The 72,089-nt window shown below is 38.3% G+C and overlaps 1 long non-coding RNA gene across 6 annotated transcripts; it reads left to right on the forward strand.

Annotated features, from left to right (window-relative positions):
* The first annotated feature begins 26,095 nt into the window (after positions 1 to 26,095).
* On the forward strand, positions 26,096 to 40,895 carry LOC128590698 (uncharacterized). 6 transcript variants are annotated; one of them, XR_008381313.1, is made up of 6 exons: positions 26,096 to 28,694; positions 28,901 to 28,964; positions 37,510 to 37,714; positions 38,895 to 39,004; positions 39,514 to 39,658; positions 40,393 to 40,895. It is a non-coding gene; the product is annotated as an uncharacterized LOC128590698 (long non-coding RNA). The 6 variants fall into 6 exon arrangements; XR_008381315.1 differs by having other exon boundaries at positions 28,901 to 28,960; XR_008381312.1 differs by having other exon boundaries at positions 26,096 to 28,964.
* The last annotated feature ends 31,194 nt before the right edge of the window (positions 40,896 to 72,089 follow it).

Raw genomic sequence — 72,089 nt, forward strand, 5'->3', positions numbered from 1 at the left:
GGCCAAGAGAGAAGAGAGAATTGTGATGATCTTAACCAGAAAAAAGATTCAAGGATAATTCTGAAGCAGAACATGTAACCTATTCACCCAAAGGAGGCTAACGTGCACATTAATGTGCCTACCACTAAAAATGGCAAATTTGCCAAAGCTCACCCAGGTTTGCTGCTCAGATGGATGACATCCGCAGGAAAAAAGCCCAGACATAATTTTATCCTTTAATCATCTTGTCTCTTCCAAACTGCTTTTTTCTCCTCTCAAAAAATTTCACTGTGGAGTATGGTATCCTGCATCATTTACATTTTTAGATTTCCAAATTGTAAAAACAATACATGCATATCTTTATATTTTCATTAGCATCTATGAATCTCTCTATAAAGTGCAAAGCCAGTTTGTGAGGCGTGTACCAGTCTCATAAAGACCTAGAAAAAGAATTTTAGGATATCAACATCTCAATCAAATTTTCCCCCACTTCCACCACTAAAAATGTTTCTAGCCTCAAAAAGGAACTTGGTTCTCGGCAATTTTAACCTAAAATGCTTTTTCAGCTTTTCTAGACTCTCTGGCCATCTCAAAATGCAAGGGAGGACAAAATTGGCCCATATGATCAGTTTTTGGTGAATGAACTTATGTCTTAAACACTAAGCTGTTTCACTTCCTTGTGAAAAAACAAATTTCTTAAAGATAGGTTTCCATTTCATGTTTATAATCCCTAAAGTGCCTAATATTTGATATGTATTTGGGTGGGATGAATGAAAAGGTGCTGTATTTTCATAAAAGGGAAGATATTCTTGTTCCTTCTACATATTGTAGTGGAGGAGACACCTGGATAGGCAGGAGTCAAATTTCCAGCTTCTCCTCCTGTAGAAACAGCTACCAGCAATTAGCCAAGTTACTCAATTTGTCCGAACTTTTAGTTTTCATAGTTATCAAATGATGGGCGGCGCCTGTGGCTCAGTCGGTAAGGCTCCGGCCCCATATACCGAGGGTGGCGGTTCAAACCCAGCCCCAGCTGAACTGCGACCAAAAAATAGCCAGGTGTTGTGGTGGGCGCCTGTAGTCCCAGCTACTCAGGAGGCTGAGGCAATAGTTATCAAATGATGATAGAAATAAATTTTCTTCTTAGAGAACTGATTGTTTTGAGATCAAGAAAAATGATGTGACAGAAAATTGTTATAATCTAGTCAGTTCATTTCAAATGAAAATTATTATTATTGTTATATTGAAGACATATGTTACTGTTTTCCTTATTTCTCTGTGTGGAGGTTGAAATGATGACCTAAATCAACTTCCTTTGTAGGTAGTGTTTAATTTCATGTTAAATATAATAGCTAGAGGTTTTCCTTAGAATGGCAAATAGACGTGTACCCCGTTTTTGCTGTATTTAATTATTGTTCTCTTTCTTTCATTTCCTTCTTTTTTTTTTGTTGAAGTATAATATACTTGCAGAAAAGTGCCCAAATCATCAGTGCAGAAGTTCATGTAAACAGCAACTTGATCAAGAAATCAGCATGTCAGGAGTTTCACCCTCCTGTTTTTCCCAATCACTACCTAACTCTCCCCACCCCAAGGGGGACCAGGATTCTGGCTCCCAGTACTATCACTTGGGGTTGGTTTTTCATGATATTGTGCCAAAATGGACAAACCATCTGCCAAACTGTGTGACATAGCAAATTGCCCAAATGGCCAATTTGCCTTTAGGCTTCAATTCTGTTCTTTTTTTTTTGGGCCGGGGCTGGGTTTGAACCCACCACCTCCGGCATATGGGACCGGCGCCCTACTCCTTGAGCCACAGGCGCCGCCCCAATTCTGTTCTTTAAAAATAAAGAGGTTGAACTTGTAAGGTTCTTTTCCATCTTACCCTTTAATGATTCTCCTAAACAAGGATGTGCTCTATATGTAAATTAGTGCTGTTTTTGTACAACACCTTCCATGATTTGTCAGCTCAGGTGAAGCTTCATAGAGGGTGTGCTCTAGATAAGAGGTGGCCATGAACCTTATTCTCCACCATGAATACAACCAAACCGCTCAGGGAGGAGGGAGGTGAGAGGCCTGGGAGAAGGAGGTGAGAGAGAACTGAGGAACTAAAGAAACTGAAAGAACTTTACCTCCCCCTTTATGCTGGAAGAGTCACCTCAAAGCGCTTTCCTCTGCTTGGTCCACCAGCCAACAACTGGACAGCACATGAAAAGCAGAAAATTCTTTATAATTTGTTCACTTTAAATCTACCATTCAGTTGTGTGTTGAATATGAACTTCTGCCTTTTAGCAATCAAAATACTGTTTGGTAGCAATGCAGACTACATAAGTAATTAAAGCTCCTTTTTGCTTTAGGGATATAATCTAGAAGGAACCGTTCATTCTGTGACTTCTGTCCTCAGAAGCTGAATGAGATGAGGAAGAACAAATTAGGATAACTTCCTCCAAAAGTCGAAACAGTCAGCATGGCCACCTTCCCCTGGTCTGCAGCCTGCGCTGTGCTGTGGTGTGAGTCTGCTGGAGTTTTAAGAGTCTCTTTATCAAGAGGGATTTACTTAAATAGTTTTGCTCTATAAACTTTCCTGAATGATTTCTTCAAAGGGAAGGGTTCTTTTCTGATGCAACCGAAGAGATGAGTAGACAAGAACCTACTTTCCAATGCTCTAACCCCTGAGGGAAAGTTCACAAATCTCCAGGACTCAAGGAACATTACATTACCCCAGGACTTCCTGTTGAAGGACTGAATCAGGATACAGGTTTTGACCTGTGACCCAAAGTAATCTCTTCCCCAAGATGCTTGTGTTGTGAGATGAAAATTCAAATCTCTTTTCCATGAGAAATCCTGGATACAGCCAGTGATTCAAAGGGACAACAAGAAGTTCATTGCTCACAATTGTGGTGCCTGGAAGTCCATATTCAGTTCATGGTCCTTGGCCAGGGTCGGGCCTGGTGAACCACGAGTTCACAATATATAGGTGCCAGAGCTTGAACCAAGACGGGAAAGGCACATTACGGAATCTGATGTTTTATCCTTCTGCAGGAGAAAGCACCATTCATCTGAGGATGGGCAGTTGTCTTCCCTGTAGCCTGCGCCAGTGAGGAGAATGCTTTCTGCTTACCTTTGTGAAAACTGCTTAAATACAATCACACTCCCAACCAGCATTTCCCCTGGGTCTTCCAATGTCCAATAAGAAACCCAACCCCCAAATCTAAACACCAGACAAGTAGCTCAAAAATTGAAAATAAATGTTCAAATCTGAAAGCTGTGTGCTTCTGTGATTGAAAATCTTTTTCTTAGCGAGTGGGAGTTGCTTTCATCATTGCTGGTCATATGTTTTTATTTTTCATTTTCTGGTGGAGAAGTTTTCTAGGGTATTTTTCAAACTTTCCAGCTTAGCAAAGCATTGGCTAAAATTGAAAAGAGAACTAGGCATCGGGTCGGAGGCAGCCTTAGGTTTGTTCTTGTGGGGGGTGAGAGGGGGGCAGGTTGCTGACACAGCGAAAATGAGACAAAACATTTGAAACTTCTGGCTTTGTACTTCTCAAATGCCTCTTTTAGAAATCGCTTAAGTCGTTATTAACATCCACCACCCACCTTCCCTTTTTGGTCCTGACATTCGGTAATAATAGATAATGTTGACATATGTTCCCTGCTGGTCAGAAATACTATACTTCTGTGAAAGGTAACATTTTCAAGCTATGACAAAATGTATTTTACTTGGAAAGAACATAAGTTATTGGACTAATCTCAGAATGTGGGCTGTGGGGTAGAAGTTTTAACATTTTAGTTGTGGGAGAAAGTTTGTTGGGAGAGCGAAGGTATCAGTATGGAGCGTGTTTAGTTTTCACCATTTCTAAAGGCGTTGGCATGCTGTCAAACTCTGATGTCCTTAGGAATGTAAAGGAAACATTCCCAAGTATGTATGAAGAACAGCTGTTCATGGACACAGCAGCTTTTACAATGATTATACCCAACTTTCCTGCAGTATGGATTATGGAATCAAAAAATATTTTTTCACTGTGTACCAAAGAGTTCTGTGTTACGGGCCAGTTTTGAAGCTTTTAACTGCATGAGACATATGCTACAGTTCTGTTGTTTGTTCCCCATGTGATGTACTATGAAATATGTTTTTTAAAAAAGGGGGGAAAAAGGAGAGAGGGAGGGAGTGAGCGAGCAAGAGAGAAAGGGAGAGAGAGAGGAAAGCGTGCGAATTCTTCTGATCAAATGTGGTCCTCAAAACAACTTTGGAAACTAATTTTGGGGATGAGTTAGGAAATGCCCCAGCTGGCTTACATGCTACCGAAGTCTGAACAGCCCTTTGCAAAACTGGAAAAATTGATTTTGTTTTGAAGGCTCACACAGACTTTAGTGTTGTGGAAGTTGGACGGAGTTTTTATTGAATCTGGTCCTTTGTGTTTATGACAGTCTGAATGGGTGTTAAGATTCCACGAATAAATCTCCTGCCATTTCTGAAATGTCTGATATAAACATGAGTGCCGTCAATTTGTTCTCTGCACAAATGTCTTTCAGAATGTTAACAAACATGGTGCATTGAGGAGTGGGCTGGCCAATGGAGAGCAGTATGCTTTCCTTGCTGGGGCATCCAGTGTGATTTTCCCTTTGTTTCTCGGTTCTGGGACTGCTGGGGGCGGGGTGGTGGGGAATGAGGGCTGGAGGACAAGGATGGGTGAGCTCTAGGCTGCCTGAGGAAGTGGTGTTAATGGCTTTCGATTAAAAATCTGGCCAAATCATTACATTGAGAGGACTCTGGATTGTCCCTCAACACATGTTTTTGTTACTTTCTTCAGGGTCTTAGGTGAATTACTGGGAGAACATAAATAGCAGAGATGAGAATATATTTTGAAAATATCATCTTCCTATATTTCTGCATCAGTTTGTAATTTTTCAGAGTACTTTAAACTCAAATGTCAAATTGATAATACCCTTAAATTAGTTTCCAACTAAATACTGTAATTTAAAAGAAGCAAGTCAAAAAAAAAACTTCATTTATAGGATAAAAATTAGGTCATGCACAATGTAAACATTTTTGAAGGAGAATCGTGATAGAGGTTCAGGGAATGTTATGTTCCACAATTAATGGCAGCCAGCAAAAAATTGCACATTACATAATTTGAAGTTTTATAATGTACAACTGTCATTAGAGCTATCGTTCTGAACCTAGTATTGGGTTTTCATTTTGAAGCATAAGCCCAAACCTTAGTGGGCTAGATCTTACTCTTCAGAGATTTAATGCCCAAACTGGAGCTGTGATGGCCCCTTTTTCTTGGATCAACAAGAATTTATTATGTGGTTAAACTATCCAACAGCATCCAGCTCTTTACTTAATTTTTACCTAATTGCCCTTCTAGGGTGGTTCTCTGATATACAGAGTCATTCCCTAGCCATATTCTCCCTACATGTTGTCCTTCCTGGAGACTTAGGGAAGACTCTGAGGAGTCCTTTGGTCATTCTGGCTTAGTTGTTCATGGTAAAATCAATGCACTATCGGGGGTGCTTCACGGGAGATTTTAATACACTCTGTTATTGGCATTGTAAGTCCGGCCTGTAACTTGATGTACTTCTTTTGTGGGCCAAATTATGCCCTCTGTTTTTGACTTGAGATTCTCATTGAAGTAATAATTACCAAGTAAAAGAATACTAAAAATGTTCAGCCAAATTCTGCTCTCCGTTGCTATCATGTAACTCCCAGTGAAGTTAATTACGACTTAGTAAGAACTCGTGCTACAACATCTTAGGGGCTTTGGAACTCTGTGATCTGCCATCCAAGACACCAGGCCAACAGTCTGCCTTTAAATATCTCATTTTAAGAGGTGCATGGACTCTATGGAAGGTAAGAAATGGCTATGCCAGTAACTACACATGTAATGGTGTTTAAATAGTAGAATTTAACATCTTTGAACTTTAAGAAGTTTGATCTTTTTGTAGTTTCCCTCTCTGGGGGAGAGGAGCTTTAATTCTCTCTAGCGCATTGAGTCCACTGGTATGAGTTACCTCCAGTTCCATTCTCCCAATATTCCTTAACCGTGACAATACATAATTTTTATTTCCATTAATTATAAAACATTTGGTTAAGTCATCACTGCTTAGCTATTATTTCCTGGAGCTAAACCATTATCTTCCTTAAATACAGATGTTTATATTATGCATAATATAATTTCTGTCATAAGAATACATTATAACTTTTCAGAATACTTTGCCTCTCATTTAGCCTATGTCTCCGTTTAGCCTTTTTTTTTTTTTAATTAAGAAAAGGGGTCTTATAAGCTATCAGATAATATACTATGTGCCACCCTTGTAGGATTTTGTCATCGTATAAATAGGATATTACCTATGGTTTTGTGTGAGTGGAACGTACTCCAATAAGGACCATCTGTTGGGTTGTCTCAAGGTAAGACTTCTCTGAAAGTTGGTATGTGGAGCTGGCCAACCTCTGGGATCTTCTGGTTAGTACCTGGGGACTCTGGGGGTCCTGGGGGCCCTGAGAGCATCTTGACATGTGTGTTAGGAACTGCATAGGTCAGGGAAGGTAGTGGAGAGTGTCTAATTATGTTTCCTGTGGGAATTCAAAGGCAGTTGAGACTGGATTTACTTTAAAAGGCTTTCTATGTCAGTGTTGTAGAGCAATTAACTCATCCTTGGTTTGACAAGGATGGATTTTAGCTGCCTTCAGGGTTGTCCAAAAGTTCAAAGTTGTCTTCCTGTAAGTTGCTAACAAAGCTACTGGGTGACAAGAGGGATTGAAAATTCCAGTTTCAAAATTAGAAGTACAGGAGCTTAGGGCTAGAAGGAGCCTTCTTCTTCTTCTCTCCTCTTCTCCTCTTTCATATTTGCTCCTTCCCCTTTTCTTCTCTCTGGAAGCATTTGTTTAACTCCCGGTATTTGCCAGGCATTGTGATGGTCACTGGATATAGACAAGGAGAGACACAATTCCTATTCAGGAGGAATTCATATTCTAGTTGGGTTGAAGCTCAAGAAGAGCAATAATTATTTAAGGCATCTTGCATATGGGAGTCTGAAGGAAGGTACCCAGAGTGCATAAGGTCTTTAAGGCCTGACCACTGACATGATTATGTTGTATTACTCTGTAGTTAAACATAAAAATAATGTTAAACTGTAAAGTCAGTTCAATAAATACCAACAAATTTTGGTTTTGTGCAGGATAAATGTTTCATTTTTTAAAAGCCTTTCTAAATAAAATGATTTCTCAAGTTATTTTTTTTTTCAGCTTTGTGATACTCTTTCCTAGGTAGCACATGATGAACATGTTGGATCATCTAAGGGTGAAAATTCCTGACCCATGTTAGGTTTTTAGAGATGACTTCTACAAGTAGGTGATGTTTGAGTTGACTCTTGAAGAACTTGAAGTTACATATAGGTTGTTATGGAGTTGGTGAGGTGCTCTGGCTGGGGAGGGGAAAGGGCAGGATTTGGGGGATGGTATGAGTCTTAAGCAGGTTAAGTTTTTTCTTTCTTTCTTTTTTTTTTTGTGAAAACTCATTGAGAAAAAATATGGTGGCTGTGGTTTGGTATATTTGAAGCATAGAGTTAGGGGGTGTATGGAGATTAGACACTGTTATGGCATGTTGAAAATTTTGGATGCCATCTGCAAGAAATGCGGCAATATTGAGGATTTTGATAAGAGAACAATAGATTTATACTTAACACTAATAACTCACCTGACAGAGTTGAGAAGACACTTAGACATGGAGTTGAGGCTGGTGTTGGGGAGAATAGTTGGGATGCTATTGTAACACTCTCAGGAAATAATGGGAGAGAAATAAAGATAAAATAATAAATAAAACAAACCTGTGAAATTTAAATGTTGGAGACAAAAGGAGGAAAGGCACTCAGAATGACCTTCATACTTCTGGTTTTTGATTGGATGACTAGTGATTTCTTTCATTGAAATTTGGAGAAGAAAAATACCCAGAAGGGGACTGATGTATTCTGTTTTACACATCTTGGGTTTGATATCTTTCAGAGACATCTAATGGAGAACTCTGTTGGCTTAGCCTCAGAGATATATTCTACATCCTGGAGACAGCTGAGGCTGAAGGGGGTTGTGAGTTCTACTGTGCCAGATTAATGGATTTGGAATTTATTTTCATCCTCTATTTCATCTATTAATACCTGATCCAATATACTCAACATTTGTAAATCTCTACTAGAATACATGGTTTGTGGGTTAGCTAGTGTGACTCTCCATTGATTATGGAATAATCTTTATCCAACATCAACACCAAGACTCACATTGAGCTGACCCAATCCAAGTCCTCTGCCTTTGGGTAAATACTCTGCTATTGCCCCTTACGTGTGGCTTGCTAGGATAGATGGAAGTAGGAGTGGGATCATTTGTGGGATCATTTGTGGGATCATTTTATGCCAATATAGGTCCAGCTCTGGCTAAATTCCACACTCTGACCCTAGGCATTTCATTGACATCAGAAATAGGATGTTGGGAACAGGTGAACAGACCTGTTCTTAGACACGGGGTGCTTCACTGGGGTCCATGGTCTGCCAGAGCTGGACTCACAGAAAGTCTTCAAGAACACGAACACTGCTTGGGATCATCCCAGGCTGGAGTCTCAGCCCTAACACTCAGCAGCCATTAAAAAGAAAAACGTGGGCGGCGCCTGTGGCTCAACGAGTAGGGCCCCGGCCCCATAAACCGAGGGTGGCGGGATCGAACCCAGCCTTGGCCAAACTGCAACAACAACAAAAAAGCAAAATGCTTTCTGCCATTTGATTTCCTCATGTGCAAACAGGTATGGTAATAATATCTACCTTGTAGGGTTATTACTAGGATGAAATGAGACAAAGTATGAACTAGCGTTTAACAAAGCACTTGGCTCTAAGTAGCATGGAATAAAATCAGTTGGTGTTGGTTTCATGGACAGATTCCAGGGAGTTTGTGAATACTTGAATTATATGCATTGTTTCATGAGAAAATGTGGAAGAATGTATTATTTCATATGATTTTTCCCCCCTCTGGGAGAGACTACATATATGGCTTTCTCTGGAGTCTCAAAGTAGTTTATAACTTAAAAACAACAACAATAATAAAAGTCCTGAAGAAAAAAAAAAAGTTTAACAAAGACAGACCGTCCTTGATAAATTGGTTAAACAGTTGCTTTTTTTTTGAGACAAGGTCTTGCTCTGTCACCCAGGCTGGAATGTAGTGGCATGATCACAGGTCACTGTGGCAGCCTCCACTCCTGTGCGATCCCCGGGCTCTGTCTCCTCAGGACCAGGAACTACAGGTGCATGCCACCATGCCTGACTAATTTTTAAACAGTTTTGTAGAGACAGGGTCTTGCTGTGTTGCCCAGGCTAGTTGCCTAGGTTCAAGCAATCCCCCTGCCTCAGCCTCCCAAAGGGCTAGGATTATAGGCTTGAACTACCCTAACTCATTGCTTTTTTAAAAAATTGACTTAATTTTTTTAAGAACAATTTTAGGTTCACAGCAAAATTGAAAGTACGGAGAGTTCCATATACCTCCTGCTCCACACACTGACAACCTTCCCCACTATCACCCTCCCACACCAGATACATTTGTTATAATCTACGAACCTACATGGACACATCACTATCATCCAAATGGCTTAGTTTATATTTGGTTCACTCTTAGTATTGTATGTTGTATGTGGACTTTGACATATCTAATGATATGTATCTACTTTATAGTATCATACAGACTAGTGTTACTGCCCTAAAAAATTCCCTGTGCTTCTCTTATTATCCTCCCTTTCTCATTTTTTTCTAGTAACTGCTGGTCTTTTTACTATCTCCAAATGCTGACATTTGCCTTTTCCCGAATGTCATCTAATTGGGATTACACAATCCTGATTGGTTTCTCTCGCATAGTATAATAATATTCATTTAAGGTCCCCCCAGGCTTTTCTTTTCTCCCTTCCCTTCCCTTTTTCTCCCTGTCCCGTTCTTTCTTCCCTTTCCCCTTCTTTCTTCCCTTTCCGTTCCTTTCCCTGTCTTCCCCTCCCTTTCTCTCTCTCTTCCTTGTCCCACTGTGTCATCCCAGCTAGTGTGCAGTGGCATCATCATAGTTCACTGCAAACACGAACTCCTAGGCTCAAGTGATCTATGTATGTCAGCCTCCTGAGTAGATAGGACTACGGGCGCCCACCACAACGCTTGGCCTAGTTTTCTGTTTTTAGTAGAGACAGGGTCTTGCTCTTGCTCAAACTGATTTTGAACTCTGAGCACAAGCTATCCTCCTGCCTTGCTCTTCCAGAGTATTAGGATTCCAGGCATGAGCCATGGTGCCTGGCTTTTCATGGATTTTCATGGCTTGATAGTTCATTTCTTTTATAGCACTAAATATTATTTCATTGTCCAGCTATACTGCAATTAACATTCCATTGTTCAGTTGTACTGCAGTTTATCCATTCACTTACTGAAGGGCATCTTATTGCTTACAAGTTTTGGCAATTATGAATAAAGCTACTGTAAAAATCTTTGTGTGGATGTAAGTTTGCAACTCATTTGGGTAAACAAGGGGTATAATCAATGCAACATTCCTTTCTGTTGTATCATATAACTCTTTCCAATCATTCTTTCCCCTGCAAACATTCCTGATATCACCCCATTCTGCCTGGATACATCTAATTTATCTTGTCATCCTTTCAACGGATCCTCCCTCTTTACCCAGGAGTCCTTTGGTTTCCCCTAGCATCCAATCTCCTTAAGAGGGATTCCACCCTGAATACTTTTCATCCTTTATTCTCTACCCAACTCACCTTTTGCCCTGGATCTTAATTCTCTGTGGGTCCAGATCTTTGTTAGGGAACTGAGAAATAAATTCCTCTCTTTGAGTTGGTGGCTAGAATTGTTATATCCCCAAGGTGTGATATTTACATTTTAATAGGTCAGGATCTTTCAAGACAATGGCTTTAGATTGGGGTGGGAAAGATGGAGTGGAGATTTAGGCCACCTGGCCTACTAATAATGGAGATTATTTTCTGAGTCTGGAGGCCTTTATAAACTGCTGAAATCCTACATGATGATTGACTGCTTCCTCTGTCTTACATAAGAACCACACCTGTGAATTTTCATCCTCCTACAGCTACTAAGACTGTGGTAAGCCCCAGGAAAATCATAAATCTACTTTACCTCAGTTATTCTTGCGACAAAATGGGACCAACATCAGACTTTTGTTTAAGGCATCTGGAAGATACAAAGTGTGTGAGCTTATGTATGAGATTTAAACTACCAACTATCTATCAGGCACAATGGTAGATCAATTTTTTTAAAGGAATCCCTTAGGGGAAGCTTAAACTTTCATTTATACAGTGAAAGTAATATTTATCTTGTCTCTTAATGTTATTTTGTAAAATCTACCTTCAAACAACACTAACAGAAAGCTTTCTTTTTTTAAGAAACACTTTTTAAAAGGAGTGAAAACATAGTTGGGAGATTACTTTTTGTGAGGCATGTGAAAAGAAAATCCTGGAAACGCATGTTTATTTTTTTCAGTTCCTGACCACTGTGTTTGGAAAAACTGCCAAGTGTGACTTAAAACGTGCAAATACAGTAACTGGCTTTGAAATTTGGACCCATAACGTCGTGGGCTGTTTTTTGTAGAAAAGGAATTGTTATGTTAACTTTGACTTCTTCTGATCACTTAGCTTGCCTGAAATCAGTGGCGGGCAGATTAACAAGGAAGTCCAGTGAATGAATACACCAAATGTAACTGACAGTGCTTAATATACAAATACTGAATGTAGGACATTATCAATTCCCCAAAGAAGTACTCTTTATGCTTTTATACAAGTGCTTAAGAACAGACTTTTAAAAAGGACGTTGAAAACTTGCCAAATCTTCTTTGTGTTTTGAAAGCCCACATCAAGATGGGGTAGTAAATAGTCATGGAGTATAGGAAAAAGGAAACTATTAGCATTGTTTTCTTTTAAAGATAAAAAGAGAGGCCCAAGGAAAAGCTTCATAATCTTTGAAATATTTATATGTTGTTGAATCAGATTAAACAAATGACAACTTAAAATTTATGTTTCTGTATAACTAGACAAAATAGCTCATTACCTGCTAATTAAAAAAAGGGTAACTGGCTGCTTTATTGAGGGCATATTTCAGAACAATCATCTCTCTTTTACGTCACTTGGCGAGGGGCAGGCAGAGTGAGATAGAGGTTAGCTGGTAATTTTCAAAGTTAAAGGATATGCTGTGTGTGTGTGTGTGTAGTGTAAATACATGTGTGTGTTTTTTCTTTAAAATATAGTAGCCAATCTTCAAACTTTCCCTTCTCAGCTCTTCGTTTTTATCTTATAGAAACTGGTCTGTTAAGTATTAACATATTAAAATGTTTTCATTTGATTTGCAGACACACATCACTGCTGCACATTTTTGACCAGCATGAGATATAAAAATATTTGTAAAATTCTCTGTGATGTGGCAATGGCAGTCAATATGCTAAATTTCTAAAACCCAAAAGGGTTGCTAATTTATAGGTTTTCTCTATATAATAAGAACTAACTTTTAAAAATGATTCTTTTGTAGTTTACTAAGGACTTTGAAGGGTATTATGTCATTTGAATTTAGCAAGAGCCCAAACAGCAGATGTTATTATGCCATTTTTATAGATGAGGAAAGGAGATAAAGAAATTAAGGGTGTAGGTGGAGATTAAATTTCTCTCTTTCCCTAAATTCCCATTGCCTTTACCAAGCAAAAAACAAACAAGCAAACAAATCGTGTTTTTTTTTTTTTTTTTTTGTAGAGACAGAGTCTCACTTTATGGCCCTCGGTAGAGTGCCGTGGCCTCACACAGCTCACAGCAACCTCCAACTCCTGGGCTTAGGCGATTCTCCTGCCTAGCCTCCCGAGTAGCTGGGACTACAGGCGCCCGCCACAACGCCCGGCTATTTTTTTATTGCAGTTTGGCCGGGGCCGGGTTTGAACCCGCCACCCTCGGTATATGGGGCTGGTGCCCTGCTCACTGAGCCACAGGTGCTGCCCACAAATCGTGTTTTTAAATGATCACTTCTGTTCTGTCTTAGAAGTGTACAGTAGGGAGGCTGCCCTGTCTCTTCATATTATTGGGTCCTAACAGTGGGAGGAAGAGGAATTTGTCTGATTGCTAATTCTGATACCCATTGGTCCACCTATCTGTGGAGAGGCTGATGTGGCAAAGTTTATTTTACATGTGTTCTTGAAACTTTAAGGTCATCTAAGGATCTTATAAAAATGTGGTCTAGGCTCAGTGTCTGTGGCTTAAGCAGCTAAGGTGCCAGCCACATACACCTGAGCTGGCAGGTACGAATCCAGCCCGGGCCACCAAACAACAATGACAGCTGCAACCAAAAAATAGCCAGGCATTGTGGCGGGCGCCTGTAGTCCCAGCTACTTGGGAGGCGGAGGCAGGAGAATCACTTGAGCCCAGGAGTTGGAGGTTGCTGTGAGCTATGATGCTGCGGCACTCTACCCAGGGCAACAGCTTGAGGCTCTGTCTCAAAAAAAAAAAAAAAAAAAAAAAGTGGTCTAAAGTGGCTTTTACTTTGCATTTCTAAGCAACGTCCTGGGGCTGATGGTCATGGTAAGGGTGAAATTTGTGTAGTGAAGTCCCAGTGCATCTTCCTCTCTTTCCTACATCTACTCCCTGCAGGTGTACTGTGTTCTACCCATTTTCTCCCCAAGGGAAACGCCTCTGAATTTCTAGGTCTTTGGCCTAGCTGGAGGGGTTGGTGGTAGGAAACAGGCAAGGCTCCCATCTTGCCTCCACTAAGAATAGCATTCACTGAGCAATTTACCAGGAAGAAAGTGTCAGAGCTCCTTCTGACCTTCTGTCCTACTTCTCAACTAGAAGTTGGAGGGAAGAAGATTGGGTTATCATAACCAGACTGGAAGATTCTCAGACAGATTCTCAAGAATCTGTTTTCCTGCCCTTGGGAGTTTCCATTTTAGAGGACACAAATAGAAACAAATAAAATATCTGGTGTATCTTAGGTTTGTAGGTTTCAATGTTTTTTAGGGAGGGAAAATGTCACTAAACAGGGGACAGCTGAAGATTATGAAAAATGATATGATCAAAACAGACTAGTTTATGCTGGGTCAAGGGCAGGAGGGACAGGCCAATTCATACCTATTTGGTGCAGTACAAATAGGTGCAGTACAAACACTCTGATAACTGAGTTGGTAGTTTTCCCTCCTTCTGTACCCCTGAAGGTGAGGCCTCATCATTTTTTTTCTTGTGTTCGGAGCAGGGAAGATACTTCCCCTGTTTGTGAGAGGTCTCTGCTGTGTCTCTTGGGTTGTAACTCGGAAGTTCAATTGCATTTGGGAAATCCAATTGGCCTTTTAGTCCCTGCATGAGACACAACTTTTTCACATGAGTCTGTCATCAGTAACCAACAAGTGTCCTTCTGAGGAAATTCATTCATTCCACCAAATAATTGAAAGGAAAATACATGAAGGTGTGCTGTTGAACAAGTCAGGAAGAGGTGTCCAGCTCCTTCACTGTAGACATTCTCATGGGCTTGGTAGGTTCTCTAAGGTGAGAAAATGAGTTCTAGAGATTCATGAATGAGTAATTTGATGGTGTACACAGCATAGTACCTGGCACATGGAAGGCACTCAATAAATATTTTTTCAAAAAAATAAAAAAGTGAGTGATTGAATGCTAAATGGCCATTATCTTTTTTTAAGATTTCAGAACATTATGGAGGACAAATGTCTTGGTTATATGAATGGCTTTTGTACAGTTTGAGCTAAAGTTATCAGAGTGTTTGTACTGCACTGAATAGGTATGAATTGGCCTGTCCCTCCTTCCCCTCCTACCTGCTTGTTTTCCCTTGAGTTTTATCACTACATGTGCACACAAATGCTCATCTATTAGTGTCAAATTAATAGTGAGTATGTGTGGTGTTTGCTTTTCTATTCTTGCAATACTACTCTTAAAGGAATAGTCTCCAGCTCCACCCAGTTTGTTACAAAAGATATTAGTTCACCTTTCTTTTTTATGGCTGAGTAGTACTCCATGGTACTAAAATACCATATTTTATGAATTCAGTCATTTCTTGATTAGCATTTGTGTTGATTCCATTTCTTTGAGATTGAGGATTGTGCTGCAATAAATATTAGAGTGCAAGTGTCTTTTTGATAAAATGACTTTTTTCCCTTTGGGTATATTGCCAATAGTGGGTTTGTTGGTTCAAATGATAGGTCTACTTTTAGTTCTTTGAGGTATCTCCATTCTACTTTCCATGGAGGTTATGCTAGCTTTCAGTTCACCGTGAGTGTGTAAGTGTTCCCTTCCCTCCGCATCCACACCAGCATCTGTTATCTGGGAAAGTTTTGATAAAAGCCATTCTCACTGAAGTGAGGTGATCTCTCAGTGTGGCTTTAATTTGCATTTCCCTGATGATTAGCATCACTGAGCATTTTTCACATGTTCATTGGCCTTTTTATGGCATAGTTTGACTTTATCTTGCTCATTTTCTTGAATTCTTCATAAATTCTGGTTATTGGCCTTTATGAGATAGGTAGTATGCAAATATTTTCTCCCATTCTGTTGGTTGTCCTATTGGTTGCTTTCTCAGCTTGCAAAACCCTTTTTAATTTAATCAAGTACCATTTCTAAATTTTGGTTGTTGCTGTAATTGCCTTTGGGGTCATCTTCATAAATTCTTTGCTTAGGTCAATGTCTATAAGAGTTTTTCAAACATTTTCTTCTAGAATTAATATAATTTCACACCTTAGGTTTAAGTCTTTTATGCATTATGAATTAGTTTTTGTGAGTGGTGAGAAGTATGGACACATGTATGTGGGTATCCAATTTTATCAGGATCATTTAGTGAATAGGGATTCTTTCCCCAGTGTATGTTACTACCTACTTTGTCAAAGATCAGAAGGCAATATGTAGCATGAGGATGGTTTTCTATCTGGGATTTCTGTTCTGATCCATTGGTCTCTGTCTCTGTTCTTATGACAGTACCATGCTGTTTTGGTTACTATCGCCTTGAAGTATAGCTTGAAGTCTGGTAAAGTGATACCTTCCCATTTGTTCTTTTTGCTTAAAGATGCTTTGGCTATTTAGCCTCTTCGCTGGTTCCATATGAAGCATAGATCTGCAAAAAATAACATAGGTATTTTAATGGGTATTGTACTGAATCTGTAGATGACTTCAGGTAGTATAGACATTTTAGCAATATTGCTTCTGCTGATCCGTGAGCATGACATGCTTTTCCATTTGTTTATATCCTCCACACTTTCCTTTCTCCCTGTTTCATAGTTTTCCCCAGAAGTCTTTCACCTCCTTGGTTAAATATATTTTCAGGTATTCTATTTTCTTTGTTGCTATTGTGAAAAGTATTGAGTCTTCGATTTGATTCGCAGCTTGACTATTGTTGGTGTATAAGAATGCTACTGTTTTGTATATTTTGATTTTGTAACCTAAGAATCTGCTGAATTTATTCATCAATTCCAAGAATCTCTTGGCAGAATCTTTGCAGTGTTCTTGTCAGCAAAGGGTGACAGTTTGACCTATTTTGTCCCCATTTGGATACCCTTGATATCCTTTTCTTGTTTGATTGCTCTAGCTAGAACTTCCAGCTCTATGTTGAAAAGACACGGGGACAGTAGACAACCTCTTCTAGTCCCAGAGCTAAGCAGGAATGCTTTCAACTTTTTCCCATTCAGTATGATGTTGGCTGTGGCCACATATGTTGTCATTTATGGCCTTTATAATTTTGAGGTATGTTCCATTTATTTCTTTAAATATGCATTATTTAATGAGTGAGGCACTTAAACTTCCTATCTCATTTTGACTGGCTAAGGACACAGTTTAATAAAAGATGGTGGTGGTGGTGCGGGAAAATAGGGCTCTGGTCTGAATGAGTGGCATGCAGTTGTTGTTATGGTCATCACTGGCCATGGTGGTTTATTAGTATGTCTACCCTGGCTTTAGACTCTTCCAATTTTCTGTAATTATACAGCAAATTAGGCTTGTCACACTTACATGGGTGTTTCCCAGAGCATCGACTAGTTACGTAAGATCTTCTGAAAACCACCATAGGAGCTGTTTGTTTTAGGATTGACTCTTTGCTATTTGAGAATGTCTTTCTCTTTGCTTTCATTATAAATGTATTATACATATTTCTAGGTCAACATTAAAATAATGTACAACTAACTGGGTGAATTTGGCAATCTGACATATAATGTTCTAAAATGGATGGGCTCTGAATGTTTTATTCCCAGATTTGAAATGGTCAGCAGACATTCTCTTGACTCTGTTTGATTTCTTCATCTGTAAACCGGGCAAAGTGTTTTATTCCTACAGAGGAGGCTATGACCATCAATTAGGTATTCGTTGTAAAGGGCTTTGATAGCTTGAAAGAATGACCTTTTATAAAAAATAGGATACATTCTATTTATCCTTTCAGTATTTTCTTGATTCTGATTATAACTCATTTTTTTTTCTAACCATAGAAGGAGAACGGAAAAGGGAAAATGTGAGTACAGAAAGTGGCACTGATTTCCACCACAAAAGAAAAGACTCAACAAAGCTATGGAGAAAAGTCACACCACAGCGTACCCTGACCCAGAGTGGGTCTAATCTAATATTAAATTTAAACACTGTTGTGAAGTGTGACAGCAGGGACTCCTTCAGAGTCTCTTAGCTCTGGAGGGCTGGAAGGGGGAGCAAGAAATTGCGTGTGATTCTCTGTTTGTAACCTAAAAATTCATCGGTTGTCACCATTAGAGGAAGTTTTATAGATCTTTCACTTTAACCTCATCCATTCATAAATGAGAACACATAGACTTAAAAGTTTATGTAACTTACCCCAAACTTAAGTTATTCTCCTGATTGAGTCTAATGATATTTGCTTTGCATACAGTAGGGTTGTAGGATGCTATAAGCATTATTTTCAAAAGACCTACTAATATTAAGATAAATCCTAGTAAGCCAGTACTTTGGGATCTATTTCCATATGGATGTGAACATGACTTATTTGCTCTAATTTTTTTTCATTGTTGGGGATTCATTGAGGGTACAAAGAACCTGCTCTAACTTTCTTTAAGTGAATTTCTCTCTGTGTTGCCAGTGTTTGGGGTCCCTACATCTCTTGTGCCTTTAGGTTTCAGAAAAGGACTCTGGCTAAATTAAATACAAATAAACAAAACATACACAAGTAAAGTCCGGATGTTATTAGAAAGATACGAAGTAGCTCAGGCAATAAAAAAGAAGAGGCCTAACAGCCAGGGCTCAGAAAGCTCCGGATCAGCATGTCTTCAGGAAATCATGTTGCAGAACCTACTGGGGAGTCTGCCCACAGTGTGGGTGGATGGAAAAGATCAAGTCATTGCTCCTGTACTTTGTCATCCTGGAATGGCTTCATATTTCAGGGCCAGAGGATCTGACTAGTCTAGCCAGAGTAATGTACCTACACCTTGACTGGGTGAGAGGTGGGTGCATAGGGAGTGAGTGAAACATTTCGATGAACAGGTTGCCAAGACTAGATGCCTAGGGAAGGAGTTGTTTCCAAAAGGGGGGAGATTGAGCTATGGTAACCAAAGAAGGAGGCATGGATTTAGGGCAGACAGGAATATACAGATGTCCTGGAACTTTTTTACCACCACAAATAGTTCTATGCATACAATTTTTACTTTGTCAAATAACTCAAAAAATTCAGATGTTAGCATTCAGGCTTGGTTGATACTTTTTGTTTGTTAATTTCTCAAAGTCCAATTATGTTAAATTTCATATCCCATCCATGTCCACTAGAAAGAATATCACAGCTATAATCAGAATTTTGTTCAGTTTGGTTACAAGTATTCATTTATTTATTCATTCTCTTGAACAATTCATTTATTCAATGCATATTTAAAATGGACTTTATAAAAGTATAAAGCTCTGTTTATAACACTGAATTGGCAGAAAGGAGAAGTGGAGATTTTCTTTTTATTAGAATATATACTATGGCAGAGTAAACCAGTGAATTTTTAGGAGTGCTTAGAGAGACTGTCTTCCCTGGCCTTTGTCAGAGAGTGAGTAGGGAGGGATCTAGTGGCTGGACTTCAGCTCTTGTGTGCCTGTACCATGACTTTTTTTTGAGACAATGTCTCACTCTGTCATTCTAGGTAGACTGCTGTGGCATCATAGCTCACAGCAACCTCAAACTGTTGGGCTTAAGTGATCCTCTTGCCTCAGCCTCCTGAGTAGCTGGGACTACGGGTGTTTGCCACAATGTCCAGCTATTTTTTCTGTTTTTAATTAATTCATTGATTAATCCATTTTTTGAGATAGAATCTTACTTTGGTAGAGTACCGAGGTGTCACAGCTCACAGCATCCTGAAACTCTTGGGCTTGAGCAATCCTTTTGTCTTGGCTGAGGCTATAGGTGCCTACCACAATGCCTGGCTAGTGTTAGAGACCAGGTCTTGCTCTTAGTCAGGCTGGTCTCGAACTCCTGAGCTCAAGCAGTCCACTCAGCTCAGCCTCCCAGAGTATCAGGATTAGAGGCATGAGCCACCACGCCCAAATTCTACCCTTATTCTTGATTAAAAAAATTTTTGGACCAATCTGGAATAAACAAATACATAAAAAGAGAATGCTTACTGTGGGGAAAGCTTTATTCCACACCCTTTAAGGGAATAATAAAACAGAAAAAAATAGAGTTCCTTTACTTAGCTTGAAGGACAATATAAACATATAAAATAACGAAAAGTCAACAGAAGAACTGACTTTGGTAGGGAGTCCCCCCAAATTGTGAACTAGATCTTTTGGTTCCAGTCTGATCTGCCAGGGCAGAGAGGGCTTCCTAGAGGATGGCATATCGTGTTCGGGTTTAAACTTCTGTAAATTCAATAATTTAAAACAAGTCAAAAAGACTTTTTATGTAGTGGATTATTTGTGTGTCTTAAGATTATCCAAATTCCTAATTGTCTTTGGAGAACTTCTGGTAAAATACAAAAGCAGTCTTTAAAATAATCTCATATTCTCACTCCTCCTTCAATCTGATGTCGCTGGGTTTGAAATGAAAAGCAAAGTGACAGAATTTTATTTTTGTAGATTGAGGGTGAAATGTTTTTATTTGGACTGTTGTGCTAAGAAGAAATGTGAATTTTAAAAAATATCAAATTGCACAGAAAATTGAACTACTGTTTTAAAATTTTTATTTATTTATTTATTTTTTTTAAGAAAATTGAACTTCTCGAATTTACACTTTGTACTTTAAATTTTGTCCCTGTCTTTGCCTGCTGAGTGAAGTTTGAGTCTATGGCTTTCCACTATGTCTAAGGTTTGAAAGTCTAAGATCTGTTCTTCTTTTATTTAAAATACTTTCAGGCCAGGTGCAGTGGCTCACGCCTGTAATCCCAGCACTCTGGGAGGGCAAGGTGGGTTGAGCTCACAAGTTTGGGAGCAGCTTGAGCAAGATTGAGACCTCATCTCTAAAAATAGCCGGATGCTGTGGCAGTCACTTGTAATCCCAGCTACTCGGAAGGCTAAGACAAAAGGATCACTTGAACCCAAGAGTTTGAGGTTTCTGTGAGCTATGACGCCTGGCACTCTACCCAGGGTGACAGAGTAAGACTCTGTCTCATAAAAAAAAAAAAAAAAAAATATATATATATATATATATTCACTGTTTTACAGTGAAATCCCACCCAGTGAATTGACTCATATCAGAAGGAATTCCAGAAATAAGAGTAATCTTGTCCTTTCTATTATTGATGTAGCAGTGGTTTCCATCAGACTTTAATAGTCATGATGATATTTTGGCAGGCAGCTGGAATAATCCTAGCTAACTAACTGTGTTACTGACTGTTACCTTCTGAGGATGCCTCGGGGAAAGGACATTATTTTAGGAACATTTTTTATTATTTAACTTGAGAATGTCATTTGTTAACAAAATGGTAAATTAAAAAGCATGAGAAGCTTTTTTGAAAGACTGTTTCTGAGGAATATAACAGCATATATTCAATATAACAGGTTCTAAACATTCAGATTTCTTAAACCAGACTGTTACAAACATTTTGATAACTCTTGGGCTTGTCTTTTTAAAATGGTTTTAAATTGTGGAACTATTAAAATACCGTATCTACCATCTAAAGTGGCAGCACTGTCTTTAAGATTTAACTTTAAAATTAAACCTTGCTTTTATGCAAATAAAAGTATTTTATTGACAGAAAATATTTCTTCCTAAAAATTGAGCCAGAACTCTTAATTGTGTTATGTTTCATATTACACACAATTTGTAAAACTCTCCTTCTCTTACTATGACACAGTTTAAAGTTTTCTGTAGGAACTCTTTTGATCTAGAAATTTCTTCTTGGTAATATGAAACTAAGTACCTTAAATTATGAACTTACATATGTGTAGACCAGTTTGCTCAGCTTCTCTCCTGAGGTAAAAATTATCTTTCTCGGTCTGGCAGTTCAGTGAGCTTCCCACTTGGTTGGACATGAAGTGGGTCTGTGCAAAACCAGATTGTTTAGTTACAGTAATCAGTGTACTTAATGTGCTACCTGGATTTTGGGAGATTTGGCAAGTGTCCCCACCGTATCATGTAGGGGCAGAGGCTATGAAGCTGTCATTGTTTTTTGTAGGCCTGTTTGCCTTTGCCACTTAATATTTTCTTCATCTATCAGAAAATCTTCTGTTTTTGTATTTTGTGCTAGTTTTAGTTTTTAAAAAGTCCTTCATAAAAAATATTTTTGGGAAGGCTTTATGTTATAGTTGAATACAAATTTAAATAACCCCATTAGTGTCTCAGCCAAAGTGAGCTACATGTTTTTTCAGCTATAAAGTAATGCAATAATATCTTAGAGAGAGGCAACAGGTATCTGATAAAGAGTTAAAAGAAGGTAATCATGTCAACAGTGATTACTATCAGGAGGGCCAACCTACCTAAAAATAATCCATTGTCTTGATCAAAAGTAAATGGCAAATTTACTCATCATAGGTCATTGTTAATCTTTTCAATGGCACATAATGCTCAAGAGCAGAAACTCTGGAGGCAGAAAATTCTGGATCAAATCTCACACTGCCCCTGACTGGTCATGTGGTACCAAAATGGTTACTTCATATTGTAAAAACGCCAGTTTCCTTATCTATAATATAATACCGACTTGGGCAGCACCTGTGGCTCAAACGAGTTGGGCACTGGCCCCATATGCCGGAGGTGGCAGGTTCAAACCCAGCCCTGACCAAAAACAGCAAAAAAAAAAAAAAAAACAAAACAATCAACTTCCTAGAGGGATTAAAGTATTTAGCGTAGTACCTGGCACCAATTAGAGTTCATTAAATGCCAGCTCTTACTATGACTATATTCATTTATCTTGAATTATCATCTAAATATATTTCACTATTAAAAAATTTTTTTTTCCAAAAGTATTTTGTCTAGCTATCAACATCAGTTAAGAACATGGTAGCCAGCTAAATAACGTGAAATATTAGGAGTTATCCATAAAATGACTTCCAATTTTTTTTATAATCACAAGTAATTATTTGTGATATTATTTGCAAATTTCATTTCAATTTTTTTCTATGAATATATATTTGTTTGATAAATATGGGTCAATATGTATCTAGCTTTTAGTTTCTGCATTATGTTATGAAAATGGTTTCTTTAAGTGGTCCTAAAAACACAATTTTAAGTGACTAAATAATGTGTATTATATAGAATAATAAGCATGTAACTGATTTAACTATTCCCTTCTTTCTGAATATTTAAATTGCTTATAATTTTTATTCATTATTAATATTGCCATAAACATCATTGTGCATACACATTTTAAAATTATATGATAAATATGATAAATACATTTTAATATATTTCATTTTATTTATTTTTTGAGACAGTTTCACTTTGTCACCCTGAGTAGAGTGCTATGGCATCACAGCTCACAGCCAACTTAAACTCTTGGACTCAAGAGATCCTTTTGCCTCAGTTTTTCTATTTTTAGTAGAGATGGGATCTCACTCTTGTTCAGGTTGGTCTTGAACTCCTGAACTCAAGGGCTCCTCCTGCCTCGGCCTCCCAGAGTGCTAGGATTTCAGGCATGAGCCACTGTGCCTGGCCTTAATATATAAATATATATATATATTTTTTTAGCAGTCAGAAATTCATCTTTATTTGCTTCGTTAATGCCTATAGTTTCTTATGGAAGGCCAGTTTTACATATATCCTTCATTTTTTTTGTTATAAACTACTATAAGGAAGAAAAAGTAAAAACAGCTTTAAAAAAAATGTGTTTGTGTGAGGCTAAGCTTCTAATTTTGGCCAGTTGAATTACCATTCAACATGGTGGCCAAGCAAAACAAATCACTTGTTTTAAATTGGCAGGTAGTTAAGACATATTAAAATGTGACCATTTAAAATAAATGAACAAAAAATTGCATTATTCTACAGTGATTTATTTTTAAAGCCTGGTGTGTGTGTGTGTATATATATATATATATACATATTATATATATATTTATAAAATATATATATATATATTTTTTTATTGTTGGGGATTCATTAAGGGTACAATAAGCCAGGTTACACTGATTGCAATTGTTAGGCAAAGTCCCTCTTGCAATCATGTCTTGCCCCCATAAAGTGTGACACACACCAAGGCCCCACCCCCCTCCCTCCATCCCTCTTTCTGCTTTTCCTCCCCTCCCCATAACCTTAATTGTCATTAATTGTCCTCATATCAAAATTGAGTACATAGGATTCGTGCTTCTCCATTCATGTGATGCTTTACTAAGAATAATGTCTTCCATTTCCATCCAGGTTAATACGAAGGATGTAAAGTCTCCATTTTTTTTTAATAGCTGAATAGTATTCCATGGTATACATATACCACAGCTTGTTAATCCATTCCTGGGTTGGTGGGCATTTAGGCTGTTTCCACATTTTGGCGATTGTAAATTGAGCTGCAATAAACAGTCTAGTACAAGTGTCCTTATGATAAAAGGATTTTTTTCCTTCTGGGTGGATGCCCAGTAATGGGATTGCAGGATTAAATGGGAGGTCTAGCTTGAGTGCTATGAGGTTTCTCCATACTTCCTTCCAGAAAGGTTGTACTAGTTTGCAGTCCCACCAGCAGTGTAAAAGTGTTCCCTTCTCTCCACATCCATGCCAGCATCTGCAGTTTTGAGATTTTGTGATGTGGGCTGTTCTCACTGGGGTTAGATGATATCTCAGGGTTGTTTTGATTTGCATTTCTCTAATATATAGAGATGATGAACATTTTTTCATGTGTTTGTTAGCCATTCGTCTGTCATCTTTAGAGAAGGTTCTATTCATGTCTCTTGCCCATTGATCTATGGGATTGTTGGCTTTTTTCATGTGGATTAATTTGAGTTCTCTATTGATCCTAGTTATCAAGCTTTTGTCTGATACTTCTATTCAATGCCATTCCTAGCAAAATACCAACATCGTACTTTCAAGATTTGGAAAAAATGATTCTGCGTTTTGTATGGAACCAGAAAAACCCCCGTATAGCTAAAGCAGTTCTTAGTAATAAAAATAAAACTGGGGGCATCAGCATACCAGATTTTACTGTACTACAAAGCCATAGTGGTCAAGACAGCACGGTACTGGCACAAAAATAGAGACATAGACACTTGGAATCGAATTGAAAACCAAGAAATGAAACTAACATCTTACAACCACCTAATCTTCGATAAACCAAACAAGAACATACCTTGGGGGAAAGACTCCCTATTCAATAAATGGTGTTGGGAGAACTGGATGTCTACATGTAAAAGACTGAAACTGGACCCACACCTTTCCCCACTCACAAAAATTGATTCAAGATGGATAAAGGGCTTAAATTTAAGGCATGAAACAATAAAAATCCTCCAAGAAAGCATAGGAAAAACATTGGAAGATATTGGCCTGGGGAAACACTTCATGAAGAAGACTGCCATGGCAATTGCAACAACAACAAAAATAAACAAATGGGACTTCATTAAACTGAAAAGCTTCCGTACAGCTAAGGAGACAACAACCAAAGCAAAGAGACAACCTACACAATGGGAAAGGATATCTGCATATTTTCAATATATAAATATTTTAAAGAAATTTGACATATCCTAAGTGCTTTCTTGAAAATTTGCAGCGATCTGCCTGCACTGGTATTGCCTCATAGATTTGTGAACCCCAAGTGAAGGTTTTTTTTTTTCTTCTTTTTCTTATTGATCTGTCATTCCCACATGGTAAATGGACTTTTTTGCTAATTTTACCTATAGTTAATGCACATGGTAACATAATGTGACCTAGTTCATTATGACATTTAACTGTATATCCTGAATCACATAAAAATTTCAATAGTTATAATTTAGTTCTTAAGGAATTTTAAATGGCAACAGAAAAAGAAAAGAATTGAGAAGAGAATTAAATTATTGAATATAATAACTACAGAGATTTAAAAATGACTAATCATTACAGAGAATGGAAAGGCCAGGCTAAATTTATTTGTATTTTCTGTTCTCATTTCAAAGGTGAGAGGCGAGAAAATGGATTGTCATTATTTGTCCAACTACTTGGTCCTTCAATTGGGGTATATCTTATTTGCATCATAATTGACAATTATCTTTTCAGCCCAAATATGCTTACTGGATGTCACATTTAATGGGCATGTGGCCAAGGAGTCTATGTGAGAGGATCACAGCATGCATGTAACTGAGTGTGGCCTCAGTTATTTATTCTTCAAATATTTGCTGAGCACCAACTGGGTGCTGGGCCTTATTCTGTGTACATCAGTGAGACAGAGAGATAAAAACCTTAGCGCTCTTGGAATTGACATTTTCGTGAGAAAAGATCCTAATAAACAAAATAAATACATTTTATAATACATTTGGAGGTAATAAGTTCCACAGGGGGGAATAAGGCAGAGAAGAGGGTATGCAGCTTGGGCCAGGAGTGGGAGTTAATGCTCTCAAACGGGTACTCAGGAAAGGCTTCCCTGAAAAGAATATGTTTTGAGCCAAACTTGAAGGAGGTGAGTACATGAGCCCTGCAGATACCTGGGGCAAGTGTTTACCAGTGTATTCACCACTGGGGGTTCAGGCACGTTTTGTTAACAGAGTTTTGTCTCCGTGAAAGTCTTCATGAAGCAAGTGAAAAAACCTGAAACAACTTGATCCATGGGCCACTAAGGGCGGGTGTGTGTGTGGGGAACCTCCATGGCGGTCCATATTTAAATTTGGTTTTAGATTTGTCTAAAAATATTTTGGCTGCCCAAGCACCAATTAGGTAGCACCGAGTGTATCACAGTAGAGGAAGCTGCATCTGGCCTTGAACTGTGGGTATTGGTGGGGTTTGTTGGGTCTCGTGGGATGAAGACCACCATCAGTGAAGAACTACTGCTCTGCATTCAGGGAACTGGAGGAGCTAAATGGTTGGAGTGGCCAGAACCCCAAGTTAAAGACAGCACATACGGAGCACAGTAGGCACCAAAGGAATGGAATACACAGAAAATGCCTCATGGGAATCCTCAGAAATACATATGTATGGCAGCTTCATAGGGATGGAGAGTCTGTCAGAGTCATATAAATTTTACTTTAACCTAATTTGTCTGCATAGGTAAATATATGGATTATTGGGAAATTTCTTAGCCTTTTTCAATGTTAAACCAGAATTTCATGTAATACTTTTTCATCAATGTTCTCTCTTTAGCCTAAGGATACCAAAGACCAGCTTATTAAGCTGATGACAGGAAAGACCACCAGAAAAAGCCAGTACTAATCTGTAGCAGGGAAGTGTGGCTAATACCACAGCTCTGTAATGTAGTAAACTCACCTAGAAAAACTGAATGTGAATAGTCATAGCTCTTTTACACTGTGATTTTCATCCAGTCATTTAAAGGACAGGTGATGGAAAGAGTCCTAGGTCAGAGACCAAGGGCTTTGTTACTCACAACAGGAAGCAGCATGAGCAGCCCCGTATTTGGTGCCTTTAAACTGCATTTCCCCTTAGTGACCAGAAGATATCTCCATGTGCAGTCGGTTGTGTTTCAGGATAGAAATTTCTGCACTCAGGTTCATAGAGGACAATAAGTGTGCTGGCCCGTTGCTTGAGAGGGAAACTCTATCTTCCACGAAGGTTCACCTACACAAACATCCTCCATGCAAACTTCCTTGCAAAGATAGTTTGTCACAAGAGTGGTCAATGATTCTGCTTGCAAGATATGCAGAAAAGCTTGAGACCCATGAAGAATTATCTCCCAACAACATTCATAACTGGTTTTAAGAAAGTAAGTCAAAATGTGAACAACAAATCTAAAATCTGCTTTTTGAGAGTACATCTTGCCTGGAAGAAACCCTGCCACAAATAATAAATCCTCAACTTGCCATGACCTTTAGATTGTTAACCGTATCTTTGGGGGCAGTGTGCCCTTTTCTGGTGTGCTACTGAAGGACAAGTTTCTGTGCAAGTTTCTTCAGTGTTCTTCAGGACAATTACTAAAAAACTTGTGAAGAGCGGGCTCTCACTCATTACTAGCTTTCATATTCTCTGTCTCATGTTCTGCAGGATGAGGGGTAGATCTAGTTATCTGTCCTGGAGTGGAGTCTGAGATGAAAACGAGGTTTCTGGAAAGGAAGTCTGACACAACAGCCAAATCATAAGCCATAACTCCATTCAGTCATATTGAACAGGCTATGAAATCGTATTACCTATGTACAAGGGAAAGAAAAATCAATATGTGCTTTTCCTTCATTTAATGAATGTCCTTCTCTATCCTCCCTGCTTTGCTACCCCGAACGTTTTTACATTAGCATGATAAGAAGCACTGGGATGTGTGGGACAGGCCTGGGTGTTCAGAAGGCCATTTCTCTCAGTCTGTGAATACAGTTTTAAAACCAGTCTTTTGTCATTATTGCTAAAAATAGTGTGGAATCCAGATAGAGCAAAGATTTCTTCTGCCACCTCCTAGTGTTTCTGGGAACTGAAGGTAAGTACATATGGTACAATAAAAAAGGTGCCAGACCTGGAATTCCCTGCAGCTCCATGCAAGTTGTTTATGTGGTCTTGATTAAGGCACTTAATGTCTCTCTCAGAGGTTGGTATTTTAAATGGGAGAATAATCCTTGTTCTGCTAATCTTACAAATTCATAATGATTTTTTTGTTGTTGTTGTTGTTAGCAACTTCCAACTTCTGGGCTAGGCAATTGATTCTATTGCCTCAGCCTCCTGAGTAGCAGGGACTATAGGTGCCCGCCATAATGCCCAGCTATTTTTTGTTGCAGTTTGGCTGGGACCGGGTTTGAACCCGCCACCCTCAGTGTATGGGACTGGCGCCCTACTCACTGAGCCATAGGCGCCACCCCATTATGATTATTAAATTAACAATGTACTATACTCGTATGCATATGAAGGTGCTTTGGTAATTGTTTGACACAATTATAAAATGGCATTATACTTATGGCAGAATTTAAATAAAGTAGGACTTTTCCTTAATATTGACATGGAGAAACTTGTACTATTTCCTCAAGTTTCAGTATTGATAAGGAGCATAATCTGAACGATAAAAAACAGAGTCCACGTAAGAATGAGTGACATCCTAGAATATTAGGGAAATCTCAGTAAAAATCACACAACATTGTTCTCGATTCCCACTCACTTGTTTTTCTTAGTTGCACAATCCTCAGATGTGACCAAGAGTGATAACCAAGTTGTTCACTCAAATTTCCAGGAATATTCGCCATACTCTGTTCATCTGAAGCTTCTGAAAGGTAATGTCACCCTCAATCTGTGATTAATCATAATGCTAATGTTTTCTCTTTTTAACAATTGGAGAGGTCTAATAGGAATCAACAAATATACTTTGGGTGGGTTGGAGAAGAAAAGGCTTTGTCTCTCTACATGAAACTAGAACAATTCATGGAAACCATGACCCACAAAGCAACCTAAAATATCTGCTTTTGTTTTAAATTTGTAGATAAAACATAAATACACTGTGATTCCTTGGATTCAAGCAACCAACCCAGAATGATACTGTGTAAGTAAGTACTGCTTTTTTAAAAAAGAAAAAAACTAATTCACTTAGCGCTAACTTGCGTAAGTTCTCATCTTGAAACTAGTGACAGCTGACACAGAAATGTTTCCAGGATCAAAACTGAAAGCAAGTAGGTACTGTGGTTGTATAGCTGAGAATATTAAATGTGCCTGAGCTGGAGACATGTGGAGGTTGCTGAGATTTGGTTAGCTGAACAACTAGGTGAAATATATATCATAAGTTCAGATAGACTACACTCTTGGAATTTCTTATAGCAACTCAATAGGTCCTCTGTGTGTGTGTGTGTGTGTGTGTGTGTGAGAGAGAGAGAGAGAGAGAGAGAGAGAGAGAGAGAGAGAGAGAACATGCACTACCCATTATAGCCAGTTTATAACTCAGATGTTAGTTCTTTCTTCAGATACCAACAACTAGTGGTCTCACTGGAGTGATATTAGCCAAATTTGAGAGAACAAGTGAGAATGATACAGACGGTAAAATGAAGTTGAGTGAAGGAGTCAGATTCAGTCCCATTTCTCATTTCCGCATGTCGGAAGTGCTGCCTAACACCCAACTTGGGCAGATCTAAGTCACTTTTTGGACATCATTTAATGCATAGGCTAAATATGAGTGAAGTCACCAGCCTTCCTGAGTAATAGAAACTATGATGCTACAGGCTTACCTTGCTTTCTAGACATTGTGTTTTTTTATAAATTGAAGGCTTGTTTCCCTCCTGTACCAAGCAAGTCTATTGGTCTCATTTTCCTAGTAGCACATGCTCACTTTATGTTTCCACGTCACATGTTGGTAACTCTTGCAAGATTTCAGATTTTATATTTATTTATTTATTGTGGAAGATTCATTGAGGGTACAAAGAACCAGGTTACAATGATTGCTTGTGTCAGATAAAGACCCTCCCATATTATTATTATTATTAATATTATTATTATTATATCTGTTATGGTGATCTGTGACCAGTAACTTTGATGTTAATATTGTAATTGGTTGTGAGAGGGTGTCTCAAACTGCGCCCACATAAGACGGTGAACTGAAGCAATAACTGTGTATCTTGTGACTGTTCCACTGAATGGACTGTCTCTCTCTTTGAGCCTCCATATTTCCTGGCACACAACAGTATTGAAATTAGGACAATTAATAACTCTACAACACCCTGTAAATATTCAAGTGAAAGAAGAGTCGTACATTTCTCACTTTAAATAAAAAGCTAGCAATGGATAAGCTTAGTGTGGAAAGCATGTTGAAAGCCAAAATGGGTCGAAATCTAGGCCTCTTGCTGGTATGAAACAAGTTTGAGTGGTCTGGATAGGAGATCAAACAAGCCACAACATTCCCTTAAACCAAAACTTAATACAGAACAAGGCTCTAACTCTACCGAATTCCATAAAGTTTGTTAGAAGTGAAACCATTGCAGAAGAAAAGTTTGAAGGCAAAGAGATTAGTGAGTTCTTGAGATTTTAAAAAAAGAAACCATCTCTAAAACATAAAAGGTGAAGTAGCAAGTGCTGATGAGGAAGCTGCAGCAAGTTGTCCAGATGTAAATAGCTACACTAAACAACAGATTTTCAGTGCCAAAAGAACAGCCTTCTATTGGAAGAAGATGTCACCTTTGATTTTCATAGCCAAGAGGCGAAGTCAATACCTGGGTTCAAAAATGGGTTGTCTCTCTCGTTGGTGGCTAATGCAGCTGGTGACTTTAAGCTGAAGCCACTTCTCATCTACCACTTCAAAAACCCTAGGGCCCAAAATTATGCTGAATCTACTCTGCCTGTGCCCTATGGAGGCAGCAACAGAGCCTGGATGACAGCACATCTGTTTACAGCATGGTTTACTAAATATTTTATGCTCACTATTGAGATCTACTGCTCAGGAAAAAAGATTCCTTTCAAATATTACTGTTCATTGACAATGCAACTAGTCACTCAAGAATTCTGATAAAGACATACGAGGAAATGAATGTTGTTTACATGCCTACAAACAAAATATCCATTCTGCAGCCTATGGATCGAGGAGCCATTTTGACTTTCAAGTCTTATTATTTAAGAATTTATTTATTTATTTATTTATACAAAAAGTATATTTTGTAAGACTATAGCTGCCATATATAGTGATTCTTCTGATAGATCTGGGGAAAATCAGCCCAAAACCTTCTGAAAAGAATTCACCATTCTAGTGCCACTAAGAATTCTTGTGATTTGTGGGAGAAGTTCAAAATAGCAACATTAACAGGAATTTGAAAGAAGTTGATTCCAACTCTCATGGATGACTTTCAAGGGTTCAAGACTTTAGCAGAAGTAATTGCAGAAGTGGTAGAAATAGCAAGAGAACTAGAATTAGAAGTGGAGCCTGAATATGTTACTGATTGGCTGCAATCTCATGATAAAACTTGAACAAATGAGGATCTGCTTCTTATAGATGAGCAAGTAAAGTGTTTTTTTTTTTCCAGATGGAATCTACTCAGAATGAAAATGCCATAAACATTGTTGAAATGATAATAAAGGAGTTAGAATATTACATCAACTTAGATAAATAGACAGTGGTTAGGATTTGTGAGAATTGACTTCTATTTTGAAAGAAGTTCTACCATGGATAAAATGCTGTAAGACAGCATTGCATACTACAGAGAAATCATTCATGGAAGAAAGAAGTAGCCAAGTTGATTTTTGTCTTATTTTAAAAGAATCACTGTAGCCACTTCAACTTTCAGCAACCACCCCGATGAGTCTACAGCCATCAATGTCAAGGCAAGACCCTCCATCAGCAAAAAGATTATGATTGGCTGAAGGCTTAGATGATGGTTAGAATTTTTCAGCAACAAAATATTTTTAAATTAAAGAGTATACTTTAAAGGACATAACACTATTGCACACTCAATAGACTATAGAACAGTGTATACATAACTTTCATATGAACGAGGAAACCAAAATATTTGTGTGACTTGCTTTATTGTACTGGTCTGGAATGGAGCCCGCAGTGTCTCTGAGGTATGCCTGTGTGTGTGAGTAGTCTAAATCAGTGGGTCTCAAATTTAAGCATTCATAGAGTCACACAGATTGCTTGCCCCATCCACAGAGTTTCCGTTCCGAAGGTCAGGGGCAGGGCTTAAGAATCTACATTGCTAACAAACTTCCAGGTAGTGCACAGGCTGCTGTGTGGGGCACCACACTTTGTGACCCACTGGAACCACAGCATCTCCACACATGTGTTTTATAAATATTTCAGTTGAACTGCACATTCCAGTCATGTGAATGAGCTTCCCCCTCCCCCTTTCCCCACCTCAATAATATGTGAGCACAGAATTAATACAGATTTTGAATGTGATCAATGGAGAGCCAGGAAAATTGAGTCCATGCTTAGAGGGGCTACTTTATTTTTTTATTTTTTTATTTTAATTTTTTTTTAAATTTCAGATTAATATGAGGATACATCTCTGTCTTCTTTTTAAGCTAAAGAGTCTTGCTTTTATTGTGTTGCCCAGGCTGGCCTTGAGCTCTTAGGCTTAAACAGTTCTCCTGTCTCAGCCTCCCTAGTAGCTAGGACATGAACTTCTTTTTTTATGTGAGAAACCGGTTGGCTTATTATGAAATGAACTGACTTCTAGTGTTTATTGAAGAGACTACAAAACCAAAGTTCCCTTAATGATAAAAATGATGACAACTCAACAGCAGATGCGTTTTTTTTCAATTATATCACATTGAATTGGGTGGACCCAGAGTAGGAATTCAGAACAATCCTGCAGGACAAGGCAAAAGGCCCAGTAGCCAGGCACCTGCACACTTCCTTTCCATCTGTGAGAGACTTCTGAACTTTCATACAGTCATCATATGTTCATCTCTCATCCTACATCAAGTAGTTACCTAGATGCAGTGATCACAACTGCTAACAAGATAGACATTGTTTTTGCTTTAATGGGGCTTACCTTCAGGGTGGGTGGGGAGGTAAGGGGAGAGAAAGACAGAATGAATGAGTGAACAATGAATACTCCAGAAAAATATCACATAGCAATAAGAAAATGCAGAGATAGAAAACAGTGATTTGGTGATTAGGTCACTATTTTGATAGGGTGGTCAGGGACAGTCATTCTGAGACAATATTTAAGTTGTGGTTCGAAGGAAAAACAGAAGTCAACTGTGTGGAAGATCAAGGAGGATGAGCCTTCCAAGAGGAGGGGGAGACTAGTGCAAAAGCCTTAAGGTGGGAGGGAGTATGGCAAGTTTGAGCAATGGAAGGTCAGTGTGTGTGAGCATTGCAAGCCAGGCAGAGAGATTGGTATCAAATCATTTGCAGGACAGGCAGGGACCAGATCAAAGTCATTGACTGGGATTTAATCTCAAGCATAATGGGAAAAGAAAACTATTGGCTGGTAATGATGTAATGAGATTATAAGGTCTCAGAGGGGAGAATATCCTGAGAAGGAGACAGAGCAGCAGGGGGCCAGTTGGATCCATTAGAGTAGTACAGAAGAAGACAACGGAGGCCTTGGCAAGGTGTCAGTTGTGAGTTGAAGAGCCCTCAGATTTTGGAGGAACATGGTTGATTATGCATTACTGATTGTTCAATTATGGGTGAGGGGATATATGTTAGGGAAATAGAGGCACCAAGAATTATCTTCAAGGTCCTTGCTATTCAACAGGGTGACATGAAGACCAGTAGCACTGCATTATGTGAAGTGTTATAAATGAAGAACCACATGCTATATTGTAGACTTACTAAATTAGAAGATCCAAAGAAGATTCATATATGCATTAAAATTTGAGAAGCCATGTGTGAGATCATGATCCGGACTTCTAAGGAGAATAGTAAGACTTGTTGAAATGGAGGACCTTGAGGCAGGAGTCGGTTGGGATGAGGAGAGGGAGTCAAAATTTCTTTTATGTATGCAGATTTGGAAATGTGCATTAGACATGCAGTTGGAAACATCAAGTAACTCTGAATCTGGATTTCTGGGGAGAAATCCAGCTCTAGAGAAAAGGCTTGAGATTCATTGAAATTTGGGTAGTACTCACTCTCCAATGGATGCACAGATGAGCTCAGTAGTGAGAGAGCTAACAGAGGAGAGAGCCAGAAACCAGCTGGGCACTACAAAGTTGGGAAGTCCATTAAAATGAAGAGTTAGCCACAGAGACTGGACAGACAGAGCCACGAAGCATAGCCTCAGGAAGCCAAGAGAAGAAAGAGTTTTGAGAAAAAAAGCATTCAATGGTGCTGACCAGTGCTGAGAAGTTGAGTAAGATAGAAACACAGAAGAGAATGTCGGATGTGGAAACATGGAGGTCAGTGGTGAATTAAGGTGGTGGGAATGAAGGTCTTCAGGAGTACAGAGAAGAGAGATTTTGATGTAAGTGACTGGGAGACATTGTTAAAGATGACTTTTCAAAGCTTTTGGGAGACAATATAGTTTTATGTCACTCTTGATTTCTCCTTCTGCCAAAGCCAAATTCCTAACTCTGTCCTTTCATACACTTGGTGTACAAAGTATAAAAGGATCTATGTATTGCCTTTGAGTTCATAGTCTAGTGAGACCCACACAACTAATTACAATGTTCTGATAACAGTATATTAGGATTGTGTGTGTGTGGGGGGGATGGATTGGAAAGAGAGTTAATTTTTGCTTGGATTATGGTAGGCACATTGCTTATGTTGAGTAAATCCTCATTGCATTCCTGTGAGTTTATCCCAATTATACTGTGAAATGGGTGTTCAGAGAAGTTCAGAATTTGTTTATGTGTCAGAACTGGTAAATGCGGAAGCTAGAATTTGAACCCAGATCTGCTGATCTCAGTCCATACCACATTGTTTTTCAGGGTGGAAGAGGGAACAAATAAAAACAAAGCTTACTAAATTGTGAGTGATCCTTCAGCATACTAGGGACAGTACATTCATGGCTTTGTTTGAATTCCCAGGTGGATATTTTAACCCCCTTTTGTTGATGGGAAGACTGACTTGCCTAAGGTCATAGAGCCCGGAAGTTCGATAATTGCTTTCCCAGCCACAGATGACTCTGATATGGGCATTCATTTTACTGTGGTTTTCCAGGTCTGCAATCTCTGAATCAGCCAAGCAGTTCTTTCCCATGAGTTAATTCACAGGGTCCCTTATCCAGTAGCCTACCCATCCCTCATCAGCAGTACTTTAATCTCCCTCCTTCTCTCACCCCTTCCTAAGACTCCCTGCTCCTTCTTCAGTCCCTGCTGGAGCTCATCATTCTCTAAAGATTGGCTGGGGACTTCAGAAACTATTTAGGACCCTGTGACCTGTTTTAATGAAAACACAATAAACATCTCTGTCAAAGTAAAAATTAGTTCTTTGCCTTTCAAATTTGTCAGAACAACTAAGTTTAAATATTATCAAGCAATTAGCACCTGAAAGGCTCAATAAAAATGCAGTTTAGCCCAAGTCGGATGATTATGATTTATATTTTTATTAACATAAGCCCCTTTTAAAGGGTATTGATAATAACATATGTTTTTCCAATCCTCCTCAATGACTCTGGGATAGTGCCCTGTTTCTGTAGCTGGCTAATGGGCATTTGCCTCAGCATCTGCTTGAATAATGCAAATCTGAATTTTAGGCTTTTACCTAATGGATTTCCCCAACCTCTTTGACTCCGACCTGCCTTTGTGTGGTGTTCTCAGTGTCTGGAAAATGTCTTGAGTGTTGTGAGTAGCCATTGTCCTCCAAGTCTCTCTCAGTGGAAAAGAGCAGCCCGCATGTGTCTTAATTTACCTTTTTCAAGATTACAGTGTAAGACACAGAGGAATCAATGATGAAGAGTAAAACCAGAGCTTGGTGGACTATGCAGAGTGGCTTCCACAGCTTCGCTTGCTCGCTCTCTGTTTGAAGCTAGAGGAAGGCAGTGATGACAATTATACATGGGTGTCCATTTAATGAGATTTGGCTTAGAAATTCATTCTGAAACATTGAATTAGACCAGATAGACTAATACAGTAACAAATAACCTTGGAATGGTGGTGGTTAATCCACGCAGTACGTTTTCAGTCACACAAGTCATCTGCATGTCCCAGAGTCTCTCCAGGGGTGTTCTGTGTGGGCTTCAGCATTCCATGGTGTTTCCTTCTTAAGAAATGGACTTCCTTCTCTCAGAATGGAGCTTCAGGATTTGTCTAAGCAGAGAAAGTGACCTCCATGCCCCAACCCATTGGTCAAAATTAGTCACTGTCTTCTGTGTGTCTAGGAATGGGTGGGAAAACAAGGGTGGGCATTAGTAATGTCTATTACAAACACCTTTGGGAAATGTTCCAAGCCTTATGTTCTCAGACATTCAGATGCCTGACAGCCATGGTATACAGCTCAGGGTAGAGGAGTGTGTGTCTTTAACCACAGGCCTGGATGATGAACTTCCAAAAGTTTTCTTGTACGCCATGTTGGCACAGAGAACACTAAGAGAAAACAGACTACTCTTCTTACAGCCCTAAGTAAATAAATACACTTTAATGAGATATTTTCTTTCTTTTTTATAAGGTTTTATTTATTCATTTATTTGTTTATTTAGAGACAGAATTCTCACTTCGTTGCCCTTGCTAGAGTGCTGTGGCATCATAGCTTGCAGCAACCTCAAACTCTAACTGAGCTAAGGGATCTTCTTGCCTCAGTTTTTCATTTTTAGTAGAGATGAGGTCTCACTTTTGCTCAGGCTGGTTTCAAATTCCTGAGCTCAATTGATCCACTTATCTCAGCGTCCCAGAGTGCTAGGATTATAGTCTGGAGTCACTGCCTCGGGGCCTGTGAGATATTTTCTAAGGTAGACAAGGACTTTATTTTTCGAGCCTAGACCTGGATCCTACTAGGTACAAAATAGGCAAGTGAAGATTTATATATCTTTATTTCTGTTTCATCCAAGGTTTGTTTTAGGAATTAAAAAAAAAAATGGAGTCCAGGCAGCAATGATGAAAAAAGGAAAAAGACATGTAGAAAGCTCGGACACATACAAGATGGATAAATTATAACTCTGTGAGCCTTCTCTAAGAGATAGGAATGGGATCTTTCATTTAATACATTCTTGTTATCCTGGGAGCAAGCTTGGTAATAGTTTCTCATTATAGAAATGATGATCAGGCCCTACCGCCTTACAAACATCATACATATGTGTATATGGTCTCATCTCTACATTTTCAGGTAGTAGAAAGTAATCTAATTATGTGGATAATTAAAAACAACCAAAGTGCAAGTTTAAAACTTGTACTTTTATGACTGCAAAGCAGGCTATCAAAATGACAGGGTGTCTGGATGTGATCGTTGCACGCACCCAGATTAAATGAGTGCATTAGTTGATTGTTTCTGGTATGAAGATAAGCAGAGAAAAGTATAATAATGTTGGCATTTGAGTGGACCTAATTAGACTTCAAGTTTAACACTCCATTAAGATGAATGGGAAAGGGTCACCCCTGTTCAAGCTGAGGCATTGTTTTAGTGAGTCTGGATATTGCTTCTGAAGACAACAGTCTGTCAGCACATGTTCTCACAGTCACCCTTATAAGGCAGACTGGAAATTTAATTCTTTTAAAATTAAATCTCAGGTTCTGGAGGCCACAGTAAAACCCACCGGGAGATCTTAAATTCTCAAGTTCTGCAGCTGTTATTAGTCATAAACAACAACAACAACGATAACACATTCCCGTGTGTAAGGGAACTTTCAAGTGCAGACTTCTGTGTTTCCTGAATATGATCTGGTGAGACTAACAACCTCCAGTTTACCACGGAAGGTCTCTATTCATAGAGAGGGTGAGTGACTTGGCTAAAGTTACAGTGCATCCTGGGTAAAGCCAGAAATAACATGGAGGGACTATAATATTCAGTTTTGGGTGCAGTAGTCTGTCATCCATCAGGGTGAGGGAGTAAGGAATAATGATCTCATCTACTAAGCTGAGTGCACATGCATTTGAAAGAAAGCTCAGGAGTCCAAAGCAGCACAGCAGACAAGTTTGCAGAGAGATAACTGGGTAAATCCTGCCAGCCTACCTTATGGAAATTTGGCTCAGTAGTGTGTGAGTAGGAGAAAAGTTTAATCATAACACAGACAAGGTGGCATGGATGTGATCTTAAAGTTATGTGACTCCAGAACCACATTCACGATAATCACCTAAAGAGCCACAAAGTCATCCTATGCCTTTAAGGACTGGATTCATTAACTAGATGTCTGAAGATTGCATAAGGAGATGTTTGAAGACCACATAACAAGAAACCACACAAGGCTTGAGATGAGTGTTTGAGGGATGGTCGCCATGATTTTCGGACTCTTTGAAGTTGTTGTGGCTATATCTCCAATTGCGATCCTGGGATTGGAAATGTTGCAGACTTGCCTCATGCCATTGGGCAAATAATTTTCTCTTGCTAAATTTCAGTTTCTTATTTTTAAAATTAATGAGTTGAGATATGGCCTCCTTATCAAAATCCTAGGTTTTTGTGGCTGTGTTCATTCAGTAAGATTGCAGAAAGGAAGTTTTGATGTACAACTGGTGCCAAGACAGACCCATTACTATGTCCAACTCGTTCCTAAATAGCTCTATTTACAAAATTACTATGAATTTTAGAACTCTTTAAATAAGTCCAATTTTAGTAAAATAATGTCAGTGGTTTTTTTCTTTATTAACAATAAACCACATATAGAATCATTGATCTTAGGATTTTGGAGTTGGATGGAAGAAAATGTAGTTTTTGGAGCCAATTTTCTGCCAAGTGCTTCAACTCTTATCTCAGCTCTCTGACTCATGATTTGTCATAGCTTGAACCTATCTAATAATGGAGCATTGAGAAGGGGAGATTCTTCCTCAGTATGGATCATCTTATTGTAAAGTATTCTTTTTCATAGTGTAGTTCATGTTTTAAAATTATTTTTATTTTAAGGAAAAACCAAATTTATTTGGGTTCATCCTAATTAATAAATTTTATTATCTATCTGTAGCTTGCTTTACTCCAGAATTATTTCTTTAATACTCCTTCCAATAATTCATTGACAAGATAAAAATATGGAAAATGGCAAAGGGAAATAAAAGAAAGAAAATGAAGATTAAGGTGGGTAAAGTTCACTACATAAAATACATTTGTTAGGATATAATATACTTGCCTGTAGTGAGTCTCAAATTTAATTTGAACTTGCTAGCAGTTAAATCGGAGAGAAATAAGATCAGTTACATATCTAATAGCATCTACATTTACAAAAACCCTAATTAATTAAAAGAAACTCAATGATTTCTGGTCCTGAGTCCTGAGACTGTTTTCTCTCATGAGTTCTCATAGGAAGGACTCGTATAGTAAAGAATATCTTTAGCAAAATTATTTAGCAAAATAATAATAATTATCGTGGTTTATTTTAGATATTTTTTAAATTGACAGGTACATTTAGTAACATTCTTATAGTGAATTTCACAACAGATTTCATCAGATTTTTCCTCATGATAAAATGCCCAAGTGCAAATACCTGGTACTTAGTAAGTGATTATTATGAGTTGAATTGGAGTTGGAACCCTGATACCTGTGAATATGACCTTACTTGGAAATCAAATATTTGTGCCTGTGATCAGGTTAAGATGAAGTAATCCAACGTGACTGATGTCTTTCTAAAAAGAGGAGACAGATGCAGAAACAGAGGGAAGGCCGTGTGAAGATCGGAGTTATGTTGCCACATACTGAGGAATGCCAGGGGCTGTCAGAAGCCAGAAGGGTCACGTAAGTATTCACCTCTGGAGGTTTCGGAGGGAGCCTAGCCCCACCAATGCACTGATTTTGGATTTCTATCCTTCAGAAGTACAGCGAGAGGATAAATTTCTGTTGTTTTTAACCCACTCAATCTGAGGCCCTTCCTTACAGCAATCCCAGGAAACTTACATGTTGATCAATAAATATTTATTAAATGTATGGATACATTTTATGTATCAGTTGACTGTAGGAAGAGGCTCCTCAGAAATTTAGAAACAATGCTATGATCACTCAAGAAAAACAAATTGACATAAATAATCCCACCAAATATCTTAATATCCAATTCTTTACTTACTGAAGTCAGTACTTGTATATAGAAGAATTTTTTATAATAGGGTTTAGAATTAATAATCTATGATCACGGGGTCTAGTGTGTAGATTCAGCCACTACTATGAGCTATTTTATTTTCAATGAGATACAACCATTTTAGGAGATAGGTGTAGTAATCAGTCTAAAAGTAGATGTTCAGTAATATTTATAGATATGTGGTAAATTCTATTATTATATGATTCATTTATAATGAGCTCAGGGAAAGGTCCTGTCACACAGAGCCTTCATTGTAAAGGTGATATATTACACTTATGTATTTTGATAAAGGAATCCTATTATCCCCCTTGTGAATTTTACCATGTGTGGGTGTTCCTAGTCCATCTCAGACTCGTAACCATGATTTCAATACTTATCTTCTCCAACTATCTTCAAGAAATCAAATATATCAAGGATTTCCTAAACATGGAGAAGAAAAGAAAACGAAAAATGAGCCAGGCGGAGAACCGTGCTCTGATTGTGGTTGGAACACAGTTAACAATGTTGTGTGTGGCAAGACTAGCTTCGTCTCTGGAGTGCTGGCTTCCCCTTCTACTCTATCCTCGGGCAGTCGATTGGCAGGACAAGATAAAGGCTTCAACTCACGGATCCTACTCCCACTGCAAATAATGAAAGCCTAGGAAGGTCTTCAAACAGATAAACAGCATGCATGATGAGAGAGTTTGGGGAAAAAGCCACTTTCTTTTCAATAACCTTATATTTTAATAAAGCATTTGAGAATCATTTACCTTCTAAATGTGTGAATAATGATGCCTTCAATTTAAATAGTAGAGATGAAGTCTCTCAGGCATCATTCTGGACCAGAAAAAAAGAAGAAGAAACCCCAAACTCCAACAAACAAAAAGCCCCAAAACATGGTCAGCCATCTCCAGTGGACCCACGAGAATATGGAGCACTTCAACGCTCCCACGGCTGTAAGAAGCTCTGCTCTGTGCCTCTTTCTTCCCTAGGTTCATCCCACCGGCAGTTCCTCCCCTGTTCTAAATATAAAGGCTCACGTTCATGAAGCCGCCCTATGCTTGTAACATTCAGAGGTTCTCTCTCCCCCCAAATTTGAGCTGAGGCACTTTTCCTTTCTAAAGAGTAGCATCTGGCCTCTTCGTGCGCTCATTTGCATGCCAATACTGGATTGCACTCCCAGCACACAGCTATTTAATAGTGGTGCTGGTGTCCGAGCTCTGGGAACAAACCAAATGGTTTGGGTGTGCTTTTGTGTGCAGTGTGGGTCGCTGCTACAGTGTGCTTATTAAGAATAGTACACATTCATTATAACAAGATTGCTCTTTTGCTCAGGGGCCATCACAGCGCATTCTGTAAATGAATTAACAGTAGCATGCGTTTGTGTATTATGGGCCCAGAAGATGCATTTGTTTATTAAATAAATCTGCAACACAGAAAGTATAGTTGAAAAAAATTCTAGAAAATAATCAGTGTGCGCATGTACAGTAGCTATTTTTTTTTCTTTGAAACCTCAATGTCTTGGCGAGTTCGCCTCCTTTGTTTCTTTTAAAATAACCAGAAATCACAGTCCACCCAATAGACTAACAGGCTACAAAACCTGATGTTAAAAAGAAAAAAGAAACCAAGTTTAAGTTATAGAAGCACAAAACATTTCCAGAAATAGTGTAGTAAATAAAACCATACCTTTAAAATAATTTAATATTATTGTTCTTTTATTTTTCTTTAAATTCTTTTGATTCCTTTTAAAAACAGATTTTCTCTAAGATCATCATCTTTTTTTAATTTAATTTTTATTTTGGGGCTAACATTTAGTCCACATCATATATATGTACATATATATAATTTTCCCCTGGAACTTTGTTTTCTTTTTAAACACAAGGTCTGCTTTTAGGATATTCAGCTTAAGTATTGGTCCATTTATAGCCAACCTTTTGGCCCAGGTACGCCTAGTATAAGTATACTGGTAAACAAGGGTCAGTCTGTTGGATTTTCTTTCTGTTAACTTATAATGTTTTAAAGCCCAATGACAGTTCACAATTTCATCGAGAACTCAGAGTATGTTTTCAGATGTGGCTATTCTGTATTTCTCCCCATTCACAGTTTTTATCTTGCTATCTTTACTATGTAATTGATATTTTGAACACAAAGTATAATGGGAAGAAAATAGAATACTTTAAAATATAAAATGCTGAGTCTAAAGCCACTGTAAAGATAAGAGGAAGTCTATTAAAATGAACCGAGGAGAAAAAAATAAAACGAATCCAGGAAACAAGAAAAGAAGAAACAACTGTATTCCACCATTTTTGAAATTCTTACATTATTAAAAGTAGAAATGTCTTTTAACAAGATAAATTGATTCATATTCGATTTCTTGAAATCTTTCTATAAAATCCAGGGTACCAATTTAAATTTGCCAGAACATTTTAAAAGGGAAATTCTGGTAGAACGAGTAGATTAGGATTTCATAGATTTTCAGCTTAGCAAAAGATCTATGACACTGTTAAAAAAAACCTAGCTAATTAGTATATATTCTATATAAAAATGTGTTTATAAGAAACATGGCAGGACTTATAGAAGATATTCCATATGCAGCAAAAATACGTAACTAATTGAAGCAGGATTACACTTTTCTCCCACATGGAATCTTAAATATCCACCATTTTGTCCTTAAACAAGTAATATTCAGCTTTACGTACTGGAAACAAACAAGAAATAAAAAACAAAACAAAACCCTGCTATTGTAACAATTGATTCAATACTTAATGTAAGGGAGAAAAAAAAATTTGAAACTCAGGTTATTTTCTTTCTTGCTTTCTCTCTCTCTCTCTCTCTTTTTTATTTTTGTTAAAAAACTCTATTTTTCTAGAGCATTTTATTTATTCTGCTGCAGCTTTTAGAGAGGCCAGCCAATCAGAAAGTCTGTAAAGGCCCAGGCCCAGGCTCAGTGCTGAGCTCCAAATGCGATTCTAGTCCTGACAGGGGGATTATAGGAAACAGATGACTTACGCTTCTAATTTGTGGCCTTAAATTGCAAACAGAATTTCAGGAGTCGAGCAGAGTAATAAATGGCAATAGAAAAAGCCACACACAGCCAAATCAGTATGTGGTGGTTGTAGGTTAAACTAAATGGGAAGAGACAGGTTATGATGGTTCAGTGTATTACAGAGAAGAAAGTCTTAAATTACTGGTGCTGAGAGGTATTGCTCCATGGCAGACAGTATTGCATTGTGTAGTCTACAGATATCACAAGCAGGACAATAAAAAAGCAGGTTTAACATAGAACCTGTTGCTGGAGGAATCGTGATTTTTTTTTCTCTCTCTCTCTTTTAGAAATGGAAGTGGTGTTTTATGTTTGTTTTGACCTCTGCTGTATACTTGGCCCCTTAACATCTGTTTTCTACCGTTGCCGTTTTTCACACCAAATTAAATGTCGAGGAGTCAGATAAAATAAGTTCAAAATATGTCCAAATTATTTTTGTTGACTTCCAACAAATGTCTCAGTAACTCTTTTCACACGGAATGATACCTTTTAAATGCCAGCTTAGAAAATTATTTTCCCTTCCGCATTTTAAGAGCAGAAGAAAGGAATTTCAAGGTGTACTTAAACTTGGGAGATATTGCATTAGCCTTTTTAATAACTTGTATAACTGTTTCAGACTTGCTTTAAGGCTATTCCATCATATAAAATTATGTGTGTTTGTTGGATAAAAAATTCCAGGAAAACTGTTTAAAATAGCATATATAAAAAAAAACCATTCAGAGCTGCTTCACACCATAAATACCAGTTAGAATCAGAAGAGATCCACAATTTAAAATGTAGAAACCAATATGTGTATTTGTTTTTCTTCATAATCTCTGTGTGTGTGTGTGTGTATGTGTGAAATACAGTGTAAGAGTTAAGATGGGATAATAATACAAATTTCCACTGTCATAAGAAATCTGGCTGTCATAATTCTGTGGTGTGAAAATTTAAAAATAGTATTGCATTTTCAACTTCTTATCCAATAAATATTTTAATAAAAATAAAGACTTTCCTTGAGAAGCATACCATACCACCTTCTTTTAAGATCCAACAGATTTGTGTGTCAGGAATTGGCAACTAATTCATGATAAAGACTGATTAAAAAATAATCACTCATCCTATATTTTTTATTGCCAATATATCAAAATAACACTCTCCTAACAAATGAAAAAACCAGGGCTAACTTTAGTCTACAATGCTGTGCTGGAAGTGGGCCACCTAGAATCAACAGTTTTTCTTACACTTTCCTTATGAACAAGAAATCTCTTGCACTAAACCTCGGATCTTTTTAAACTGCTATATTCACTTTTAAACTTGAACCTTTTGTTTTATATGCTAAAGAAAACCTATTATCTAATGGGTAACCTGGGGAAAAATAAATGATTTTCGTTGTGATATTAATTAAGTCTGTTGATAATCATTGAAGATGAGTGGCTAAATACATTTTGATTAATCACTTGCAAAAATTATGCTTGTTAGAAGCACTGTACATTCTGTGTCATGGTGATATCAATGTAGGTTATAGCTATTCCTTTGTAGATGGTGTGCTTTTTGTTTTTAAATTACCTGGCAAAAAGAGAAAACAAACCTTAGTTGAAAGCTTTTGTCTCTAACACAGAAACCTCTTTTCATGTCTGTCTTTTTTTTTTTTTTTTAAAGAAATGCTCAATTATTATTTGTGTCATAGTGGGCAGACTGGGTCTCTATAGGGCCTGAACCTTTTCAAAGAGGAGATAGCTTTTGTTTTTGTACCCCCATCAACACCGATCACCTAATTAAATCTGATATCTCTGGCTAAAGCAAAATGATTTGTAATAGTTCTTTGGCATTTACTTAATTAGTTTCGATGTCTTTTGTGTCGTAAATGTGGTGATATTTTGTAAAATGGGGCTGAAAAAGAGGAGGCAAACTGTTGTATCACAAGGGATGGAGTGAGCAGAGGTGACAGGGAGGGCAAGCCAGGAATGACCAAACCTTAAAGCCAGGTGCAGTTCCAAGGCAAGGCCTTGCAGACCAGAGTCATTCATTAGTTGGGATCATCAAGCAGATCTGAACTGGAAAAAGGCTTCTTGTCAAATGTAGGCCTGGGTGTCTGTCAGGCCCTAGATTCTGTAGCTTGATCAGCTCAAGACACTGACACCATTTTCTTAACAAACACCAACAGCTTTTTTCTCCTTCATTTTTAACATTTCTCTGGGGTTGGATTCCCTTTCTTCTCCCTCTCTGTAGAGAGTAAAGGGAGCTTGTTAACTTGCTTAGATATTTTGACTGCGGATGCTCCTTGGCCACTTGCCTGTGGTAACAGTGTCAAAGCATAACTTGGTATAATTGCTATATTTGCAGTCAGAAGAGCACTCGGTCTTTATGTTCAAGCTGCTGAATAAAAAGGAAGTATCATTTTGGAAAATCCTGTAAATTATCCTCAAAGTTCCAGCAAAATGCGATATGTGGCATACCTGTTAGGTCTGTGTTCATACCCAAGATACAGACGAGTAACATAATCTTACACATCAACTGAAAGCTAGTAAATCCCTCTGTTTCTTAGATGAGCTTAGATAACAATGATATAAAATCAACCTTAAAACTGACAGCAGAAGAACTGGGCTACTTATAATTTAAAAAGCAACTGGAAAGAATTAAAAATTTTAATTATCCATTGGGTCACTACATATATATATATAAAATGAATTAGAAAGGACAATTTTTGATGGACTTCCATATAACAGAGATGTGCATAATTTACAGACATTAGCAATACCCATCCTGCAAGTGAAATTAAGATCATAATGAACTTTATCTTACTGATAGATAGTAATAGATGGCAATCTCCAACGACGTTTATTATAAAATGAACTTATGGGGCGGCGCCTGTGGCTCAAAGGAGTAGGGCACCGGCCCCATATGCCAGAGGTGGTGGGTTCAAACTCAGCCCCGGCCAAAACTGCAAAAAAAAAAAAAGAACTTACGGTGTGATAGAGTTGTATTCATTCTGTATTTAGTATGTTTTCAGAGAGTTGTGATAGTAGGGAAAAACTGCAAAATGAGACTTGTAGCTTTTTCCCTGTAGAATGTAGCAATGTAAAATTTGGGGTAAGCAGTGATGAATGACAGAAAACCATGGCTATCCTTCTGGCCTTTTTCATGCAAGATGCATTTGTGCACCTTCTCAAGGATGAGGCAGACAGAGGGAGTACCAGCTACACATTGCATAATACCGTGGGCACAGGGCTGCTGACACTGGCACTCTTTAGTCTGAGAAAAACGATCCTTCCAGTTAAGTAGAGCCTCCCTGTGTCTCACAAAATGTACAAAACTGTGTGCTGCTGGCAGGTAATGACTTGTAATTAGCATGGCAGGCAGGTAATGACTTCAAATCACCTGCCAATTGTTTCTGAATGTTTGCTTTATTTTAAAACTCTGGATGAGCAGAGAAGTGTGTGTGGGGTGTAACAAGGATGCAAGCAGAGCAAAGGGGAGGGGCACAGCCCAGGAATCGCTTTCTGAATAGGATTTCTCCCCCATCTGCTTTTTATTTTACCCCCAGATCCTCCCTGAGCAGCAGCAAAGAGGCATTGAGAATTGGCAGGTTGCTTTACCTGCCTGCTGCTCCTACTGGGATGGATGGTGCCTGTTGAGAAATACTGCATTGTTTTGGAATCAAACCAACCTTCTTGGATTCCCCTCTACACTGGAAAACTGAGATTGAGAGAGTAATGGCAGATCAGCTTGTTTGAAAAGAACCGTGAATAACTCAAAGCCAGATTTTACTTCTCTGTCAGGACCTACTTCCATCTTTTTCATGAGCTTCCTCCAACTTCATGGAGAGCTGTCAGTGTTCCAGCAAGAAAAATTGGGCAAGGAGTCTGGGCCAAATTGAGGCTGGACTACTTCTCTGAGGATCTTACAAATGTTTTAGGACCATAACTGAACATACAGTTGGTCTTTGACTTATGATGGTTCGACTTACGATATTTTGACTTTATGATGCTATGAAAGCAATATTCATTTAGTAGAAGCTGTACTTGAAATTTTGAATTTTGATCTTTTTCCAGGCTTGTGATATGTGGTATAGTACTCTCTGATGATTCTGGGCTGTGGCAGTGAGCTGCAGTTCCCAGACAGCCATGTAACTGTGAGGGTCAGTAACTGATCCCTAGAGTGTGTACTGTGTTGCCAGAGGATTTTGCCCATTTGAGCACATTTGAGGTAAGCTACACTAAGCTTTGATGTTCAATAGATTAGATGTATTAAATGCTTTGACTTACAGTATTTTCAATTTATGATGGGTTTATCAAGACATAATCCTATAGTAAGTCATTTGCATTTGTATTGAGAAGTGGTTAGGAAGGGTAAAAGTACTGGCTAGCCAAATTGTATGTATCCTCCCTACACTTGAGTAAAATCTACTTTGCTCCAGCCAATTGCCTGACTATCAGTATAAAGTGGCCAGACTTCCTAAGTTCTTAAGAGGAGCTATAAATCTAGAATATTATATCAAAATATTCTGATTTTAAAGCATTGAAACTAATTTAACCCCCCCCCCATTAAATCTTAGAGTGGGTGAAACAAAACCAGAGGCCTGATTTGAGGCCACAGGCTGCTAGATCCTGACGATTTCCCTTCTAAATTTGGTTTTTCTATTATCTTTTCTTTTTGTACTCTCATTAGACCAGTGACAAGGCAAAAACAGAGGCAGTTTACACATGCAACAAGTGTTACTTGGTTTTTGAAATTTACTTGTGATTTTATGTCCAAATGCTTAGAAAAGATCTCGTAGGAAACTGTTCTTACAATATCTGCTTCGTTTTGGGTTTTCTCTAAATGCTGAGGGCTTCCTTGGGCCAACTCCATGGGAATCTCTCAAACTTGATTTTAGAGAAGAATCTCTTTGAGCTGGGATTGCCTGGTTCTAATAAGTCATAGTTAAGAAGAACTGCCTGACCCAAGCTTCTCTCAGGCCAGCAGTTCCATAGTCTCCAAGGAACACAGTTTGGGAGCTAGAGAGACCTGGATTTCACTCAGTTTGGGCTCTGCCTACTTACCACTACCATGACCTTGGTGAGACACTCCATTCAACTAAGCCTCCACTTCCTCACTGGTAAAATGAGAGTAATGTACCTTGCTGTGTAGGACTATGGCCAGGATTTGATAACACATTTGCTTACATTATTTCTTTTATTCATCTTTCATATGTAGTCATGGAACTGAATGGTCAGATACATTCCTTACACTGGTAAAATCCAAATCATAAATGCATTATACTTATTTGAATTCAAACCCTTCTATGCTTTTCTAGAATACTTAAAAAAATAGTAAACCATTTTTTATAAAGTTCATTTTCAGTTTGAACAGCATCAAATAAAATCATATTTTGACATCTAAATTACTATGTAAGATTTTTTAAAAACTATGTTTAAAATTTATTTTCTTTTACTTTATTTAGTTAATTGATTTATTTTTTAGATGGAGTTTCATGCTGTTGCTCTGGGTGGAGTGTTGTGGTGTCATCATAGCTCACAGCAACCTTAAACTCTTAGACTCATGCGATCCTCTGACTTCAGTCTCTACAGTATCTGGGACTATAGGCATCTGTCATTATGATAGCTAGTTTTTTCTACTTTATTTTTTCTTAGTAGAAATGGAGGTCTCCTTCTTGCTCAGGCTGGTCTTGAGCTCCTGAGCTCAAGCAATCCACCCACCTCAGCCTCCCAGAGTGGTAGGATTAACAGGTGTGAACTACTGCACCCAGCCAGCAAAAAAATAATAAAATACAATAAAATATAAATAAATAAAATAATATATATATATGTTTAAAATTTAATCAGAGAAAAATAAATCTAGCTTCTCAATGTAAAATCTGAAGAGAAGAACTTGCCATCTTTTGGCTTTTGAGCTTAGCCTGTTAGATAAAATGACAAGAATGAGTTTTTGAAAGCCAGGTTATTGTTCTTTTATATATAAGTAAGAAACCATCTAGCAGATCAGGGTTAGTAAAGATTAGTAGTGCATAGAGAGAAGCATTAGGTTTGTTTGGGAATGGCAGGAGTAAGTGAGGTTGGTCATGTTCCCAGGACTGGAGCAAGAAGAACTAGCAGAGATGTTGTGTAGAAAGAGAACCAGATTTTGAAGGTGGCCTCAATGCAGTCTTAAAAATCATTACAGGTACACTTTGGATTTTCTTTCTGTGCAATGACTGCAATTTTAGAAGAGAGGTTTCTAGCTAGATTATATCTAACTGCCAAATAGTTCGCTTATTAGTCGGTTCCCATCTCTGCCTCTAGGGACGGTGGGTAATACTAGTACGAAAACTTTGTTCTCAAACCAATACAGAAAACTGAATCTATATGAAGCAAAGTGCAATCTGGCTTAATTTATCCTTTTTTTTTTCCAAAAGCATTTTATGTATAGGTGACTAAGCAGTTTATGAACTTTATTCTTTTCATGCCTGCCATCAATTTTGTATAATATGTTCTCTTTAAAAATAAGGATTAAGGGCGGCGTCTGTGGCTCAGTGAGTAGGGCGCCGGCCCCATATGCCGAGGGTGGCAGGTTCAAACCCGGCCCCGGCCAAACTGCAACCAAAAAATAGCCGGGCGTTGTGGCGGGCGCCTGTAGTCCCAGCTACTCGGGAGGCTGAGGCAAGAGAATCGCGTAAGCCCAGGAGTTGGAGGTAGCTGTGAGCTGTGTGAGGCCACGGCACTCTACCCGAGGGCGGTACAGTGAGACTCTGTCTGTACAAAAAAAAAAAATAACGATTAAAATAAAAAAAAGGTTAAAACCAGCCTCACATTCGGCTACTGGCTTTCAGTTTTTATACTTTAATTGTTCAAATGTATACTAATTAAGATAAACTTCTGGCCCTAATTTTTTTTTTTTTTTTTTTGTAGAGACAGAGTCTCACTGTACCGCCCTCGGGTAGAGTGCCGTGGCCTCACATGGCTCACAGCAACCTCAAACTCTTGGGCTTAAGCGATTCTCCTGCCTCAGCCTCCCGAGCAGTTGGGACCACAGGCACGTGCCACAACGCCTAGCTATTTTTTGGTTGCAGTTTGGCCGGGGCTGGGTTTGAACCTGCCACCCTCGGCATATGGGGCCGGAGCCCTACTCACTGAGCTACAGGTGCAAGGTAAAATGAATTTGATACTTAAGCTGTCTGAAGATCCAGTTTAATTTAGAAAAGGCAAAATCAAACCATTTTAGAGACCTATAAATATCATCTGGATGTATCAGTTGAATTACTTGTGCTATGTAAACACACTGGAAGTTTAAAAAAAAATACATTGTTGTTATTTTTTCTGAAATATCTGATTATAGCAGAAGGGGCTGTGATTTGCTCAAGGTCTGATGGCTACAGATCCTGAAATATTACTCATCTTCCTCATCTGTTTCCTTTTATATATATTTATCCCAATGTTAGGTGATACATTTAATTTAATTTTTTTACAAAGTAGGACTCTAATAGAATTTAAACGTAGAAATCCAAGCACACAGTAAGAACAGTTGGATATAAAAATTGAAATTCTGGGGCGGCGCCTGTGGCTCAAGGAGTAGGGTACCAGCCCCATATACCGGAGGTAGTGAGTTCAAACCCAGCCCCAGCCAAAAACTGCAAAAAAAAAAAAAAAAAGAAAAGAAAAAAATGAAATTCTTAGGCAGTTTGTCAGCATGAAAATGAAAAGATAGCTCATCATAACTATGTCAAACCGTCAGGTCTGTATTACATTAGGAAAAAAAAAATCCTCTTAAGATTAGATTAATTATTTTGCTAAATACGTGTATGCAGAAATTCCTATTATAATTTCTGAAAACTTTAAAACTAGATGAATTGATATCATGCTTGAAAATTAAAAAAAATTTTATGGGCAGATTTTTATGAGTTCTTACCAGAGTTTGTGCATTTTCTCCAATTAAATTATTTTCTTTTAAAAAGCTAGCCTCAGAGGGGCTAGGGTTGGAGGAATCAGGCAGAGAGAGCGGAGAGCTCAAGGGGCACATACATAAATTGTCTTAATTTCTGAGAAGTGTGGGTCTGACAATCATGTAAGACAATATAGCTGATGTGGCTGTCAGGATGGACTCTTTTCAAAAGAATGTTTTTATAGAATATCATCATGACATTTTGCTCAGATGGATGTCTTTAGCGGTATTTGATTAATGTAACGCAATAAAAGAGATGCACACCAAAGTGTTTGTACGTGTCTTGTTAAGTATGTTTGATTCATTATACGTGGTTCTCAGTTCTTTCCTTTTTCCACAGTTCATTTTTTATCATTTCAATAATATATCTATAAATATGAAAAAGTTGCCACTTTCAAAGTCTTTGACATATATAGCTATTAATTCATAACTCTAAAAAATTGTATCTTTCAACCTGTCATTTTAAAGCTTGTAGAGTTTATTATAGTAAGTAACCTGTGTTAGAAATTAGATTTTGAACTTTAGCAATAAGATAAATAAGCTCACGAACCTAAAAGTTAAAGAAAAGATAACTAGACATAGTTCTAAGATATAATTACATGAAAAGATCACTATTGAAGATTATAATTTTAAACTCCCTGAAGATCACATTGAGGTTTATATTGGTTACTAGTTTCAAGTTATATTCTTTTCTATCTCCAGATGTCAAATAATGAGTAAGCTTATAATGAACAAAGCTGTACAAATACAGTTAGTTCCACAACCATCTTTACTGCAAGGGGCTGATGGGTTAAACCTCATGGTTTATATATCAGTAACATAGATGGCTTTAAGTCAAGGTATTCCAAAGGCAAAAAGAATTGTACAGATTGAGTATCCATAATAGGAAAATCCTCCAAAATCTGAAATGCTACAAATTGTGAGATTTTTTTGAGCACTCAGAGCAATGCTCATTGGAGTGTTTTGGATATTGGAGTTTTGAATTAAGGATCCAGAGCCAGTATAATGCAAATTTTCCAAAATGGAAAAATTTATAATCCTAAACACTTCTTGTCCCAAGCATTTTGGATAAGGCTTATTCAACCTGTTCTTATTTATACAGACATCCTAGTCCCTACTGTTTCAGTAGCAGTGAGTCCTGTAAGGTAGATGCCATTTTTTTTTTTTTTATTGTTGGGGATTCATTGAGGGTACAATAAGCCAGTTTACACTGATTGCAATTGTTAGGTAAAGTCCCTCTTGCAATCATGTCTTGCCCCCATGCCTTTTTACTTGGATTTTATCGATGAGGAAGCTGAGCAGGAGGTAATGTGCCCATGATCACACATGTGCTAAAGGGCAGAGCAGGGCTTAAAACTTTGCAGTCTGGCTCTGGAACCTTTGCCCTCCTCCAGATAGCTAAAGCTGGAACATTTTCTTCTAGGCGCTATCGATCTCACTTGATGACTTTTACTGCATAGGTAAAGGTTGGCCCCTCATTCCCCATGTTCCTTCCCTTGGTTCAATTAAGAAAATTATAACCAAACATCAGGATAGTAAGTCTGAAGAGTTCCAAGTAATGAGCTCTGACTCATGGATGATTTGGGGGGTTTTGGGTGCCAGGCCACCACATCATGTGTGAATAAGCTTGTGGCAGGGACTGGGGTGAGGCCTGAGGATATGGTTTATGTTGGAGCCTCACCGTGTTCTGGGTGACTCATGTACACTCAACCGCAGAGTCATGAACCGTTTACACACACCCAAAGTCAGGTTCATTCCAAGGCTGTTCTCCCACAGCCATTTTACAGCCTTCTCTCTAAAAAGCACAAAACTTATTTTGGCCATTTCACTGGAGGATCCTGAAGGGGGATTAAAGAATAAGCCTCCCTAAGGTCCTGTTGGTCTCTTCCTGGGAAGATTGTCATTCCCTCTGAGCTAGGAAAGACATGCAGATGGTATATTTCTCTCTCCCATGCTGGGGGCTTTAGGGTCAGCTAGACCCTGGCCTGCTCTTGGTAATGTCCTCAACACCTCTGAGATTGTGGGCAACTCACTTGTTGTTCTTGGACATGGCTTTCTTGGAAAACTATAAAACTTATAGAATGGGATGAGAGCATTTTATGCATTTATGGGAAGTTAACATAGAAGACTAAAAATATTCTCAGTGGTCCCTTAGCCAATTGCTTCAGCTCAGCAGTGGTACCAGAGCACTAATTAAGGATGGTAATTTTACTCATCTTTGTATCTTTTTAGTGTCCAGAGGAAGAGAATGTTTAAAATGTACACTAGTGGCAGGGGCACAGTGGCTCATGCCTATAATCCTAAGTACTCTGGGAGGCCGAGCTAGTTATCCCTTGAGCTCAGGAGTTTGAGGCCAGTTTGAGCAAGAATGAGACCCCATCTCTACTAAAAATAGAAAGCTAGTTAGGTATTGTGCCAGGCGCCTGTAGTCCCAGCTACTTGGGAGACTAAGACAAGAGGATCGCTTCAGCTCAAGATTTGATGTTGCTGTGAGCTATGACACCACAGCTCTCTACTGAGGGTGACAGAGTGAGACTGGGTCTTAAGAAAAACAAAACCGGCTCAGTGCCCATAGCACAGTGGTTACAGCCCTGGCCACATACGCTGAGGATGGTGGGTTCAAACCCAGCCCGGGCCTGCTAAAACAACAACAACAACTCCAACAACAAAAATAGCCAGGTATTGTGGTGGGTGCCTGTAGTCCCAGCTACCAAGAGGTTGAGGCAAGAGTTTGAGGTTGCTGTGAGCTGTGATGCCAAAGCACTCTACTGAGGGTGACATCTTGAGTCTCTGTCTCAAAAAAAAAAAAAAAAAAAAAGGGCGGCGCCTGTGGCTCAGTCGGTAAGGCACCGGCCCCATATACCGAGGGTGGCGGGTTCAAACCCAGCCCCGGCCAAACTGCAACCAAAAAAATAGCCGGGCGTTGTGGCAGGCGCCTGTAGTCCCAGCTACTCGGGAGGCTGAGGCAAGAGAATTGCTTAAGCCCAGGAGTTGGAGGTTGCTGTGAGCTGTGTGAGGCCACGGCACTCTACCGAGGGCCATAAAGTGAGACTCTGTCTCTACAAAAAAAAAAAAAAGTGCACTCGTAATTTTTTTTTGCACACAAGGCTTTTGAAAACTATAGCTAAAGTAAAGAAAATTATGCAATAACTAAAAAGGGACAAAAGAAAAGAAGTGACCAACATGGTAGGTTCAAAATGCACCTGGTGTCTTCCATCAGAGAAGGCAGAGAAGCACTGCCACCTCTGCAGTGCCTGGAGTCACCCATTTGGGTCTTGGGAACACCTTTAAGCTTCCAAGCTCTTCTGCCTCAGGCCAGGGCCTGCCTTGTCTGTTATCAATACTATGATGATGCTATGCTAGGCAGAAGAAGAGGAGGAGCACTTAAGGGACTCACCTGCATCGCTTAGGATGGTATATTTTGGGGACACATTGACTGAAATGAATCATACGATTGTAGTTCTAAATGTGCTTTTTTCCCCTCAGAGATAGTGATTGGACAGGAAATCTGTGTTTGTGATTTTAGAGTGCCCAGGTCGCAGTTCCCTTCGGTTTTGGGCAAATCCCCTCACCATTCGTTTGTTTGTTTATTTATTTCAGATTAATATGAGGGTACAGTTGATTAGGTTATGTTGTTTGTGTTTGTTAGGGAAAGTCCAAGTCCTAGTCGAGTGCTTCACCCAGGAGGTATGCCACATACTCCTACATTATGCCCATTAAATGAGAGTTTCCTAATCCCCCCTTTCCTCTCCCCCACTTCAATTAAATTATGTTTTTCTCTTGTGTGAGTGTGCAGTTGTTCATTTACTGGCTTCATATTAGTATTGAGTACATTGGATACTTGATTTTTCATTCTTGTGATACTTTACTAAGAAGAATGTTCTTCAATTCCATCCAGGTTAATACAAAAGATGTAGTAAAGTCTCCATCTTTTTCATGGCTGAATAATATTTCATGACATACATATACCACAGTTGATTAATTCATTCATGGGTTGATTCCCCTTGTCTTTTAGCGTCTTATGCCTCTGGGAAATGAGGGGCCTGGTCTCAATACCTTCTAAGAACCCTTATGAATTTGCTTGACATGGACTCAGGGCTTTTCTAAATAAACAGTAAGTAAATTTACCAGTTAGTATGTAGAGAAGGATTGTAATCACCGTATATGTGAAAGATGTCAAAATGCAGGATGGTAAAAAGTGAAGTTGAAAAATGAGGAAGGGGTGTGACAGGGAGTGATCTTAGTTGTTTTGTAGGGTGTGCACTTTTGAGGCTGCCTAAAGGCAGAGTTGAAAAATATGTGCCTTCTGTTGGCATATTTCAGAGTCACCCGAAGTACATTTTGATTGAGATCCACCTTGTTGAGAAAGAAGGAGAATGATAATTAAACCAAGGGCAGCCTCATTGCTCAGATGATCCCTTTTGTCTGATGAAGGATGTTCTTCGATGGTTATTTTTCTACTGAGCCTCTAAAAGAGAGAATGCTGGACTTGCCAAAGGGTCAAGAGTCCAGGGCAAAGGAAGCCGAGAGGAGTAAGGAAAAGAGAAGTGACTTAAAAGGCTCATTGTTATTATATTAATAATAATTTATGTCAAATTTATTATTGAAATTTGTCTAGGTTTCAAAAATATATGAAAATACACTGAAGAGTGTCATGAATTTCCAAGCTCCCGTCATGAAGATTTAGCCATCCAACTGTTGGTCAATCGCATCTCATCTGTGTCTTCATCTAATCTTCACAAGATTATTTTGAAGCAAATCGTTCACACAATTTCATTGTAAATATTTCCAAATTTATTTCCAAAACTCAGGGACACATTTTATTTAAAAGGCAACTGTAGTATTATTAACACACCTAAAAAATGATCAAAACTTCTTTAATTGTATTCAGTAGCAAGTCAATGTTAAAATTTTTCCAATTGCCTCATATACATATTATTTTAACAACTTGTTTGAATGTAGATTCTAGTAAGGTCCATAGATAGCTACTGGGGAGGATATGTCTTAAGTGTCTTTTAATCTGTAGGTTTCTTTTAGTCTTTCTTTCTTTTTTTTTCTTAAGGGTTTGGTGAAGAAACTGGGTTATTTTTCCTGAAAAATTTCTGATTTTAATGATTAATTTTTTGTGCTATCTTTTGACATGTTTTATTCCTCAGGCTTTTCTATTTCCTGTAAATTGATACTTAAATGCACAATTAGATTCAGATTTTTTTTTTTTTTGTAAATATACTTCATACATGTGTGACACCTTTCTATTAGGAGGCAAACAACACCTGATGTCTGCTTGTCTCTCTTTTTTGCGATAATAGTAGCCACTGTTGGTCATTGTCCAGATCCCTGAATTCATTAGAGGCTGCAACAAAGTATATATTAACTCAATGAACCTAATTCCTTTTTAATCTAGTAGTTAAAATATTTCTGTTAAAAGAACCTTCCCCTACTTGATTACCTTTAAGGAATATGTTTGTTGTATTATCTGCACATAAAACTGAAGATAAATGCTGGACTTAACCTTTTACTTCCAGTTTCTAGTTTATTTTCTAGTATTCCTCCAAGGTGACCAGTGATAGCTGTTTTTAAATTATATGATTTTGAACCTATGCTCTTAAAAACTATTTGGACTATAAGCTTTTAAAATTGGATGGCTTGAGTTCTGGCTTTGCTCCATTGCTCCAGTGGGTCTTTCTTCCCATGGTTAAGCCCCACTCACTTTTGGCTCTTAAGGCTCTCTTCTGCATGGAAGTTTTCTCTGACATTCCTGCCAGGGCAAATTAACCTCTCTGAGACTCAGTTTTCTCTTCTGTAAAATAGGGGTGCTTATACTGTTGCTATGACATTATTGTGAAGATTGAATTAGATAGTGGGTTTAGCACACTTGATCAATTGTAGGCATTCAAGGGGTCTCCAGTTTTTATTACTTTTTTGCATTTGGTGACCCTGGACCTTCAGCTCTCATAATGAATTACTACACTGAAATCGCTGTCTTAAATGTATTGCCTGAGAAACAATTCTGCAAAGACAACTGTCTATTTGTGTTTATGAAGATGCTAACTCAGATGACATGTACACACCATTTGCTGAGCTTAATATGTTTTAAAAGACAGAAGAGAAAAATACAAGTAGTACCCCAAAATGTTGTGTGTGGGGGAATAAGAAAATCATTGAGAATGATATATGAAGAATTATATGAACCGATTTATTCATATAATTGGTGGGATGAATGGGCTTCAGTTAGGTTAGGGTATCTGGGTATGCTGGATTCTAAAGGAGAGGAAGAACATACTCTGTAGGAGTCTGTGTGTGTGGAAGGGAAATCCTGAAGTTAGGCCTGTTCTCATTCTCAAAAAAGGAAGTTGCTTCTTTGGTAGGGTGAACTAAATACTCACACAATACTCACTTGACTAAAAATATCTCTCCCATGGGCTTCTGGTCCTAATGCCAGACCCAGAATCTCAGTGTTTTCTTGCTGCACACCACACTCCATCCCATCTCTGTGAGTTTGCCCTGTTGACCTCACTGGCCTTACTCCCCATTTTATACCAGGTCAGGAGTCACGACAGTAGGGGGTCTTCTTAGCTCCTTCCTCAACTGCACCAGGTAGGCTAGGACCTTGGCTACATTTCTCCTTAGCATTCTGCACCCATCCCCATGATAGCATTTAGCTCGTGTCCACTGACTTCATGGAACTCTGGGCGCCAGACAGCAAGGACTCTCTTATTCAACTTTGCAACCTCAGCAGAGTTGGTTAGCATGTACTTACGTGGTGCTCAGGAAATAATGGATGATTGAAGTCTTACTTGGTGGTCTGTAAATTTAAATTAGGACCAAATTATTTAGTTACGTGGAAGTGTAGACCAGTAATGTGTTAACATATGACCCTAAGTTAGTTTTGCAGGAGCAGGAGCAGGAGAAGAGTGGTGGTGAGTTGGCAAGCACAGCAGGCTGGCTTTGGGGCAGAGAGCAGCATGGGCTTAGTCTTAGCTGCGGCTGAGGTGCAGGGAAAGAGCCAAGGTGAATGGCCTACTTTGTGGTATTGCTACTGTTTTCCTCTGTGAAAAGGTGGGAGAAAGCAAGTGTGTGGGGAATAATAACAGTCTTTTGTTTTTTCTTGACTAGATTGTGGAAACTGAGTAGAGGCAGACCCCATAGGGGTTAAATTGGGGGTTAGCAATTGTGGGAGACCTTTAAAATTATGGACACGTGACAGGGTTGTGCACAGAAACGTCCATCGTAGAAACACATAGTTGTCTTTCCAGAGAAAAGCCATTTTATACTAGCAGTCTTTTGAATATTTGCACACAGAATTTGCTTACTTATCTAGGTTCTTAAAACACTTTGTTATCTGCCTAGGAGAGATGCTTTTTGACATAAACAACTGTCTACCTGGTGTAAGAATTTCTCAGCAGATAAGGCACACTTGTGCGCAGGAAGGAACTTCTGCAGTCAGATAGTGCACCAGACTTTTATTGTTAATATGGGAAGAAAGGCATGTGTCAGAATAACAGGAAAACCCTCTCCGGTGTGTCTGCACCTGAGGTGGGGGAGCGGCCTTCTTTCTCTCAGGCACATTAGAAGTAGCCCTTCGTTCTTGCAACATGGCCCGTTCTAGGTTTTATTGCTTTCTAAAATTTCTAGTACACAATTTAAATGAGTTTTTAGGCAGTTTAAATAAATTCCAGGATTATTTCAGTGTTAGAAATTAACAATGAAATGTTCACCATTATAATCAAATTTGCCTTGTTTTATTTCCTAGGGTTTAGCACTAGTCTGTTAATACCCGTCTAATTAAATGTCTCTATCCATACATATGTTTTTTTTTTTTTACTGAGTGAAGTGATGGGGAGTAGTAAATCTTTTTCTAAAATTATTTTCCCTCAAGTATGTTTAAATATATCAAATTTCACAGACTGACATTTTCCCCATATCTTTATATTTGCTGAACAATTTTGTTTAAATATAGATTTATAAGTGACATTTTGACTTCTGATTTATATGGAATATTAAGAAATTATGCCCAAAACTTTTAAATTATACTGATAAGGAAGTCTGCTTAATTATATTCCAAAGGAAAGTAAATAGTTTTAATTCTTTTTTAAAAATATGGTCGTGTGTTGGGCAATGCCTCAGTCTCATGGCGGTGAAGAAATGAATTAGAATCCTAATTTATAATAACTTTTTTATATTATTAAATTTCTTTACCAAAAAATTATTAGACAGATAATTCCTGGGAAAACTCATTTCCCTGGCAAGTCAAGGGCTTACCTTGCCTCTTGTTATTTGCTTTTAAAAGTATCAAGGCCTTTTATTCTTGTTTTTCTTTTCATTTTCAAAATCAATTGAACTGTTTTAACCAAATAGATCTTACTGGTGCTGATAAAGTCTCATTATTCCTGCAATACTTATTTCTCAAGGACAGGCAAAAAGCCCCCAGCATTCAACATGGTTTCCGACCTCAGTGAACGGTTGTGTAAATGGACAATTTACAGAAATGTCAGTCGCAGTTAACCGTGGAACAGGGTTGTTCTGATATAATGGTTCTGGCCTCCTTCACATTATTATGAACTTCTGTTTGTTTTCTCCTTTTCACTGCTGGGCAGGTTTCCCTCGAGAAGGTTAGATGGATGATTTAAGAGAGGTGTGTTTTCAGGAGGACTTAGTGGTGACACTGGAAAGAAGTTTTCGTGAAATGACGGCCGAGGTTGTTATAACCCGGCCTGAGTCTCATAACTCAGGAGGAAGTAGGTAGGAGGTGGTGGCAGAAAGGGAAAGATACTGAGGTGTTTCTAACACGGGCACAGGAATATGTGGCAATAATAGAACATTACTAAAGTTTTCCCCTAGAATGAGTCATTGACAAATATAATTTGAGGCTTTATGTAGCCCCAAGAAAATATCAATCCTATGATTTTTATAAACTTACACTTTAGAAAGGCTGGCACATTGATAGACAGTGAATGAATGTATTCAGAATTCACAGTTGGAGCTCATATTGTGGCTTCAATTTAGTGAGGGGTGATACCAAAGTTAGTGACACACGGATGTCTTTCCAAAGTTTGCATTTGTTAAAAAACAATAATAGAACAGTTTGACAATTTGAAGTAACTTAAAGTAAACTAGGAAGCAAATTTTGCCTTATAGTTCAAGAATAGACAATAACTTTGAAAACCCAAATCAAAAAGCTAACTACCTAAAGAAATGAATTTTGTTGTAAACGCAAAGTAATTGTATACTATATTCTGTAACTTAATTAAAGACAGATGTACCTCCTGTCTAATAAGCTCCATATTTTTAAATGCTAATGCTGACATCTCCTTTCATTGATGTTATCCAAAAATTTAATGTTAATGTTATTTTACAGAATCAGTGGAGATATTTTGCTTTTTTTCTTTTGCCTCCGTCCCTTCCAACTTTCTTTCTTTCTTTCTTTCTTTCTTTCTTTCTTTCTTTCTTTCTTTCTTTCTTTCTTTCTTTCTTTCTTTCTTTCTTTCTTTCTTTCTTTCTTTCTTTCTTTCTTTCTTTCTTTCTTTCTTCTGTAGTAGTTGGCATGTGTGGATGGGGTAATTATTTGGAAGATTGGAGTTGAGATAACATATATATTCAAAGGGTAACAGGATTAGTTCATAAAATCATAACCAGAATTTTATGTCCTCAACTTTTTCATATGCAAGAAGCTTTGCCACTTCTAAGAAAAATTAGAATAGAGAAACACATACCTGTTCCCACATGATTTTTTTTATCAATATAAAGCATGATAAAGTGTAGAAAAAAGGCAAAATTTGAGAAACTTTTGTAGGAGGTTGATACTACGTATTGTGGGTGGCCATAGGTCCCTTGTTATGCTAAATTAGCTTAAATACTCTAACATTGTAAAATGAGGAGCAGATAGGATATCATCTCTAAAAAGGACATAGTTAAAACAACACTTTGAAATGACAAATAGCCAAATCTGAGTATACATTTTCAATGTAAGAGAGAACTTATTATCCAGACAGATTTAGTAATAGCGTCTATTTTGCTTGTAAAAATTTAGTGACTAAAGCCCTTGGTCTTCCACATAATATTTTGATAATAAGAATTTATACTCTGTGAGTATTTCTCATTTCTTAATCCTCTGAGCTCACGAAGAGTCCTTAACTCCCCCAAGATAATGCAGAAAAGGGGGAGTCCAGGTTCTCCCACAGCACTGTCAGTAATGGAGCGACCTAAATCTCTTCTCAGGAGCCCTTGGAGGACTCCACCATGTGCAGTGATCCCTTAATAGCTTTTATTTTTATGTATTTAATTAATTTATTTGTATTTCAGAGTATTACGGGGACGCATACATTTTGGTTACATAATTTGCATTTGTATATTTGAAGTAGATGTTATAAGTGTGCCTTTCACCTAGAATATGTGCTTTGCATCAGTGAGGGGTGAATTTACCCTCTCCCTCCTCCTCTGTCCATGTTATTAAATATCCATTGAGTTTTATTTCCATATGTGCATATTAGTGTTAACTGACCCCGCCCCCACTTTTTTTGAGACAGAATCTCATTCATTTGCCCTTGCCAGAGTGCCATGGCATCAGCAACCTCATACTTCTGGGGTTAAGGAATCCTCTTGCTTGAGCCTCCTGAGTAGCTGAGACTATAGCACCACAATATTTGGCTAATTTTTCTATTTTTAGTAGAGATGGGGTCTTGCTCTTACTCAGGCTGGTCTTGAACTCCTGAGTGAAAGTGATCCTCCTGCCTTGGCCTCCCAGAGTTCTAGGATTACCGGTAGTAGCCATGGCAGCCAGTTGTTAAGGGACTTTTAAATGACACCCATCCATAGCCCATTTTAACTTCTCCATGATGATTAAGAGGCCCTGGCCTCCATTTTGAAAATAAAAAATAAAAACCACAGATCTATGAAGTTCAAATGGGAAGTTAAAAAAGCTGTAGTGATTGTTAAAACTTGCCAACTTCTGTTTAAGTTTTGCTTGTTTAAGTGACTGTCAGTGGTCACTCAGATGATTTATAGGTTTGTTGGGTACCTTATGAAGCAGAGGACAATGGCACACATTGCTAGGGATGTGGTGTTGGTCATCAGCTCAGTGGAAGAGGACATGGGAGTCAGGCCACTTGCTGGAAGTTTGAATGTAAAGTACAAGGCTAGGAAAACGGATTGCACTTCAGTGAGAACAAGTTTAACATTTGAACTCAGAAAACTCCAGATTTCCTTCTTGTTGAGTCCTGCCAATGCAGATGAGGGTAAGAAAGAGAAATCACTCAGAGTAGGTGGGGGTAGGAGAGTGAGCTGAAGATTTCCATGGAAATAAGCTGGCTTCTTTTTTATGACTTTTTTTTTTAGCCGCTTTTACGTTATCGCTTTCAGTTTACTTCAATGCAGTCACTGAAGTAGCTTCGAAAGGAATCTTTGATATACCAGATCAACCAAAAGTTTTAAAACATCCTTTTGTGTTTCCATTTATAATGCAAATAATAAGTTGGCATTTTGGGTTCATTTCACCGTGTTCTCTGAAGTGGGTTAACATACGCAGAATGAGGAAATGAAGGGAGTCCCAAAAGACAGCACATCTTTGATAGTTCAATAATAATAAAAAAATGTATTTAGGTCTTTTCTAAATCACCTCCTAAGAATATAAAACATGAGAGGAAGAAATCTAAGAAGAATAAACTGTGGCTGTCCTCTGTTAGCTGAATGACTAAAGATACTGTATTGTTCTATGAATTACCCACTACTTAAATATTCTTTAAGTCTTGCCTTTATGAGCTCATAAAAGAGACTTTGTTTATGTGTCTAGGAAAGCCAGTATCTTTATATGCTGTCAGAACTGAATTTAACATACTGTTTTAATAAAAGTTTGAAAACCAGCAGATATTTTGTTATATAAAGCAAGCGAGGCAAGCACCTTAGGCTCACGTTTACATTTTAGTTTGATCATACATAAACATTCCCTAGTTGAAATAGTTTTAAAAAGTGATAACCTATGTTTGAGAATGATAGAAAGAGACTGAATTCTAGTTGAAATAGTATTGGCACTGCAGACTTTTATTCATCAGAATATCCAACCTTTTTTCTGATATACTAAAAAAGCCAAAATTAATTAATGTCAGAAACATGAGTGAGAGTTGGCAATGGTCATATATCCTTGTTAGGAGGAAAGAAGGCTGGGAGTGCTGAATAATGTACCAAGTCAGATTCCACTTTCCCATTTCAGCTTCCATATGAAGCTTCCCATGCATTTTGAAACTTCAGAACTTCTTCTAGGCAACTGATGTCAAAATATATTTTTGACAAATACTCCCTGCATCCAGCATCATCCCCAGACCCCGACCATGCAACCAAGACAATAATGTTTCAGGAAGTTTCAGCTGAGGTGTTTGTAATAACCATTAGATAAACAGAAGTTTTACCATCTTCTGTTCCATGATTAAGCTTTTCAAATGTAAACAATTTATAAGGAAGAGTGGGTCACGTCAAATTTGAGAAACAGAAAAGCTTGATGAAAAAAAATGGAGTTGTGCTCTGTCAGAAGATAGATTAGGACGTGCTTGTGATTCTAGTCTGTTTAGGCAGGTTCCAACCTTCATCATTCTTCTCGGGCTGTGAGTATCTCCTCCCTCTTCTTCCCTTCCCTTCCCTCCCTCCCTATCTCTCCTGGGTGCGGGGCCTGTACCTTCACATCTCCCAGGAATCCGAGTTAACAGCTCCTTCACATTCTCCCCTCGTGTGTTTCCCCCCTTTTCTGCTCCCACTTGGGCTTGTTGAGGCCCTGCTGCTCCCAGGAGCCCGGTGCACCTAAAGATTGCTTAGGTACCTCTTGTATATATTTCTTAATGGTTATATTTTAGAGGGAAAACGTCTCCCAATACCCCTGCATTTCATTTGTTATCTGACTTGAGTTTAACAACTCTGGATAAAGACAGAACATTCTCTTTCTCCATGGCCACTTTTTCTCCTATCTCATTTAATGCAGCTGGTATACAAGTGGTCAAATGCTGGAACTGTTTAACATTACAAGACCTATTTGCAAAGATACAATGCCATTAAGAAGGCATGAGATATATACCCTGTAGTAGATGCTGTTGGCACCCTGCCTAGATCCCCTTCAGTGGCTGGTACCTGCTCCCCCAAGATGCTTTGACTCTGGCTGGTAAGCTCATAGCTGCCTCCTTCTCTGGACATTTGTCCTGTGGCCAATAACTGACTGGGAGGAAGGTCAAAATTGGGAGGCAAGGGAGGTTTGGTGTGGAGCTTGCAAAAGGCCAGCCTCTTTGCCTTAAAGTGGACCTTAGGCTGTGGTGTAATTTATTCTCCGGAATTCCAGGATCGACTGAAGCTAACCAGTGTCGGAACCTAGCATTCTTCCCCTCTTTCCTCCTTTCTCTTCTCCTGAGAACACTCCCTTAATAAATCATTAGAGCAAGAATTTCTACTTTGTAGAGAAACTCACCTAAGCCATACACTTCTAAAACAATAAAATCTGGAAATATTTGATAAAATTGTCGATATATGTAAAATCATCATTTTTAAAGATGAATGTTGATAGAGTAAGGCATTAGATTTGGGGAAAAAAACAAACCAGTGTAAACATGTAAGATATTCTGTGGCCAAACTTAAGATGGGTAGAGATATTATCTTTTGCTTCCTAAAAAGGGGAAATACTTTCTAAGGCGTTGCAAATACTTAGCCTGGAGGAATCGCATGAGCAGGCCTGCAGCGATGTCCTTACTACTTACATCGTAACTGGTTTTATAGTTGCCAAAGTAGTTTCAATCACGTGACCTCAAGTCAATCTCATGACAATCACAGAATACAGGGATAATTAATAGATCCATTTTCCACAGATCAAGATTGTGTCTCAGAGAGGTTAAGTGACTTGGCTATATCCCCACAGTAAGTAGCTGGCTCATAGCTGGTGCTGAAACCCAGGTCTCTGTATGAAATGTGAGGTAAGATTTGCTGATTAATTCAGACCCCTTTATTATCTTTATTATAGCCTAGGTTTTCATAATTCTGTTATTAAATCTATTAGGATGGCCTTAGTGATTCACCTACTGATGTAGCCTTATTTGTGGTCAAGGCGGTCATTTTCATATTAAATGCATGTAGTTGTTATTTGTTGTATAATAAATCATAGCATTTTAAAACAACAAATATTTATTATCTCAGAATTTCTGTAGGTCAGGCGTTCATTAATGGTTTAGATGCCTCTATTTCAAGGACTCTCACAAAGCTGTAATCAAGATCTTGGTCAGGGTGTGATCTCTCATTGAAGCTCAGCTGAAGGGGGATTAACTTCTAGATCTCTCAGGTAGTTGTCAGCAGGATTCATTTCCTTGGGAGCTACTGGATACAGAGGCCCCTTTCTTCACTGACTATTGGCTAGAGGCCTTCCTCAGTTCCTTGTCACGAGGCTCTTCTCATAGGACAGGTCACAATGTGGCTGCTGACGTTCGCGGAGTGAGCAAGTGAGAGAAAGCAAGTAAGGGTGAATAAAATGGAAGCCAGAAGATTTTTGTGACTTAATCTTAGAAGTTATTAAGTGTAATCTCATTGATTTTGCTGTGTTCTCTTGGCTAGAAGGAAATCATTGGGTCCAGCGTATGTACCATGGGAGGGAATTATATGTAGCCATGAGTACTAGGAGCCAGGGTGTCTCTCTTTTTTCTTTTTAATTTCAGATTAATATGAAGGTACATTTGTTAGGTAGAGTCCAACTTGTAATTGTGCCCCTCACCCAGGACATGTGCCATATAACTTTACATTATTCCTATTAGGCAAAAGGAATATTCCCTCCCCCACTTAAGTTGTGTTTTTCTATTGTGTGGGTGTGTTATTATTCTCTTACTGATTTCATATTAGTATTGAGTACATCGGATACTTGCTTCTCCATTCTTGTGATACTTTACTAAGACGAATGTTCTCCAACTCCATCCAGGTTAATACAAAAGAGGTAAAGTCTGTGTATTTTTTAAGGCTGAATAGTATTCCACGGTATACATATACCACAGTTTATTAATCCATTCATGTGTAGGTGGGCACTTGCACTGATTCCACATCCTGGCAATTGTGAACTGAGCTGTGATAAACATTCTAGCACAAATGTCCTTACAGTAAAATGATTTTTTTTTTTTTCTGGGTAGATATCTAGTAATGGGATTATGAGATCAAATCGAAGTTCTACTTCTAGTTTTTTGAGGATTCTCTATACTTCTTTCCAAGGAGGCTGTATTAGTTTGCAATCCCATCAATAGTGCAAAGGTGTTTTCTCCACCCTCACCAGCATCTGAAGCTTTGGGATGTGGGCTAGTCTCACTGGGGTTAGGTGGTTTTGATTTGCATTTCTCTGATAAGTATTGACAATGAGCATTTTTTCATGTGTTTGTCAGCCATTCATTTGTCTTCTTCAGAGAAGGTTCTGTTCATATCTCTTGACCAATGATAAGTGGGATTATGAAGCCAGGGGTTCTTGGGAGACATTTTAGAGGCTGCCTACCATAATGTGTCACTTGGCTTCCTCATCAACAAGGCTTAGCAACTTGATTCAACCACTGTTTTCTCAATAAGGAAGGACTAGAATATTTTCACTATGTGAATTTCATGGGTTGAGGCATATGTGCTGTAGCTTAATACTCTTCCCACTTGTTCTTCCTCCCACCCACTCTTTAATTTCTCTTCTCCTTTTACCCTTCCTTTCTTACTTCCTCTGCTCTCCTGTTTCTAACTCTACTCACTTCTCTTTCAGGCTCCCTACTTTCCTCCTGGAATCCAAACTCTCTGTGTCTGTTCTTGCTACCGTGGCCCTTGTTGCTCCTCCATCTGCTCACAGGGACCATGGCCAACCACCAATTTTAGATTCTGGTTTCTAAGTTTCTAAAGAAAGTGATTCGATTCAACTCTTGGGCATTCCTCTAGGAAGATGACAACATTGTGGAGTGAGATAAAGTGTTTTTTATAGAACACCGAAAATTCCAATTTAGAAGGTGGGAGGAGGACCTTTTTTTCCAAGCATGATGTCAGATCTGAATTACATCTATTATTGTTTTATATTAAATTCTTTAAAAAGGTAAGATGATGAGGATGGTGATATTGAGGATACAGGTTAAAGTACACCGTTCTATCACTTACCTAAAATTAATTGTTTAATCCTTGGTGGCAGAGACTGAAAACTGCACTTCTAGTTGCAATATCCAGCATCATTTGAATGATAAATGAACCCAACACTATAGCAGAAGTAGTAGGGGATTTCAGCCATTAAAGCAGGGTAGAATAATGGTTTTCCCAAATCTCATGTGACATCCAGAAATAATATTAGTCATATCTCTATTTCTGTTTTCCAGCCATAGAAGATGCACTCAAAGAAGACTGATTTGATCCAGCAGAAAGCATATTTGTATGTGGGATTGTGGCGCAGGAACTGGACTTTTTTGACCTAGGATGACGCATAGTGATTCCAAGGCTAGCTTTTCTGATATTAAACAAAAATTCTTAGGGCAAAGATGTAATTAGAATAGGTTCAAATTGATAACATATATGTTAAGGCTATTGGCATGTACCAACCAATTTTATGGTGTGACTGACTACTAGAAAACATCAAAAGTGGAGGTTAAAGCATTTGAAGATCAGTTGTTTGGTAAGTTAGAAAGAATGAAGTGTTTAGTAAGTGCCAGCACCCCATATTCTGTCCTAGTTTCTTGCTTGCCATGCTCTGGAATGCCTCAGGCACTCTTTTTTGAGGACACGTGAACTACCAGTCATATTTCCGAAACTACTGACCTGGCGCTCTCTGATTGAGTTTAGACTCCGAGGACCCCAATTGCTGGATTACATACAGACTAATGACCCATCAGACGCTATAGGCAAAAGCTTAAAGTGCACTAGTGAATTAAGCCACGGCATTGTTGGAAAGGAAGAATTTATTATGTCATTAAGCTTCATTCAATGAGTATTGCTTCTTTAGATACACTGCCCTGAGGGAAAAGTAAGAAATTAATTTAAAAAAACTGTTATTTTTCTTCCACTTTCCCAGGTAAAGATATTCACATGAAAATAAGAGACAGAGTATTTCACTGGGATTAAAAGAAAGTCGTTAAAAGCAATGATAAATTGCAAAAACTGGGCATGAGGGCATAGCCAGCCGTGTACTTCCAAGATCAGAGACTGTGTACTTGAGTTAGTAAACACAGAGGAAAACCAAGCTTGCCTAATCTGGTGTTACCCTGGGTGAAGTTTTCAGGGTTTTGCATAAAATCTTAGTGGGTCATTGATATAAAGCTGTCAGCAGTAATCACAGTTGGTGCTTACAATTTAATGTGAAATTTAGGACGGGCACAGAACGGAAGTCACAATGGAGGTTTTTTGTTTCAGATTTAGGAACTATTATGATATGAAAAATATTCCCTTAATGTAAAGGTTACTACATAAGACATAAAAGTATAAAAGTTTTGGGGTTAAAATCTTTCTACATATACCTCACGGTTACTTTCGTTTGGAGCAACAAATAAAATGTTTATAAATAGCAAATTAAAGATAAGTGAGGCGATCACAGAGGGTTTGTTATCTTTTGGCATTTATCAATCAAAATAATCTGAAGAGGACCAAAGTGAATCCCAGTGCTTCATTATATTTATAGTATTAGTTTTAATAATGGAAAGATTTTTAGTAATTGCATTCTAAGTAATAAAATATATTTCTATTAGAAACTGTTAAGCAGTGGGATCAAAAGGAAGAGTTCAATAATTGAAGAACAGATATTAAGTAAATAAATTCCATAGCATATGACTTATACCAAATAAAAGAAAACACTATGAGATCAGTCTGTGTCCAAGGAACTAAATATTCTAATTTCATTAAAATTCTTTCCTATCACAAGATGTGTAATAACCAACACTTGAGCTGAACATAAAAAGAATAAGCAAAGAAGCATTTTTTTCCTTTCACTTACTCCTAAAAGGTGATGGCTTTTTAAAATCTTAAAAGGTAAGGTTTTGATGCCAATAGGATGTGGAATTTTCCCTTCTTCTCTCTCTCCCTTACTCACTTACTGTCTCTCCCCTCTTCCCCGCTTTCTCATGATGGAGTCACAAAGTTCATTTTGATTTATTATCAAAAGTATTTTCATCTTAGACTATTAGCAGGAATAACAGACAAAAAAATCCACCCCCCTTCTTAGTTATGAAATATCCAATGTGAAGAATATATTTCTCCTCAAACTTCAAGGTAAGACACACCTTGGGAGAAAGTAAGGTTTAGGTGGAAAACTTGTCTGCTCTTCATAGAACTCTAGTTTCCCCCCAAAGAACCTCCACTCCTCTCCCAGGGATTCCAGGGGGAGTATCCAGCGTGATTACTTTCTCCATTGCTTCTTTGCCAACAATAGAAGGTTCTAAAGGAGGAGTGTCACAGACCATGGTTACCCTGGCCACCCACAGAGCTTTCCTAAAGAACCACTGAGGGCCCACTAGGGGGTATCAGAAAGGAAAACAATTTCCACTCATGGAATAACATTTGAAACATCCGCATGCATTAGAGAACCTAAACTTTTCTATCCATATCTTTAAAATCTAGATCTTTATACCTTCCTCATTAACTTTATTGTGACGGTTAATTAAGTAAATGTGTATAGGCTCTTAGAACAGTGCAAGGAATATAGAAAAATGTCCCTCCCTTTTCCCCTCCTTCCCTCTTTCCTCCTTCTCAAATTTTAATATTCAGAAGAGCCATGGGGGGATCTTATTAAACCGCAGATGCTAACCTACTAGGCCTGGAATGTACCCTGAAATGCTGATTTCTAACAAGCTCTCCGGCGATGTCAGTACTGCTAATCTGAAAGCCCCACTGTGATTTATATGTTCATTTAATTATAACTATGCCACGAGTCTGTGAATTTTTGGTCTTGAGTGGTCCATGGTTGTCTTTCTGATGTCAAGAGGCCTCCATGAGAAGAGGTGCCTGCCACAACGCCTGGCTATTTTTCTGCAGTTGTCATTGTTGTTCAGCTGGCCTGGGCTGGGTTTGAACCCACCAGCCTTGGTGCGAGTGGCTGATGCTGTAACCACTGTGCTACGGGCGCTGAGCCACATACCTGGTTTTGATAAATAAAAAAACGTATTTGGTGAAGGAAGTTTTCTGACAAAGCATAATTGGTACTTCCCTGGGAAACATCTTGAGTATTACCCCACAGGGAAGGCAGGTGGTGAACCATGGGTGCTCCCTGAGATCTGTAGCAGGTAGCTGCTGGGACACGGACCACCCTCGCTAAACCTACCGGCCAACGTTGCCTGTACCCATCACTCCAGGTACCTGTTTGTCAAAATAATGCACAAGCTTTTACTCTCCAGGATTTTCATCCCTTTTTCTCTTGCTGTGTGTGTTACACATATCCTTAGGTATCAGTATAAACATAGCATTCTGATTTAATATCTTCCGTGAGGTGCATTTTCTCCCTCACTAATTCTCTTTAGCCCCAGCTTGACTGTACTATTTGCTAAAATGGGGACAGCTTAATCTGAGAAACCAAACCAAATCTGTGAAATCACAATACTTACTTGTCTGATTTTGTGTCTCTGAAGGCCCATAATCAGGAAATGTAAAGAAAATCCAGTTGGGAATTGAGATTTTGGAATGATTTCCTTCCTAAAGGGAAAAATAAGCATTGGAAAGACAATGAGAAAAAAATATCTGCAGCTCTACTAACCCTACTCCTGAGTGTCATATTCTTAAATTTACCTTAAATATTTTATTCTATGGCCGGCCCCCCTCACCCTACCAGTTAACTAGTTCCAATTGCCATGTTAGAGATACAGATTTTTCTCTGTCCTGTGTATTTTGCACTATGGTAACAGCTCACCTATTCAGGGATATGGATCAAATACAACCAGAAGATGGTTATAAATATGGAAGAAGCAACAAGGCTGTCACGCAAGCCACAGACTCTTGCACTTCATTCACTCTTGCACTGGCAACAACCACAGACCTTCACTCGTTAAGATTTTAGTCTTCTAGCTCTGGTCTCTGGTTTCCTAGCTAACATAATATTAGAATCAACAAGTTGGAAGAAAGTAAAGTAAAGATTGCTTTAAAGACAACTTGTTTTAAGAGAGTAGCATGGAAGCTCATGGAAAAGGAGACTTTTTAAAAAGCTTATAAAGAGTCAGACACAAAAATGGCAAAAGAAATTGTAATCTTAACTCTTTTCTCGGGAGGCAAACAGCCCTCCTTATTCGGGAGCTGTATTATAATACAGTTCAATCATAAAGGCTATTAATAGTAACCTAGAGTAATTAAGACAGGGTAAACTTGTCTGTGGTTTATTCCTATCCCAGAAACTAGAAAGTTTTTACAGTTAAAAAATTTCTATATAAATTATTTTCAAAATTTGATAATGAGGGTACATTTTTAAAAGAAATACAGAGTGCCAAAAAATGTGTACACATTTTAGGCAAGGAAAAAACAGTATTAAAATTATAATACTCAAGTCATATTTGACTTCTGCAATTACAAGAGGTGCTTGAACATGACTTGTATTTTTCTTTTGTTATAGATGCATGTTGATATACTAAGTATTGCAATTTTAATACTGCTTTTTCCTTCCTTAAAATATGCATACATTATTTTGGCACCCTCTTTATATCTTTTTTCTGGATTCTACCAGATATAGCAAATATTAGTGTTATTTTAATTTGAAATTTTTCTTTGATTTAAAGAATAGATTATGAATGAGAAAGAGAGGTTTAGAAATTTGAGCTTCATGGGTGTTTTAGTTTCTTATGTAGATTCAAACTTTCGTGGGAAAGTAAATCTTATTCTTATCCTGGGAAATGGAGTAAAATGGAATTAGGGAGGAATTCTGACTCAAAGCTGGAGTTTACAAGCTCCACATGTCTACAAAACTGACAGGATTTGTGAGTTAATATTTATTCCGCTCCTTGATACCTTCAGATGAAAAGTGCTCCAGAAATACCAAGCCCTGTGAATCTGGGGAATTTTCGGTCCTCACACTTTGTTCACAGCAAACTGCTGAGGGGCTTGTTGGGAGAGGGCTCCTGGTACAGGACCACAACAGCTCTGGCTTATGCTGGCAGCTGAATTCATTAGCAAAATCACAGTTCTCTTACCTGTTTTCTTTCTCAGACTATACCCAAGTTTTAATAATACCAGTGACACAAAATCCTCTTTGAAAT

This window comes from Nycticebus coucang, chromosome 7, assembly GCF_027406575.1.
Source record: "Nycticebus coucang isolate mNycCou1 chromosome 7, mNycCou1.pri, whole genome shotgun sequence".
NCBI classification, from domain to species: domain Eukaryota; kingdom Metazoa; phylum Chordata; class Mammalia; order Primates; family Lorisidae; genus Nycticebus; species Nycticebus coucang.